This window comes from Alosa pseudoharengus, unplaced genomic scaffold (assembly GCF_046254945.1).
Source record: "Alosa pseudoharengus isolate Yale_2024_CS ecotype anadromous, Long Island Sound unplaced genomic scaffold, YU_APseudo_1.1 YU_APseudo_1.1_scf_8, whole genome shotgun sequence".
Taxonomy (NCBI): Eukaryota; Metazoa; Chordata; class Actinopteri; order Clupeiformes; family Clupeidae; genus Alosa; species Alosa pseudoharengus.
Window position 1 is genome coordinate 18,545,866 of NW_027468870.1, and position 69,769 is coordinate 18,615,634.

The 69,769-nt window shown below is 41.8% G+C and overlaps 4 protein-coding genes and 3 long non-coding RNA genes across 8 annotated transcripts; 4 read left to right on the forward strand and 3 right to left on the reverse strand.

Moving 5' to 3' along the window:
• Window positions 1-692: 692 nt before the first annotated feature.
• Window positions 693-1,351, reverse strand: LOC143112210 (uncharacterized). Its single transcript, XR_012984692.1, has 3 exons — window positions 1,169-1,351; window positions 991-1,048; window positions 693-864 (listed from the first exon to the last, which is right to left on the reverse strand). It is a non-coding gene; the product is annotated as an uncharacterized LOC143112210 (long non-coding RNA).
• Window positions 1,352-1,659: 308 nt separating this feature from the next.
• Window positions 1,660-3,198, reverse strand: LOC143111791 (uncharacterized). Its single transcript, XR_012984615.1, has 4 exons — window positions 3,007-3,198; window positions 2,085-2,176; window positions 1,842-1,971; window positions 1,660-1,727 (listed from the first exon to the last, which is right to left on the reverse strand). It is a non-coding gene; the product is annotated as an uncharacterized LOC143111791 (long non-coding RNA).
• Window positions 3,199-20,366: 17,168 nt separating this feature from the next.
• Window positions 20,367-27,294, forward strand: tm4sf21a (transmembrane 4 L six family member 21a). Its single transcript, XM_076274609.1, has 5 exons — window positions 20,367-20,802; window positions 21,931-21,996; window positions 22,659-22,792; window positions 23,541-23,727; window positions 26,984-27,294. Exons 1-5 carry the CDS (start codon window positions 20,626-20,628, stop codon window positions 26,990-26,992), a joined length of 573 nt encoding a protein of 190 aa, XP_076130724.1. The 5' UTR covers window positions 20,367-20,625; the 3' UTR covers window positions 26,993-27,294.
• Window positions 27,295-28,635: 1,341 nt separating this feature from the next.
• On the forward strand, window positions 28,636-33,554 carry LOC143112395 (uncharacterized). Of its 2 annotated transcripts, XM_076274671.1 has the most exons (12): window positions 28,636-28,738; window positions 29,413-29,518; window positions 29,645-29,696; window positions 29,886-29,929; window positions 30,238-30,280; window positions 30,396-30,427; window positions 30,602-30,631; window positions 30,994-31,018; window positions 31,229-31,272; window positions 32,451-32,504; window positions 33,070-33,123; window positions 33,236-33,554. In XM_076274671.1, exons 2-12 carry the CDS (start codon window positions 29,416-29,418, stop codon window positions 33,277-33,279), a joined length of 525 nt encoding a protein of 174 aa, XP_076130786.1. In that variant the 5' UTR covers window positions 28,636-28,738; window positions 29,413-29,415; the 3' UTR covers window positions 33,280-33,554. The 2 variants fall into 2 exon arrangements, with proteins under 2 accessions (XP_076130786.1, XP_076130787.1); XM_076274672.1 differs by lacking the exons at window positions 29,645-29,696; window positions 29,886-29,929.
• Window positions 33,555-34,814: 1,260 nt separating this feature from the next.
• Window positions 34,815-43,408, forward strand: LOC143112408 (E3 ubiquitin-protein ligase rififylin). The gene is made up of 8 exons (XM_076274680.1): window positions 34,815-34,954; window positions 36,704-36,882; window positions 37,894-38,196; window positions 38,254-38,388; window positions 38,434-38,481; window positions 38,779-38,989; window positions 39,811-39,840; window positions 40,486-43,408. Exons 2-8 carry the CDS (start codon window positions 36,712-36,714, stop codon window positions 40,668-40,670), a joined length of 1,083 nt encoding a protein of 360 aa, XP_076130795.1. The 5' UTR covers window positions 34,815-34,954; window positions 36,704-36,711; the 3' UTR covers window positions 40,671-43,408.
• Window positions 43,409-53,798: 10,390 nt separating this feature from the next.
• Window positions 53,799-55,145, reverse strand: LOC143112265 (uncharacterized). The gene is made up of 2 exons (XR_012984697.1): window positions 55,099-55,145; window positions 53,799-54,081 (listed from the first exon to the last, which is right to left on the reverse strand). It is a non-coding gene; the product is annotated as an uncharacterized LOC143112265 (long non-coding RNA).
• Window positions 55,146-55,265: 120 nt separating this feature from the next.
• On the forward strand, window positions 55,266-58,150 carry fzd9a (frizzled class receptor 9a). Its single transcript, XM_076274154.1, has one exon. The coding sequence runs from the start codon at window positions 55,935-55,937 to the stop codon at window positions 57,708-57,710; it is 1,776 nt and encodes a 591-aa protein (XP_076130269.1). The 5' UTR covers window positions 55,266-55,934; the 3' UTR covers window positions 57,711-58,150.
• The last annotated feature ends 11,619 nt before the right edge of the window (window positions 58,151-69,769 follow it).

Below are 69,769 nucleotides of genomic sequence, written 5' to 3' on the forward strand. Positions count from 1 at the left end.
CTCTCAGGAACGGATCCGCTACGAAGGCGGATCGCGGACCCGCCGTGGCTCCGCGCTGCATCCGCCCCGCATCCGCGATTAAAACCTTACCTCCGCGGCGGGTCCGTTTGGGACCCGCAAATTGATACATACATCCGCCGCGGACCCGCAACGGACTCATAAAGCTCATCTGGCCCGGGTCCGTTTCGGACCCGTTTATCTCATTTTCAAAATTCCTTCTGTTCTTGCTGTAGGATTAAATAGGATAAACTATAGGATAAAAGTAAAACTATCACTAGGCCTAGCCTAGGCTACTACAGCAAGATAGGCCTACGATTAGCATCGCCTCGTACTTTTAACTTAACAATACTGTCAATAAACCTAACAGAAAAGGTTTAAGTCAAGACATCAATTTACTGTACAAACGTGATCACTACTCAATGGAAATATAAAATGGACATTTATGGAAAGTTACAGGTTATAAGCTATTCTGTTTTTGTTAAGTAGCCTACGTTGCCTAGGCTACTCTACATGAATTTTGAGGTCAAAACCTAATTTAGTGCTTTATCAGCCTAGGTCAGTGCAGACATGAAATATTTTATCTAATAGGCTACAACTTCAATGAAATGCTGTGCTATGCACATCTAAAATATCAGAAAATGAATAACTGGTGACCAGACTTTGACTTTGACTTTGACTTTGATGACAAGAAGTTCAATAAAAAGATTGTTTAATGCTTATTTCTCCTATTACTCCATTTGTGTGGATGGAGGCGGAACACGTCTCCTCGTTGCCCGATCCACCGCCAGTTGAAACACCTAATTGCGTGCTTGGTGACCTCAGCGTCCGTGGCTGACCGTGTCACCATGTTTTTCCTCACAGCACCTGTAATCAAACAGACAGATATGTTTATGTTTATGGTATGTAGCATCCAAAGCCAAGTATGCTTACACAATACAATATATTAGATAGGTATTAAGGAGAATAAATTTAAAAAGAAACATGACTTACAAAGCTCCTCTGTTCGCTGCACGTGGGGGTGGAGGGAGTTGAGGAGGGACTGCCATTCCTGGCCCATAGTGAGGTGGGCGGTGTGCGAGAGGGGGAAAAAATGTATTAAATGGTAGTCATCATTGATAATACACATGGGGCCTTTCTATTCACTAATATTTCAGAGATCAGTCCCTACCTTGAGTAACTCTCCGTATGTTAAATGCAGGTGCAGGGAGTTGAGGTGGTGAAGAGTGTTGCGGTCCTGCCCCATGGTGAGGTGCTAAGGGAGAGAAATGGTTGTGATCTGTTAACCATGGTAGGCTGAGAGCTACAGGGCCAAACAATGGCAAACAAAAACAAATCTCTGGTCATACTGGACATGAATTTGTATGTTTCAACATTTTGGTATGCACTATCTATATCAACTCCATGAATGGATTGACATTGAAATCAATGTGTTTCAATACAATCTGATAATAATGAATGAACTTTTCAGGCAATATTGCATGAATGCAGATGTTTTAACTGACAAAATATTTGGCTGAGATTTATGTAATGTATGAAGTATGCAGAAAATCTGAGATGGTAATGCAGATGCAATCTGTTGATTTGAAATAGAGTGACTACTGCTGTGTTAATATAGATGGGGCCACTGTATTCAATTTTATTTCAGAGATCAGTCTTTACCGTCTAACAGTTTTCTCCAGGTTGAGGGGTAGTGACTCTGCTGCCTGGCACTCGGCAAGATGGTGGAGCTGGAGGAATAGATACAAGGAGAGGGGAATGTCTTTAGCACTAAGAATGTTAACCATATCTCTAATATTAATATTATGATTTAGTTATTTCAATGTTAAGAGATTATTACTTACTTTGCCAGTGCAATTGGCTTAGGTTTGAGGCTTCAACTGATATACCAGGCGAGTTGGAAGGTACCTCAGAGATGCAAAGTCACCATTTACTGGCTCTTCTTCACTCTCATCAGAGTCCCCGAAACGATGGCTGTTAAATAACCATATCATTATGGTTATTGCAATCCCAAAATTTCCAAATATACATATAGTACAAGCATCTCTGGTCTATTTTGGAATGCTACGGGAATGTGTTCACATTACATTTTAACAACCCAGAAAGTATCTTCATCAAGCGAACCCAACAGAGGCAATCGTAACGTTAGATGGTAGAATCCAGCCGATAAAAGTTGACGCTGCAGAACAAACAAAATAGAAGATGGGGACCAAGTTCCATACAGTTAAGTTACGTTAGCATAATAAATCACAAACAGACGCCAATACCCATTAGTTGTCTGAACCGACTTAAACAGTGATTAAAATGCCGAGGCTTTCATTACAAAGATGGCAGAAGGACACTAAAGTTACGTATGAGACCAAACTTGGCAAAATGCAAACGTTAATGCACAGCTAGCTAGAAGCTAGGGCTAAACCATTATCAGTGAGTCAACATGCTAAAGTTGTAGCAGCTAGCTAGGTAGCTTTCATAGCAGACGAGTGCTTCACTGACTTCGTTGACTGAAATACCAGTGCCAATGTATCAGCTTAATCAAGGATTGCATCGCAAACGTGATCTCAAACATATATATGTATAATAGACATTAGCAATAACTTATGCAATTGCGCCTAGCAGCATGCTAGCTAGCAGCTGTATGCCGCTAGCATAGTAGCACTATGGACTATGGACAACAGCAACACATTAAAACAGACAAGACCAGACTAACGTTAAATAACAATGTGTGTTTTTTAAATCACACTACCATAACATATTCTGCCAAAATTGCTAACCCATTTTAAATCAAATAGGCTACAGACCCATATGAGCATCATAGCTAACAATAACGTTAACTTAGCCTGTTGCTCAAAATTACAAACGTCTGCACTAACGTTAACGTTAACGTTAGTCCTAATATCAAACAACGTCATTATAATCAATAAACATGATAAGTAAGTTTTAAGTATAAAACCACAAAGGCCAATGTTTAGCTATTGTGAATGTCGCAATATATTAATAAATATCACTTACTCGAGAGGGTTCAGCGCAACCGTGTCCCAGCAAAGAAAATATCCACTAGTATGACTCTTCTCGGCTCTTGGTGTACAGTCATGTTCAACCGTTACAGTACAGGCGCGTCCGCGCCCGCGGATCCGACATGGGTCCACTCAGGACCCGCTGTTTGACAGTAGAATTTACGGAGCCGCCTGGAGGCGGAGCTGATCCTCTGTGCGGCACCAAAACGAATGCGACAGTCACGCGGGTTTGGCGACTTGAAGGCGGATCCGCCTAGGAGTCTACTGCTGTGTGGGTTCGAACAAACAAAAAGCGCCTCAGTCTCACGATATAGCCATAGGCAAAACTGTATCTGACCGGTGTAACGTTGGTACTAAATCATTCATCGCAAAGAATGATTTTTGTAGCACGTGCAACAAATATGTGTAGGTACAGCCCTGCCCTGAATACATCTCAACGTGCGCTCTAAAACATCTGGTTTAAATGGAGATGTAGATCATCACGGGTGCGTTAATACATCTACATTGCGGCGAGTTGACACAAATTATTCACTTTGACGAATTTATGTAGTTTCAGTTACTTTACTTTGAGCCATGCTCTTCCTTACTTGAATCACCTTTGAAAATAGAGGATTGAAGTAGCCTATATGGGTGTTTGGGAATGAACGTTGACTGCTTTTTGAGACTTTGAGAAATGTCCCAGGCCGGTGTTTAGGATGCATCATAGACAGGTTATCTTTCAGGCCTATATATTTTCCATTTAAAAACCATCACCTAGCGAACATATTGTGGCTAACTCACTTAGCTCCTGTTAGTAGCCTAGGTTATGGTCATAAGCAAATGAGATGACAGTCGAAAGATACAATTAGTGCTTTTCATTTATGGTTTTCTACAAATACATCAATAATCAAATTGGCCTCCATCACTCAACCATGCTAATGGTAACATTATTTTACCTACGTTCTGCTATTGATAGGATTAACGTAGCCTACCTGCAGTAAAAAACAAGCATGTCCGATAAACATTCTCAGATTTATTTCGGCTTCAAGAGGAAATGGGAATTACATGTCATGCAGAAATCATCCTACCCTTAGACGTTCTCTGCGGTAAACTACTGTAGGCCTACTGTCTTGTCCTTGTAGGAAGCATAGTGTCTTTCCAACCCACTTTAGATTAACTTCCAACAAAATTACGTCTCACTGCAACGATGCGCCATCTAGTGGACAAACGACTACGGGACGCCAATACTGGAAATGCAGCCAAATTATTATGATGAATATTTGGTTTTCCTTTAATCCTACTGAATTTGTAATTATGTATCGGCCGTTCTAATACTGATGGTATACGTGCCTGTGTGTGTGTGTGCGTGTGTATATGTGTGCACCACCATCTACAGGCCAATGAGTGTACAGTACAGTCACTAAATGTACACATAACTTCATTTTTTAGACCCCCCCATGGATGAAATTCTACGAAACTTGGCATACCCCCAGAGAATGTCAGGTTAATCATACACATAAAATTTGGTGCATTTCTGAACTTCTTAACTGAAGAGAGGGGCGATTAAAGCATTTTCATTTTTTTACCGGTGGGGTGCAAATCACAAATGAGTGATTATGGGCTAGGTTGATGTGGGCCCTTGAGACCAACATACCATAAAAATGTCTTAATCCTCGGTGCCACGGTTCAGGTAGTTATTTAGGAAAAACTGCATTTTTTGGGTTTCGGGGGGCCCAGCGCGGAGGGGGAGTGGCCCCCGGGGACCAAACGAAATTTTTCCGTAAAAGTCTAGTGGGGCTACATACCCACCAAATTTCATGTGCCCCGGTGTTTCGGTGCCCCGGGTATCGTTGACCAAAATTTCAGGAAGTAGATGACGGGAAAAAAAAAAACAACAAAAAAAAAAAACTTTGACAATCCCTATATGACCGCTTCGCTAGCTTCGCTAGCGGCGGTCATAATGAGTAGGATAGATATACTTTATTAAAGAGGAAATTCAAGGATAACGTTCATGTTAGATCTGCTGCATAATGGAGACTGAGAGAGGCCCCAAAGTATCATCCTTATGTAAGATGCTGTTGGTGCATTGATTGAAATTTCGGGACTGGAGATGTGCCTGGTGGGACAAATCAAAATCACCCAAAATACAGGATGTCCCGGACAATTCGGGACGGTTGGCAACCCTAGGTGTAGTCTGTGATTATGGCGATCATTTCTTGCTCCTGTTATGAGTCAGTGTACCTACCCCCCCCCCCCCCCCCCATTCCACCTCCCCCCAAACATTCTAAATCCTTTGCATGCATCATATTGCTATGTAGCATAGTAATATTATCAGAGCCGGACAGTAACGGCGTACATTTACTTGAGTACAGTACTTGAGTACAATTTTGAGGGATCTGTACTTTACTCGAGTATCATTCTTGGGGAGTACTCATGACTTTACTCAAGTACATTTGAGAGGCAAATATTGTACTCTTTACTCCACTACATTTCTATCCATAACCCTGAGTACCAGTTACTTCTTCTAAAAAAAAAAGGAAAAAAGAAAAATCTCGGTAAAAAATCAATTTGTTGTTTCCCTCTCAAACATGATTGGATTGTGCAGGCGCCACTGATTGGGACAGCCTATCAGCAATCACCTTCAGCTTTCCGCCAAAGTCAACTCCATGGTCAGATTTAGATAAGAGACGAAACCATGGAGGAAACAATGGATGAAAACGCAGCAGGTCCATCCCGACAATGTGCAAACCTGTGGCCCCACCTCGCCAGACTATTTAAATTTTCTGAACAAGTTAATGATAGTTTTCGTTTTGTACAATACAGTTTGTACTAACATTAACATTTTTCATAACTCAATGTAGGACGTTTCTGTACATAAATGTAAGCACTGTGGCAGTAGTAATGCAATATTTAGAAAATGTAGGCTACTCTTGTACTCTTGATACTCAAGTACTTTTAAAAACAAGTACTTCAGTACTTTTACTGAAGTAGACATCTGACTGTTGTACTTTTACTTGTACTTGAGTAAAATTGAGCAAAGGGTATCTGTACTTTTACTCAAGTAATAAAGCTGTGTACTCTGTCCGCCTCTGAATATTATACACTATTTGAGAGCTTGGACTCTTGGGAATCCATACATGACAACCTTTTTCAAGTATATATGTATACTGCTTTACATTGTCAAATTCATTTTTACTATGTCTCAAAAAAAATGCCTCCCTCCCCCTTGGTGCTTCATATACTGTAGTCCATCGTATACACACCCATTGAACCAACAAAAAAAATGCAAAAATAGAGACTTCTGTGTAATAATTCCATATTATTCCATAAAAACAATATTGTAACCCCTGTAACTCTGTGCCAGTACTTCACACAATTATTCTGATTGTTTCCTAAGAAACTATAGAGACTCAGCTTTCTAAAGAGGTAGACCAGTGTCAGCATTTGATGGTAGGCCAGTGTGTGTCTTGGGTAAGTGGGAACAGTGCAAGTTGATTAGCTGGAATTGTTTTAGCCGAGGGCAGAGCTATTTTGCTTATTTCTAATTTACAGAACCAGGACTGTGTATGGACACTAAAGTTATTGTCAAGAGCAGTCACTGATGGGGCAACTGGAGTGGTTCTCAATCTGGAAAGAAAAAAAGTGAAAAAAAGCATATTTTAATTCTACACTATCACTTTTTATGTGATGTATTTGCTTGCTGTGCATTGTTGTTTGTTAATGATGAAGAATTCCTGTTGTAATGGAGATAGCTTCTTAGAAAAAGTGAAGTTATTCAAATTCAAGATTCCAATATAAATCTAAACTAAAAGCAATAAAGTGGGGATAAAAAGTAAATGTATTATTCTGTCTGAGGGCAAAGTGCAGGGAGCATGCAGTTGGAGGGTGGGGTGGAGGGTCCCAAACACCACCCTGATATTCTGGGGTGCTGCGGCTCAAAAAAGGTTGAGTACCACTTGACTAGAGGACGATAATGCTAAATTTGACACAACATTTTGTTGGGCACTATAATGGACTGTACATCTAACTGCTGGCATGACCAGCTTTTTATGTCCTCAAGTGACAATAAGCATAAGATTGTCATGGCCCTACCTTGGCTTTGAGATAAATTACAATAGATCGTTTCAATGGATGAGTCAATTAGGAAACACCCTCTTCTACAACCCTATGGTCCAGCCATATAATGGATTGGGCTTTGGTTAAAAATGAACTAGCTAGGCCTACAACTGTCACTCTGATAACGCTGACACCATAATGCCATGAATGTTCACAGCCTTTCTAGTCTATGGGGAAAACTGTTGTAGATTTTTCTTTACAACAGACGTTGCTTTTTGCAACAAAATTTACAAAATCATATATTCTTACAACAAAAAAAGAGATCTCAGTGAAGATGGCTATTCTATGTGTGTGTTCATCTTTCCTATTGGTTTCTGAAAGTTCACATCTTACACACTTGAAAAAACCCTCTTATGGCTAAAATGAATTTAGGCAATTTGCGTTGTTTTGAGAATAGGCAGCAGAGGAACATCCACATATGCAGGGAAACAGAATCGCGGTTATGAATGTGTCGGTGTATCCACCCGGATTTTTTTTTTAATGATTTACCATTGACATAGGGAACTTCATGTCCTACAGTTGTTTGTATTGATCACATGTACAGTTCCTACTTCCTAATGAGTCACCTGGCAATAAAGCTGCCTTATCAAAGTCATAGTCACACACACATTCATACTATCAGCGGTGACATTTCATGGTAGGCCATACTTGTTTATTTCCTTTGGTAGTACAAGCTTAATATTTAACATTCTCATGCTTATACTCATGTTCACTTCTTAAATTATTAGTCGAACACCACACCCTTTCCATTACCTCAAGACAGAGGTATGCTGCTATGCATATTTATACAAGGTGCAGACATGGGTACTTGGGCAAATATTTAGCCTGTGCACTACAGATCAGTCAGGGTGGGGGTGGGTGGGTGCCTAATCAATGGTGGAAATTAATGTAGAAAAACAAATGTCTTATACATAATAACAGGACACTTCTTAGTTATCAATTTATCTTTTACTTGTCAATTTGTCATCTTATCAAAATTGGGCACCAATTGAGGTGTAATGCAATTGAATGTTGTTCTGATCATGTTTTCTCTAAATCACCCTAACTCCGGACATGAATGGAATCCACTTGGAGAGCAAAAAAAAAAATATTTTTACATATTTTTTTTTCACATTTTCCATGTGCTGTACCTTTCCATATATTTTAAAGAATGATTCCCTCTTCCTTAAAATGCTGTCACATGATCAAATTTGTTTACGGTTTCCTAGAAATAAAGGGGTGGCTCATCTTACCCCTACGCTCAACTTACCCCGTTCTCCCATAGGCCCTCCCACAATCCTTAAGACTTTGAGAGAAAATTATAAAAGAGACCAGCAATGGCCAAGTTGAGAAATCATCATCAGCTGGAATGTAAAGTGTAGGCCCTCCCACAATTCTTAAGACTTCCAGAGAAAGCCTATCTGCATCTGTTCCCAACAATAAGGACAATAAGAAATAATTCTTGTTATGGCTATTTGGGGTATTGGGTATTTTTTTAAGAGAGGTGTAGCTGGTTTTAAATAATTGTGTTGCTCTAACATTGGAAACATCATTATCCCGTCACCCAGTTACTCAGAGCAATAATCTCCCACACACCACTGTCCACTTCACTCTTAGCTTTACAGTGTAGGTCAGTGCCTGAAAAAGCCTTCACAGTGCCAAGAAGTGGAATATATAGTAATATTGAAAGGAAGGAATACGTCAGCACTTTCAAATGGACTTCTTAAAATGTTACTATTTAAATGCAACACAGACGTTTTGGGTCAGATGCCCTTTTTCAGAGTGCATTTCACCTCTAACAGACACAGGTGTATTTAATCACAAATAACATCTAATCATATATCTTGCTGTTTCAGTATCGAGATATAGAAATGATGGCATCTTCAGTTTCTACAGGTAATGCTGGATCACCTAGAATTGTCTTCTATAAAACTTCAAGGCCAGGATGGAGAGTTGTAGAGGTTGGCACTAGCCGGCATCATAAATCTAACCTGATGCATACCAAGCCTTTTTTTATCTACTGGAATGTGAGGAGGGAAATAGTTTATAGAGAATACACATGACATGCTTAAGCTGGAATGGGTTCTGAGGGCTTTGGGTAGATAAATGGAGGAGGTGCTGTGAGGCTCTATGAAACTATTGCTGCTTAAGTATGAGGTTTTTATTCATACTTATTGTTGTATATTCCTGTCACTACGGAGCATATCACAGAAAATACAGGCCAATTGGCCTACAGTAAGTTGTATTGCATAACCTCCTTTGGCATCAGTTTTAAAGGAGTAGCCTAGTCGGCGATCGTAGGCGATTCCAAGCCCATACATTTTTTTTGTCACATTCCGCAATCATCTCCTTACAATCCACTAGCTATTCTGTGAGTAAAAAACCTGGCAGCCTAGGCTCAGAAAACTGGAAACAAAGTGGCGGCAGCCTGTGCTCCAACAAAACAAAACAAAACCCTGTGTGTAGTTTCTCTGGGAATATTGAAGGGTGGGGTGAGCTTCCTCTCTGGTGTGTTTCGTTTGGTACTTGGTTGATGTACGTTGTTTTGGACAAAAGCGTCTGCAAATAAATTTGAATATAAACATAAACATAAACAAATGTAACTTCTTGCGCAATCACTGATTTCACCTTGAAAGGAACCGTATGTAAGATTGTGGCCAAAACTGGTACTGCCATCACTTTCAAATTACTGTAAAGTGGTGTATCCCGTCCCCCTCCCCCCTGACTGGCAGAGCTGGCAAACTGGATGCCAAAACACTACTGACTTCATGATTAGTAGATAGGTGGAGGGTGGCGCATCAGGCCAAAACACATCATGACATGATAAAACACAACATCAACATCAGTTGAGGGCTGCAACTTCACTTTTTAAATGACAATATCCTGGCCGGACTACTGTTGTCAGTGATATAAGTATTTGAAATCAACATGATTTCTTAATGTCTAGTGACATATCAGGGCCATTTTATGATTCATTGAAATACATTTCTTACATATGGTTCCTTTAAGGTTAGTTATTATTCCACAGTGGAATATGGGCATAGAGTTTTCATCAAAGTTTTTTCCCCCTTTTTCCGTTTTTGGGTAAACATTTTTTTTGGGGGGGGGGGGGGCAGCTCTGCAGACACAGGTTCATTGTTTATTGTATATTTCACCAGTTGCTATGAAAAAAAGAGTTGTCATGGGGAGTTGTAAAACAGACCATAAACATCTGTTTATGCCATTTTCATGTTTGTGATCTGTGAAGCAGTGTCCACCTCTCTTACCACATGTTGTGCTTTAATTAAATCATTCTTTAAATCTTTTTCTTTGGTGTCATAGTTTGGAAACTTTAAAGAACAGAAACTCTTTGAAGTAAGTTTTGACTGTTTTAGTAGGCTGATTAGTGTGTTACATCTTTGCCCAGCGTCCTTGTACAGCAAATAGTTACAATGTATAATGGGTGCAGAACAAAACAAAGCTCAGAAGTGCAGAAAAAAGCAGCTTCAAAAATCAGCTTTTCCCCAGCAGACGTCACTCAGATGAACAAGTCTTAACAATATCGTCCAGATGATAGTGTTCATTTACTTATTTATACTGGTAGCTTTAGTAGTTTAGTAATGGTTGGAACCTTGAGGATTTTGCTATATGCTTTATATTCTCTGTGTAAAATGTGTTTCAAGATGGATGACTCACGTATGTAACTGGTCTCCAGGTCAATAACCCTTTAGGTGAGAACAACATTTTAATTTTGTAGTGTCAAAACTTGCACCTCCCACTAAATACATCCTAGAAGGGTAATAGTTAGGGATATAAAAAAAATATTCATTATAATTGATTGCTAGGGGACTCATCTATATCTTAAAATGAAGTTTGAAAACCTGAGGTGACTGATATTAGCAGGCTAACAGCATTTGTGCAAAACAGTTTGACCTAATGTGGGCGGTGCAGGTTGGCACACTGATTTTGGGGTTGGTTGGCACATACATTCCCTATGGCTATTTTGTGACAAATCTATAAACTCTGTATTTTACACATAAAAACATCATCAATCTTTATTTTAGCATTGTTATTGTAATTACTGAACATAGTTTTACATTTTGAAGCATTTCAGACATTTTTAAACATTTGAAGTAAAAAAAAAATCGGTAGGGACCAAATTGGTCTTGACGGTGGGCCCTACTGAAGAAAAACACAGGAAAGACATCAGCAAAACCCTACAGGCAGTGATATAGATGAGCACTTCAAAAGCAAAAGGGGTACTGCAAAGGACTATAACATAGGTGTTCCAACCAAACCCGACTACATGTGCCAACCAACCCCGTGCATGGGGCAGGTTGGCACACGTGCACAACACCACTTTAATCATATATAACTCAAAACAAGGAATAATTTGTTGACATTGAATGTATACATTTTGTAGCTGAGATCCCAAGCTTTCAGTTAATCACAATTTGACAATTTCAACGCATTGTAAGACGGAGAAATATAGCCGAGAGTGAAAAGTGTTCCAACCAGCCCCGGTCTCCCCTACACATGTGCAATACTGGGCTGTGGGTTGTGTGGACAAAATGCATAGTTGAAAAAAATGGTTTACAAACCTTTTAGAATATAGAATTTAAAGCAGTATACATCCGAAATGTAACACATAAGAACACCTGGTGCAGGCCCTTGTTTTTTTTTTTTATGTATATAGCTTTTCCTATCCCATGTAAACAGCAAACTCCAACACCAGTGAAAGTAGATTTGATGCACACCAACAAACAAATAACCACAAAAAGCATAACCTCTTTGGTGGTGCTAAAAGTCAGGCTACATCCTGTAGTTTCTTTTTTGAATGGGGGCCAGAAGTGAATACTGAAGTGTGCATCTGCTAGCCTGACAGTTGTTCAAACTTTTGCCAACTTAAAAAAAGCTTAACCCGTGTCACGCTGTTCGCCAACAGCAACATCCATCTTCTTTGTTTTCAAGTAGCAGGGAGATCACGCCGAACTGTCGCAACTCTGCCATCATTATGTTAAGCCCGCCTAGTCGCCTATCGACTCTATACACGATGTGATTGGCCTGATCGAAGTTTAATTTTTCCAGCTCGCAAGCCAACAGAGAGTTGCTACTATGCATCTGCAGCACTGATAAGGCCAACACAGCTATGTAAACTCATCATTACATTACACACTCGCCAGCGTAAGAGCAAAATGACGGTGCAAAAATGAACACAGATGACTAGGTCACCGAGTCACTACCAATGGAATATTCCAGAGACGACCCCATGATGTTAAGGAAAATGTGTCTGAATAATAATGAAAATAAAAAACAGAACTGTTAGCCAATGCCAGCATAAGGACATGAAATATGACCTCAGCTGGCCAGTGACAGAAACAGACAACATTTGGCAGGAAATCATCTGGTCCCTATAGTATATCACTTGTCAATGTGACGAGCAGGTGCAGTTAGAGAGACAATGGTGAAGGAAATAAACAAAAGGCCAGAGAGACAGCTAAGCTGCATGTTCTAGTGACTGATCCAATATGCTTCCTTTGTCGCAAAATATTGAATTACTAAATTGGCTGTAATTCAGTCCTGACAAAAGTTTGTTTGTATTTCAGCTCGACAGACAATATTCCAGGCAGTCGTCACATTGCCTCAAGAGCACCCTGCCCATCCATGCTCCTCAGGCAATGTGATGATTGGCTGAATTGAATATTGTATTGCTTGGTTGGAGCCATTTGTTTCCCATTTACAGAGTTGTTTCTCATTTGGATAATAAATGGACAGCTAGAAAGTTCAAAGTTGATCATTTGACTGCGGGTTCCTAAGAAACATCATGTGTGGGCATATGCAGCAGGTCCAACTTCAGCCATCTCTCCCATCCCCTCCCCTCATATCATATATTTATACTTCAACATGCACGTATAGTAGTGGTCATTAGATCCTTGAGGTGAGATGTTGAATCCTGCTTCGGCACTAAACCTGCAGCATTTCCGGCGGTGTCATTAGGTCAGCTGCAGGGTTATCAGCTGGAGGCTGCCGTTCATAAATATTTCGCCCCCCGTACCAGTACGTCTCCCAGCAGGGGGGTAGTGGCACGTAGAGGATGTCTCCCACCACCCCCTGCACCTGCCATTACTGGGGTGTTGACCCTCAACTGCTGTCCTTCCTTCAGAACCACAGCCAGAATCTTGCTTTCTCTGCTTCTTCTCCCGGCTCCTTCCCACAGATTTGAGCCTGTCATTCCAGCACCATGGAGCAGTTGGGCTATTGCTTGCCCACAAAGCCCTGGCATCCGTGCCCCACAGGGTTAAGGGGCAGCCGTGGCCTGGGGCTTCGGTCTTGAAACTGAAGGGCTGCCGGTTTGATTTCTGACCAGTAGGAAAAATGTGGGCGGGGGAACCCCTCACTGCACTGTGTGTGTTCTGTGTGTTTCACAAATTCACGGATAGGATAAATGCAGAGACCAAATTCCTTGTATACACAAGTATACTTGGCCTTTAAACCTGATTTACCTGATTCCAATATTTTATATAAACCTGATTTACCTGATTTCAATTTCACAATGACCATGGAGGATAGCCTGGTTAACACCATACCACTTCTCAAATCTCAATTGCTAACAGGTTTGTCTGGGTTCTCCCAGGCTACATGGAGGATGTTCTGATGAAGAATCTGTTGTCACCATCATTATCAAAGGCAATTTAGCCAAGTTCAAATTGGACTATTGAAAAAAATTAACTTGAAGATGGTTTATCACATTATTGCATTCAAAGAATCAAATGTAGTTAAAAGTAATGAGTACTCATGCTCATATTTCAAAAATAGTGGGTCAAAAGTACAGTATTTGCCTTTCAAATGTGAAGTAGTGGAGTAAAAGTCACAACTTTCCGAAAAGATTAATAGTCAAGTAAAGTACAGATACTCAAAAAAATTATACTTAAGTACAGTAATCAAGTAAATGTACTTAGTTAGTTACTGTCCACCCCTGCTGTTTGGTGAACCTTCATGTTGTATTTATGTTTATGAATGTGTTCTCTCTTCTGGCTGTAAAACAATGGCTCCTTTCCCCAAATTGGACCTTGAACCTTCCTCCCAGGGGACCATACCATGGACCATACAATGATGTCTGGCAGTGCCAGTTCAGACCTCCATGGGGCCCTAAGAAAAATCCTGCTAAGGGGCCCTCCTACCTGAACTCTGAGCGCCAAAATGTAACCATTTTTTTGCAGTATCATCTGACATCTCAGTGCTCCCAATACAATCATCCCACCCCAGTTTGGATGTCTATGGACGTTACCAAATATAGTGTTTTTCCCTATAAAGGGTCTGGACTGTTTGCTTTTGATGCTTGCTGTACATATCTCCTTGCAAAAAAAATAACTGCAGTTTTTTCAAAGTAGCCTACAGTTCAGTTATACTACAGTAGGCCACCAGTGCAGTATAGTATGTTCATGTCCAAAATACTGCATTTCTGTAGTAAAGTACAGTACTATACAGTACAATGTAGTTTTTTGCGTCTAAAATATTGCATTTCCTGCATAAGAGCTGCAAATATTTTCTTCAAAACAGCGTTTTTCATACTCAGAAATCTGCAGTTTGACACGTAATAATGCAGTTATTTATTTTGTAAGGGTCTGGTTGTGCTATAGCCTACTGACTGACTGTTCTGCACCTGTGTGTCTGTAGTAGGCTACTTGGGAAAGACATAGGCTGTGAACTGGCTCCCCTGATTCTCTTATATTTATGACCGCCGCGCAGCGAAGCGGCGGTCATATAGGTTTAGTCAGAAATTTTTTTTTTTCTTTTTTTTTTTTTTCTTTTTCGCATGCCCAAATTTCCGTCAATGAGTCCCGGGACACTGAAAGACCGGGGTACACGAAACTTGGTGGGCATGTACCCCCACATGGATAACATGGAACCGTCATTTTTCGTTTTGATCTGTAGCCCCCCCGCTGGACTGGACCCCCCAAAAGGAGGGAAGGGCAGACACAGTTCTCTGTGAATATCTTGAGAACTATAGGGCCTAGGATGACCATTTTTTTCCGTATGTTTGCCTCCAGGGGTCATGTTAACCCATTTCATGTGCACACATGTGCACAAACAGATACACACACACACACACACATACATTCACAGTAATCATACGTATGACACATACTCACACAGTAGACATATGTACGCTTGCATGCACAGGCACATACGCAGGCACACACACAAGCACGCACACACACACACACACACACACACACACACACACACACACACATAACATAAACATAACACAAACAATCAAGAATTTCTCAGAATTATGAACAGGCAAGATGGAGGTGGGGTTGTATAAAATGAATTTTACATGTGAAATCTATGAACTAATAATGTTTTGGTACTTATTGTCTAGCAGATACCAGTGAGAATTGAGTATGGATAATGCAATTTAGTGAGACAGTTAGAATCATATAGGCCTTTCAGCGTGATTTCTTTTTGTGGAAAAAATGTGCTGGACTGGGCGGCGGTCATATTTTGTACCGCTCTGCGGTACATCTAGTTTCAATATTTTTTCAAATGTAGACTATTTTAAACAATCATTTTAATACTTCATATAGGCCTAATTTACGATGTGCATCTATTGTCCATGCAGCACAGCGAATCAAAGTTAATACAGGCTACTTTCCAATTTAGTTATTTTAAAAATGTATGGGAAGTGAAATCACCTATTAGTTTAGACGGGTCCTCGCAAGTTTCTGCTGAAAAACTGCTAGTTTCATCCCAAGCTGCACGTGAACACATTTAAAGATGCTGTTATTTTTTTTAAAAATGTAGCCAGTCGCCCGAATAAAAAAAACGTAATATGCGATTATATTTCACAACTTTGCAAAGTACTGTGACTAGGAAAGGCTGGCAAGCAAGCCGCAGACAGATTCACTTCCCTGTTAGGTAGGCCTACATGTAGGCTAGGCCAGCAACACGCACTGGAGAGATGCATGTTGACGTCAAACCATGGAACGAACACAAGTTTACCCGACTGCTGTTCCCGCTGTTCATTCTTGTGACGTTTCTTCCGTTTTTCATGCCCTGAATGGTAATTCGGTTTCATGTTCATCTTCTCAATGTATGAGGCACTGTCGCTATAACTGTATAGGCTACTTGTCACTATAGCTTGACTCAAGGGGAGACGGGGGAGGGGGCCTTCATTAACTTGTGGGGCCCTACGCAACTTGCGTAATGTGCGAGAACCGGAACAGAACAGGTGTTCCAGTTTAGATGGTGAGCAGGTTAACTTGTGATATTTGCATAAAATCCGTGAATATTCAACAAGACCCTGCCTACTTGTTAACAACGATTTGCTCTGCCTCCGCCCTTCCAGTGCTGGAGATTCACATTTTCACAAGCCTACAGTGCGTGACAGAATATGAAGCAAGATCTTGCCGAAAACATGCGGGAATCGCTATGTATAATGCATGTTTGCTTAAGCATCCACACAAAATGTTGTGCAAACAGGAAATGTGTCAAAGTAAATCAGCGAAGGTTTTGTTGGGTTTCGAACATGAGTCTCACTGAGGCAAAATGATCCAAGCAGTAGGCCTAAGCACTATCACCACTACGCCACAGAGAGCAACACTTGTCATTAGTCTATTAGACTAGTCTACTAGCTTACTTGCTATCCTGATGTCCATGTTAACTGGTGATAGCCTATAACATGAGCAAACACAGCGAATGCATGCCTTGAATAATTCAGATTCATTTTGCCTCAGTAATTTTGCATCACAAACAGTAACAAATGACCCCATCAGACGTTGCTCATTTTTTGTGCAGAAACACACATCGTGATTATAATGCGCAAAAATTATGAAGATCACTTGGGCCTCGAACTGCTCACTATAATAGCAAGCTAGCAGTAATAGTCCACCCTGCTAACCAATTGCACCACTGGTTATTTTGTATCTATGCAATGGTTTTCATATTAAATGAATGTAGGTCTATGTTGTCTTGTGACAGCTTATTTGTCAATCGATCAAGATATTCATTATAGCAAACATCTAGGCTAAGTGAATGTTTTGCAACAGCTGCTGAATGAGCAGTAAGTAGGCGAAACTATTTTCTAATTTAGGCTACGTGGGAATCTGAAACAGCAACATCTGTCATCAAACTCTCTAGCTACATCAAAGTTTTGTAATATACCGGTATGCTACCATGATAACCATTTTGTGTCATCAAATTAGGACCAACAAATTAAATAATATTTAACTCTGAGAAAATAAGTTTCATGTGTTCACTTCAAATCATTAGACAGCTCACTGCATAACTTCACCGAGACATGACACTAAGTTATGATAATTTTTGCACATGACTGACATATTTCATATTATTAACCCCCAAAACGGAATAAAGTGTTAGTGGGACATGCCAGTTTGTTGTACATCAGTTAGGTTTTGGTATGTGAGGCAAAGATGAACCTATTTTGTTGTTTTGAGGCTTGCATATGCCCATGTTAAATTGTGATGGCACCAGTTAACATGGGCGTATATTTCTCACTTATGTTAACCTGTGTTAACTTTTACTAACAGTTCAATATATACATAGAAATCTGGCATCAATTTCAGCGGCTCGTAGTGTAGTGGTATAGACAATGTAGAAGCTAATCCAATCAACTTTCTTGTCCATGCGTGGTTCGAATCCCAGCTAGATCGCTAGTTTTATTTTTTTCCATTAATTCAGTATGTGTCATATTTGTGGATAATGCTTAAACGGACATGTATTAGACATACACTGGTGATGTTTTCAGCGATATCCGTTATATTGTCTCACTTGCAAACACTTCGTGAAAATGTAGCCTAATATAAACCTGCACTATCGGAGGCAGAGCAGATTAAGAAGTAGGCAGGGTCTTGTTGAATATTCACTGATTTTATGCAAATATCACCAGTTAAACTGCTCACCATCTAAACTGGAACACCGGCCCTGATGTCTGGTCGGTGAGTGGTTGTTATGATCTCTCTTGGAAGACCAGCTTCTTCCTGAGGTCCATCAACATTTTCTCCGGATGACAGAATGACATTCTGCTCTTCTCAGATGCTTGGAGTGTACTGCCATGTGTAACGGATCCTGTCAGTGCAGGCTATACCATCTCTGGAGACCGGTTTGCTACCAAATTACAGTACATCTCTCCAGGACCTTAGCCAACTTAACCATGACCTGAAGCATCCACCTGAAGCGTCTCTAGGACAGTGCCACCTTGCATCCTGATAAGATGTGCTGGATGCTTGCCTTCCTGCTGCCGCGGCAGGCAGCCTAATTGCCTCCAAATCATTTACATTTATTCAAACCACCGGGTGAGATTCAGGAAGGAGCTGAGCCTGTTCTGCGGTGTCCTCCAGATGTCAGCCCAGCTGAGGCGCCTGTTCATGGTAGCATCCTATCATGTTGTCCAGGCTCCTTGGTTCCTCCAGGGGTATTGTTTTCATGTAGTAGCGCTCCTTCTCCAGCATTGTGATTTCATCCACGACAATGATCTAGTCATTGCTAGTTCTTTTTGGAAGTGATGGAACTCAGAGTTGATGGATGGAATGGATGATCGATGCGGCGGAACTCATTGGTAATAAAAGACAGCTTCACAAACAACACATCACCAGTGTGCTATCCGTTTGTTTACCTATGTAAATGTTTAAACTGGAAATCATTTAGAGAACAATGTAGTTTTAGATGCTTACAGTAGGTGCTTTAAGCTTCCTGGATATTCAGAACACTGCTCTAGAATGTGTAGCTTCCTACTGAGTAGTGTGTGATAGAGTTAACAGTGTTAAAGCCCATATACATCCTCAGCTGTATACATTGTTGGTGTCAGTGAACTATGCCAACATGGCTGGCCTAATCACAAAGCCATTTATCTATTGCAGCTCTCTTTGGCTGACTGCCAGTTTGTCTTCTGCTGAATTGATGACAACTCCCTCTGTATCGTCCTCAGGAGAACAGCACAGTCCAAAGATTACACACAGATTTACAGCACTTCCCATAGACAAGTCAGTGTAAAGGAATGTCTACTGTAAGTCAAGCCATGGAGGACAGAGTGTAGTTTACCATATGTTTACCATCACTGCCTTGTCACTAACCGCAATAGTAACCATGACATTAAGCCTGCTAGGAGCAAAGGAGAAACATATCGCCGGCAGGTCTTCATTAAACACATTGGTGATGTGTTTAGTGATGATATGTCACATCAGGGAGGTCAGATATTATGTATCAGTTTATAGTAAATATGAGTCAGGGCTTTCATATATTACTTAATTCTGCAGGTGCACCAGCATATTCCACCCACAGCATACCAACACTGTGAATCCAAAAACTCCCAAACCAATGTTTCCTCTTTTGTGGTATAGAGTTGTTCGAGTTATTTGGAAGAAGTGTCTGAGGACTCACCACTTGTGATGTCAGCTGTCTTAATTGTCAGTTTTTTCCATGACGAGTGACCACCTGTTGACCCTCACTTTGTAATCTCTTGTTTTCCTAAAGATGGTAGTATAGGTCAACTGTATTGCAATATGTATGTGTAGCTCTGTTCATTTTGTTGTCATGCTCACCTTAACTTCATTCACTTTATAACTGTCCATATGCTTAAGACTATAATAATATGAAGCAGCATTCTTAAAACAAATGTGTTGTCCCTATCTGGACTTAGAGATGTGTTAAAAACCAATGCAAGTTGTGTTGTTTTCAACGCAAGTTGTATTATTTTCAACACATATTGTGTAACAAATAAAAAAAAGGAAACGATACAAACTGTGTTGTCCGTATCTGGACACAGAGGTGTATTAAAAAACAATGTAAGTAAAGGTGAAGGTGACTGTTCGGGTTAGGGTTAATCTGCTGTTGATTGTCAGTTTTGATAACAATACTTTCATTTGCACAACAGAGAGAAAAAAGTAAGATGTGCTTGACGTTGTCTTTTTCTTGGCTCTACTGTTCTGAGCCAAGATATTTGCAAACTTTTTTCAGTGTGCCTTCAAAGAAGGTACTTATCATAACATTTATTAAATAAAACATAAAACAATTCCAAATAAACAAACTAAATAGGCCTAAAAAAAAAAACATGTTTTTTCAAGAGATGGGTGGAGAAAAAGCTGAGTCTTCCAAACTCTTCGCCCCAACCCTGCTGTTCTGCTCAAACACAAAACACCCTCTGTGTCTCTTTCTGCTTCTCCCTTCTCCCCCTCTCTCTCCCTTTCTTTCTCAGTCTCCCTCTCTCACCCTGATCATGTGAACACACACACCGAATCACTCAGTCTTGCTCACTCCTGCCCCTCCCTGCTCCACATATCTAATCTTGAGCACATGTGTGGAGTCAGAGGCAGACAGCAGTGGAAGAGAGAGGTCAAGCCAAGCTGAACACACACTATCCCATACTCCGTCTTTTTGCTATCAGACAGAACTGACCTGGGCAACAGCAAGAAGGAAACACGATCAAAATCCCCCTTGGACCACCAAAAGTTCTGGATTTGGGTCAAAGGCCATCTGGCGGTCGCGTGGAAGTGTTTGTACACCCTTGTTGGTCACTCCACAAAGAGCCGAAGCCGACATGTGTACGGGGAAGTGTGCCCGCTTCATCGGAGTGTCGCTGTACCCTTTGGCGCTCACCTCGATCATCTGCAACATTCTCCTTTTCTTCCCGGGCTGGGACGTCAAGTATGCCAAAGATGGATACCTCACAGAGGAGGTCAAGTACATGGGAGGCCTCATCGGTGGTGGTATCATGGTGAGTCCAAAGACCTCACCCACACACCTATAAATGCAAATCTCCTTTCTTCTCATGCAGACTGTTAGAATGCAGATTGTGCATTCAGCAGGGTGTATGATTAACATAGTACATTCACACAGATGTTCTGTACTTCTTGTTTGTTTAGTGTGGTCAGTATTCAAATGTCAGACTTAGCGGTAACATTTTTAGGTGTATCCACCGAGTTACACAGTTACACTTGTGGTTTATTTACTTTACTTCTTCAATAATTTATGTTATATTCAAAGACAGTCTACATTTAAAATATGTACAGCATAACAGTAACTGTATCTTTCAAAGGGAATTCTATGGAATTCCTCTCCTGTCTCACTTCAAGACCTCCTGTAGTTTAGACTCAGACTCTTCCAAGAAATGTTCATTAATTCTAAGGGGAGGGTCAGGAGAGGAGTTACAGAGCATTCCACACTGTCTCTAAACATGCAGCTTGCAACAGACCAAGTTTTTGTTCTCTAAAGAAGCTGTTAAAATCCCACTAGAAAATCTGTAAATGAAAACCTGCCCAAAAATGTGAATGAAAACAATAGCCTATGACCAGGGGCGCAGGAGATATTTTGAAAGTGAGGGGGGCCGAATTGTGAACAAAAACCCATTGTGAGATCAGATTTCCAGATATCGGAACGCCACTTTCGACCATCATATTTTAAACATGCCAGAATATTAAGATAATACCATTTGATAAAAAATGGTTGAAACTGTGAGATGAGCACAACGTCAGATCTGCCCTCAGACCAGCTTCTTGCTATGTGCAATTCTACTTTTATTTTATTTTTTTAGATTTATTTCACACTACTTGACTATTGTGTTTGAACAATTGTTTTGAGTGTGAAAGAATTGTAATTGATGAGAGTGCAACAACAAGCAAAAAACACACAGTTAACAAGGCACTCTTCTTTCAGAAAAAATTATAAAAATAATTTATTTTGATGGCTATTTCATTATTGAAAATCAAAATAGAAAATTATTTTTCCTTCAATACCAAAAAGCACCTTCGGTTACCTGACTTTGGACTCTTTCTTTGTGAAGACAGTTAATAAATTCTGTTAATTATTAACCAATTATTACTTATTGTGTCTTTCTGTCTCACAGGTTTTAATACCAGCAATACACATTCATCTGACAGGAAAGGGAGGTTGTTGTGCTAACCGTTGTGGGGTAAGTAGAAATGATCCGTCCTGTGGATGTGATCAGTGATCACAGTATAACCACTACACCAAACTAGACTACACCGCTGGATGTGATAAAGAATGTAATTACCTTTAAAATCGTGCACAATGCAAAGTGCACACGCTTAGAATAATTGCTGTCTCTTGGTATGCAGGTAGAAGCTTATTTCGTTAGACAAAATGGAAGATATCTGTCCTGGAGGGGACAGAGAATGTGTTTCACATGATTCAAATGGCCTATCTGATGGGAGAGAATTAGCAGGGAATTAGATAAAGAATGTGGACCGTCTAAACTCAGCAGAGCTCAACATGTTTTCCCCACAACAGATACATAATGCCTTCATCATTGTTATGATTTTTTTTTCATTAATCAAACAATCTGTAATGTGGAATCCGCTTCTAGGTTACGTTAAAACAATTTCATTGAATCAGATGAAGGGTGTGCTGTACAATACATTTCCAAAACAAAAAAGGAAGAAACTGTTTGCAGTAAACAGATTGTAGAGTTTCTCCCTTTTTTATTTTATAATCACTCTGTGACCAACACCTCGCTCTTTCTGACACACATAAAATAAACTATAGCCATGACTCAGAACATAATGTGGACCTGTTTACTGCCCCTTATTGTTTGACCTGTGGTTGCCTTCGCAGATGTTCCTGTCAATTGCATTTGCTGCTGTTGGGGTTGCTGGTGCCCTCTACAGTTTCGTTGTGGCCATGCTCGGTTTAGTCAATGGGCCATATTGTAGAGTAGGATTAATCTGGATGACTCCTTTTAAAGACAAGTAAGAACAATCTCCCTCAGTCTTAACATATGTTCAGTTATGATAATCTACACCCCCAGCCAGATTTGAATTACTTTAGAATTGCTCTTGAGCAAGATATTGTGTTGAACTTTCTTGATGTACATGATTACTTCAAATAGTCTGTCATAGTGGCGCAGTATAGTTTTTTGTCTAAATATATTTGTACTGGGGTACAAACAAATTATTTTAGGCATGTGAATATGTAAAGACGTTCGAGATATAAACTGTCTTAACATTTCAATGTAATTTCTGCATCTCATGTTGGGTATTTTCTGGGTTATAGAAATGTAATCAAATCTATAATCAACAAAATGACTGCATAATGAAACATGTTACCATTGAATCACTCAGTTTCATTGCACTCAAAGGAAGCCCTCTTTTCAGTAAACCACATATCTTACATTCTCTGACTAACCCTCCTTTCTACTGTATACTGCCAGCTGCACTTTAGGTTTAATGGGCACTTCATGTCCTGATTGGTTGTTGCCTAGTTCTTTTACCTTAAGAGATATTCTATGACAAATGTGATGTGAATGTAGGAAAACATGGGCAGCCCCATTCGTTTTTAACCTGGTGGATGCAACAGTGTGTACGTCGGTCTATGTTCCCCAGTGTTTCATTGTGTGCATGCTGTGCAGGTGTTGCTTTCTTTCAGATGGTTTCACTTAGAGGTTTTCCAAAGCACCCATTAAACTACATATCCCCATGTCTTCTCTATCGATTTCAGGGAAAACAGCTACCTTAATAATCAGGACTCTTGGTTCCTGTGCTCTGCACCTGACAACGTGATCAGGTTCAATATAGCTCTGTTTAGCACTCTGGTGGCAGTGAGCGGTATGCAGACGATACTGTGCTCCATCCAGATGATCAATGGCCTCTTCGGTTGCCTGTGTGGCACCTGCAAATCCAAAGGGGTAAGTGGATTTCATGTTTCAAACTGTCAAAATGTTGCATTGACTGCATTTACATATTGTAAAAAAGGCTATAAAACTAAAACAGCCACATCTCGCATACCATAGACTGATGGTGGATGTAAACACTAACCCTTGTGTGGTGTTCGGGTCAAATTGACTATAAACTATAAAAGAATAGTGTTTTTCAGCCAAACACTTTATGGCTTTAGCTTATTTTCAGTGAAAAACATGTTAATGAAAAAAAAAAAAAAAAAAAAACTTGGTAGACATTAGAGCCCGACCAATAAATCAGTGTGCCGATATTAGCTATTTGCTGATCTATCGGTATAGGCACTTATAACGGCTGATAATTATTTTTAAATTAAGAAAAGGAAAGCCAAATACTGATCCTTCATCTAAATTTCCAGTATTGTCATTTCATTGCTGCACTGCAAACATGCACCAATAGGAATAGCGCCTATTTTCCACGCCAGTGTTTCCAGACAAAAGAGACAGTGAAGAGATGTTTTAATAGTCAAACTGTCTGCAGCAGCGCCGCATCAGATACTTTCTGATATGCATGCTTACATGAAACGCGCCGCAGTAGTTATGGAACAGACATGCAACGCACAGGCCGCGGTGGAGTTCCGAATCAGCCATAAGTCACATGAGAGTATGGACATTATCTTACATGCAATTTTCCTTTCCAATCACACAAAATATCAGGCAGTTTCTTGCTGTTAACGGTGTGTAAAAAGCTATGTTAACGTTTTTACGTTAAACACCCCCCTCTCCCCAATAGTAATAGGCCTATAAGCAGAAATTGAGGATATAAAATATTTGTGGATATTATATATCGTCAAATATGAAAATATTTGTCTTTAAAATCCCATATCGGACGGGCTCTAGTACACATACTAACGTCCCCCACTACACATTTACATCCTCCTTCACAAGATGTTTGGCCTGAATATGCAATGAGACACACAGATGTACAGAAAAACACAAAAATACACACACACAAACACACACACACACATGCATACACACAAACAAAAACTGAAACACACACACAAACAACAATTGAAACAGACATACACACAACAAAAACACACGCAGGGGACATACACATATGCTGGCACACACATACTCTCTCTCACTCACTTACATACATGCTACAATTTTTTAATCCAAGCCCGAGAAGTTCCTGCTTTCCTGCAGTCTTTACCCTCTGTAGTGTGGGATCCTGCTGCACAATGTTATTCCTAAGCATTCTAAACACCCTTAAGTCTTCACCAATAAATAACTCTACCTGACAGTGTATAGGTAAAATCCCTGTGTATAGGCCCTTATACTGTCCTTCACCAGTATCATGAGCAAGAGCCTGAAGATTGAGGATTTATGTGGGGTTCCTTCAGTGACTGGCTATGGGGTTCGCTGCTGTAAAATAATGTGTTCTATATAAACTTGTTATGCCTATTGTTTTTACAGCATGATTCCCTAATACTATGACCACAGAATACTCTAAAATTACTGGGAACGTATTACTATAAGTTACTGGCCAATCGTTGCCAGTAGGTTATTCTACATTTCATAGGAACTTTTTTTGCAGTTTTCGTAAATAGTGATATTTTTTTGTGTTCTTCATGTAGTTTATTTACCTTTAACTATGAAATATAATGTATGCCCATCGCTTGAAATATCTATGAGTTTGAGGAATTTATAGCCCAAAACTCCTTCAGCTCATCATAAATCTCCATTAATTTACGGGCGAGTGTTGCCCCTACCAATATGGCGGCTGCGTTGACATATTCCTTCTAATAGAACTCAACAGACAATGTGGCATCTATGTATATATATCTATGAAACCACCATAGTAACTCCTTTATTTTCTGATAGTGGCCACCATGGATATCCTAGCAACAACCTAGCAATGACCTAAAGTACCCTAGCAATAGCCTAGCAACCATTTCACAGTTAAAACCTAGCAACCAACATGATTAACCTAGCAATCAGCATAGCAACTGCTATAACTACCCTAGCAACAGCCTAGCAACCACCTCAAGTACCCTAGCAACAGCCTAGCAACCACTTCCACAGTTACAACCTAGCAACCAATATAGCAACCAATGAGATTACCTAACAACCAGCATAGCAACCACCACAGCTAACCTAGCAACAGCCTAGCAACCTTCCCAAGTACCCTAGCAACAACCTATCAACCAATTCCACAATGACAACCTAGCAACCAACATGATTACCCTAGCAACCAGCATAGCAACCACAATAAGTACCCTAGCAACAGCCTAGCAACCATGTCAAATACCCTAGCAACAGCCTAGCAACCACTTCCACAGTTACAATCTAGCAACCAATATAGCAACCAATTAGATTAACCTAGCAACCAGCATAGCAACCACCTCAAGTACCCTAGCAACAACCTATCAACCACTTCCATGATGACAACCTAGCAACCAACATAGCAACCAACATGATTGCCCTAGCAACCAGCCTAGCAACCGCTTTATTTTGCATAGCAACCACCATATGTTCCCAAGAAACCACCTAGCAACCATCTGAAATATCCTAGAAACAACCTAGGAACCACCACTATAACTTAGCAACCACCATAGCAACAAACATGATTACCTTAGCAACCACCATAGCAACTACTTTATTTTGCATAGCCACCACCATAAGTACCCTAGCAACACCCTAGGAACCATATGATTTACTCTGGCAACCACAGCTACAATGTCAACCTAGCAACCACCAGCATAGCAATCAGCATAGCAACCACTTTATTTGGCATAGCAACCATCATATTTACCTTGGCAACACCATTGTAACTATCTCTGCATTATCTGTTTTTACTCTGTATGATATTTTACATCATATATTTTGCATTTTCATGCACTGGTAATTCCTTGGAATTGGATTTCTAGTTTTCCTAAATATGCATGATTCATGCCACCCAAGTCTTTATCGTAGTGGATTTGTATACAAATTATAGTTTTATCACAAAAAACAAATGGCATTTACATTGTTAAAAAATTTATCTAGTAAATCAATCAACAGTGTTCAAATCATATGTTATCTGAATTTGTTGGGATTGGGTTAAAGACAATATAAATTGAATCATTTGAAAAAAAAATATATTGATTCTAAATGGCAAAATAATGTCCCTGATTAATTTGACCCGAACAGTCTGAAAGTGTCCAAAATCTGAACATAATACGGGTTAATTTGATGTTACTCTTTTCCATTGTCCTTACAGCCTTATTGACTTGCGCCCTCTGGTGGCAGACAACATAAGTGTCAACGTCTCACATGCTTCAAACTGCAATGGGGCCACCTGGAAGACAATATGTGGTAATCTACTGTAAAGGCTTTTATATTACACAGTTATTAATTGGGGGAGAGGGCTATCTATGTGAATACTATGTGATTATTTGTGCCATGTACAGTTTCTATAGATTAAAACATGTTAAATCGGTAATATGCACTGCTGCCGATCATTGTGCTAGTATGCAACTATAGGTAAAATTATTTGTACAAGTTTAGAATCAATAAATATTATTTTCAACACTTTTTGACACTGTGGTTATTTCTTTATGAACACTTCACCCTGTTGTATCAATTTGCCATTAATACAGTATGTGTCTGTGTAACCTCTCATACATACATGCCAAGTACATCAATATATTTCATAATGAGAATATAAAATTCCTGTGAGATCTTTGTCACTGTTACAGCTTTTATGAGTCTAATCTTTCTAAGACTGGGCAACTAGCCAACACATACACTGATTGAAAACCTGAACTTCAATTTCAAAATGGCGCATTATGCAGTCCCTGTGAAAAATAGATAAGATACTGCATTCTATAGATAAAATTGAATTAAGGAAATAGACATGCCATGGCCAACAGCATAGCCTATGCCACTGACTATGCCCACTAGACAAAAGGATGTGCATCCTCATAGAGTCTCTTTTGGCAGTCAGCAGATATTTGTTAATCATGTGACCGAGAAATCACACGCTTTGACACCATACAACACATCATTGTGTGGTGCCAAAGTCTTTCAGGTCTTCATTTTCTGCTCTTTTCCTGAGTCCCAGGTCAGGGTTTCACATCACAGGGTTTCAAAACTGATTATTACGGCTATTACAAGGGCACAAGAGATGATCAGCACACCAAGTATTTAAGATGGATAATATTTGGATATTATATGGATAATATTTGTTAAGTCTGAGGATGAGCCATAGGGGCTCGAAACGTCACTGCAAAATACAAAAACAACTTTAATAGGAGCTCCTTGGTGTGTGGATCGTCGCTGATCTCTGGTATTTTATATCCTATATCTAGATCCTGCACCCATCCAAATGGGATGTGCATGGCCTCACACTGCTCTGCTGTTACAAGCAGGGTAAAATAAGAGGTCGGTCAACTATGAATTCTGTGAACACGGTAAGGTGGACATGGAACATGTTTGATGATGGTGGAGGTTATTGTCTGATGTTTATAACAATACCAGTGGTATTAAATGGTTCCTAGAGTGTTGTAATACACTGTGATTTCTGCATGTTAAAATGCATTTAGCCTCCACTACAGCCCTGACTACAAGGGTAACATTAGCTCCATGGATTCAGCTCAATGTCTTTTAATCAGACCAAACTCAATGTCTACAAGTAAGCAGAAAGTTCCTATGTCTGTGCTGATGCACAACAAAGACACTATTTAGGCTTCAAAGTTAAACATAGCTTTAAGTTATTATGCTCTGGGCTGTTGGCTATAGAAACATCCTCTATGTCACTTCCTACAACCTTGCAAGATGTAGAGCTTAGGTGGTCTACTTTCTGTTGTCCAGCACAGTGATGCACGGATGTGGTTTAGCAGTCAGTTTGAAACAGGAAAAAGTCATGCTTGCGTTTCTCTTCTATGTACTGTGAGTCAGTCACTCATTTAGTCAGTCAGTGGAAGAGACTTCTTGCTAAATGGAGTAAACTAAAAGTGCCCACTTTTAACTTAAGGTAATTTGAAATTTGAAATTTGAAATTTTTTTCACATTGTCATTGCTGTTGCAGTAAACGGAGAAACATGTAATAATGCTCTTCATTGTTTGAGGCTCTTTCTGCAAAGGCAGTACTTAAGGAAGTAATATTTGTGTAATTAAATACTTGTCTGTAGAGTCCTGGATAAAAAATATAAAAATGTTTTGAATCTGGATTTATCTAACTTTTTGGCCTTCTGTGTCTGAAATAATAGTCATATGAAATAATAGAGCGTTAAGACTACCAGAATGATAGAATGAATATTTTTTCTTCAAGATTATGTATAGCCAACTGGACTAAATTTCAGTATGCGTTCTGTATATCTCATGTGCTTTATAGCATGAGAAAATGGACGAAAACCCTGACTAACCATGTTATAATTTTATAATGTATAATTGTCATAAAATGTTAATGACACATAGAAGATGCATTTAGATATGCTGTATCTTTATAACAATACAATATGTGCCGAGGACTTGCCACTTGTCTCAATGAAATCATAAACAGATTTAGGTCTTGTTCTGTGTGGTTGCCTGACCACAACAATTCAGCATTTAACTACATTTAATAGGTCAATATGATCAGCATTGGTTCAGCTGTGGATGGTCTTAATCCAACTATGGATGCATGGTAATGATTTTGTGCCCTTCCAGAACATGCTTCCCACTCCAGGCCAGCAAGGGTTGGCCCTGGCTGTGGTGTCCCTCGCATCTCTGGGGGTGGTATATGTGATCTGTTTTTGGTGCCGAAGGAAAAGGAGTGAGTTTCTAAAATGCTACAGTTATTTAAATGCCTCTACTATCATTCCATTATCTTCCATGATCTTACAAGCTTCATTCGAGACATTTCGCTAAAGTCGGAGGTACATGTTTATGTATTTTACAGAGATAAAACAAGAAGAGAATCAACTATATGATCCGAGAGAACCACCAGTGATGTGAGTTCCGCAAAAAGATCTAGCAATGGTCTGTTATTGGCTGTCCATATCTCATACCATAAAGACCTCTTGGCTGTAATGTAAATCTGCCTTCAGACCAGAATATTGGATGAAGATACCTGTATTGTCTTGTGTATATATCTTTAATATTATGTAGTGTCTACAAATCTAAATCCTTCTCTTCCATAGTCAACGCGAGGGAAGCAGGTTTGCTGTAACTCGGTCCAAAACAGGTGAGATTGTGGCCAAATGCACATTAATGACCAGAAGCTTGGGGTCACTTAGGAATTTTCATGCTTTTGGAAGAAAACTCGAGCAATTATTGATGAAAGCAAAGTCTGAAGGATGCAATTATTGTTTCCGTTAAATCAATCAGTTCAGTTTCAAACCAATGTCTCCTATTCGTTATATTTCTGACTATTTTGGTGAAAAACAAGGACATGTACCTCAGACTTTTGGACAGTAAACAGCAGGTGGCTACTGAAATGGTCTTGATTGAGTGCTATCTATACAGGACTCTCATAATTCCTTCTTTTTTCAGTTACGAAACACAATCAGATTTCCAGGAGGCCTCCACCAGAGGAGTATGTTACCAGAATATCTCTCTATTAATCATGTTCAACTTCAGGTTACACTCATTTATATGGTTTTCGTTTTTAAAAGAATTTGATTGTTTATTTCAATTTATTTATCTATCAGGCCCATAGACGTTGCCGTCATTACACCAGAAGGTATGCTTCTGCCTTTGGCTTTGTTTGTATTGGCGGGAGAGTGGGAAATTATACTAAAATTTTCATTAAAGCATCAGCCTACGGAAAATATTTTGTTATTAGGGAATATATTGGGAATTAATAATTGATGACTGTATGTATTTGTAAATAAAATACTAAAATGTTTTCCAACAGGGCAAGCTAGCTACCAAAATATTGAAGAATGTGAGTTTTGCTTCTCATTTTTTCTTTTTATTTCAGTGTATTTTCTTTCAGTGTTCTGATCTAGAGTTTTGTTTTGCATTCCCTCGGAATAACTTTTGCATTCCCTCACAATATATTTTCAAAAGGATACGGAACGGAAGGAAACGGAAAAGTTTTTTAAGGGAATGTAAAAATATTGTTAGGAAACTTAAAAATGTTTTCACCTCAAAAAGAATTCTCACCATGTTCCTTTGGGTGCTCTGTATGACATCATTTAAACTTTTTCAATATGACAAATGATATATCTTACATTTCACACCCAAGTGTACAGCTAACAGTTACCTAATCACTACATTATTGTGTGTCCCCTCATCAACTTTTAGTTGGTACTTGTGAGCCCACCTATGTGTAAGTAAAACCTCTTACAACATACATTGCCATTTTATGAATAATGTTACCTGTGTTACCTTATTTCAACTCCCCTATATGGAATATATATCATATTACAGTAAACATATAGATAGACATACATCTTCCTATTTACCATTGTGAGGTTTCACTTCTATGCTCAAATTATTATAGAAGTTGTTATGACGAGCTAAAATATTTCTTCCACAGAGATCCCATTCCAACTAATTTATACGGAAATGACCCTGAGGAAGGTAAGTGTTAAGGATATACATCTTACAAGTCATTTTACACCAAAAGAAACAAAGACTGTTAATTCACCTATATGAGTTCCACACTTATTTTATGCACTTTCGTACAACCATGTGGAATCATGGATTCTTTCAGTTAAAGCAACACAATGTGGTTCTTCTACCTTTAAATAATGACTCCAAACACATTTTGATGCTACCGTATAGTCTAAAATTGCCGATGCATGCCCGGAATGTCTGGTATTGCACTAATGTTGTTTGTATAACGTAACGAATATAACGCTTGTGGTTTTTGACAAATTGGGTACTTCCTTTGTGCTAAATGGGTTCCAGTATGTCACAAAATTCACGGAAAAGGGGTATAGGCTACATTACGTGAAATTCACAAAGTTTGTATTTTACTGTTGAAAAACAAAGATTGGCTTGTCTTCTATTTTACATGCCTGTGACCCTCTAGATTAATATGGCATTACTCAAAATATAAAATATCTGTGCTAATGGGTCTTTTTGAATAATGAAGACTCTTAATCAAGTGATCAGAAAAGCCAGTGTAAAATGGATGTTGTAGACTGATGTGCATTTCTGTCAGTGATTATGATTCTTCGATGTTATTTACAATTCATTCTGGTATTGCACACGTGTAAGCTTGTGATTCTAACTGACCAATGGCACATGGATTCAGTAACTAGGTTCATGATGGGGAACGAGGGGGAACAGAGACTTGTTGTGTCCATATTCACAACACGACAGTGTGCTGTCAGAGTCGGCATCGACATCTGCTTTGTTTAGACATTTTAACATGCTCTTCAGACGTGACCTTCATAGGTCTTATTGACACTTCTCAAAGTCTCACCATACCAAATTAGAATGTACGTGGTACTTAAAACACCACACACTTATGTTCCATACCTCTTACATATGGGAATGCATGAACGTGGCAACCCACCAATACTCGACCTGTGTTATGATTATTGTGCCAATAAAAATATTGCAGGCCTGGAAATATGCACACATATACACCCACCCACTTAAACGCCCACTGCAGAAGAATGGAAAAACAAACTAGTCTTTCTAACTCTAACCAGTGGAAGTGGTGGGCTCAGAGCTCACAAACATGTTTTGGAAAAATTATTTATGGTGCAATAACTTTCCTGTTTAACAAAAGTGCATTTCTCTACCAGATCAGTGCTCATACGAAAATGTCTTTCCTACATCTTCGATCAAACATCAATCTGGTAGGTGACCTTACATTTCTTACAATTGCGTCATCATTTTCTATAGAAAATATTTAGCTCTTTTATTCATCTCTAAGGCTTCACGATGCAATATGAATAAAGATGCAATTATGTCCACACACACACACACACACACACACACACAAATACACAGGTTTTCTACTAAAAAAAGCTTTTTCTTCTATGACTCTTGAATAAACTTGATTCAAGTTTAATCCATTTTTAGATTGCACACATACTACATTTCTATTAACCACTAAAGCATAGTATAATGTTTTTGGGGTGGTTGAAAAGATTATGTGATCCAATGAATAGTGTAATAAAATGTTTGAGGCCAATTCAGGTCTTTTTTCCCCAAACATATATATTGAATCATTATTTTTATTTTATTTTATCCCTAGAATCTCTATGTTTTTACAATACAGACAGTGTAATTTTGTCTGATACAGTCACATGTCTTTGTTACTATTTTGTACAGTTCCTGTTACTTGTTTTGTAGCCTAACAAACGGTATTTAAAAATGTTCAAGATAGTGTATGTTAATTTAATGTGCACATTCATACAGATGGATCAGATTATGAAAATGCTGATTTCCTGGTGCACAATGAGATAACTGAGGGTTAGTTCCTACATCTGTTTTTAATGTTTCCTCAACATGGTTTCCATAATTAAAATAATGTATTACTTTTGAAACAAGATGATATGCTATTCTGACATAAACTGTTTTTCAGATGAACTAGATGAACCAGATTATGTCAACCAAGGAGAGACCTGACCTTGCACTTCACTAAATGTAAATTATTTCTACACTGTGAAACATTTGACCTTTCAAAGTGGAGGCAACACCAGTGGTGGTTCTAGTCAAGGCTTTTATGTCAAAGTACTGACACACATCTCACCAACAGAAGAGAACCATGTTACTTTCAACTCCTCTGACTATTTAATAAAATGTATATTATTATTGTTTCATTTTAAGTCAGTTGTTATTGTGTCATTTTAACATGTTTAACTGTAACCATATGTTTTAATTAAAGAAATGTTCGCACATTCTTTGTTGCCATTTCAATGGAAACAGCCGCATTTAAAAAAAAAAGTCATCAGTCATCATTGCATGAGCCTCCTGTCACAAACATAACTGAGACAATTGTCGCTGTATAGGGCTCTATAATCGTGTGTGTGGCTCTGCTCATTCCACATTTAACTGTTGATTAACCTGTGTAGCTGTTATGTTGCTGATTGGATCAAATAGATAGATAGATAGATAGATAGATAGATACTTTATTGATCCCCAAGGGGAAATTCAAGATACGGCCACAGTAACAAAGTGTAATGACCGAAGAGGTTGGCATTTGTTGGCAGAGAATCCATCATGAGTGTGTGTGTGTGTGTGTGTGTGTGTGTGTGTGCTTAATCACTGTTAAGCCTTCTGGAGTTGTTGTGGGCCTAATTCAATGAAACACTGATGAAGGACATCCTTGCTTGATATCCCCAGTAAAATGTTCTCGAAGGCTGTTCTGTCGGTGATGTTTTTATCCCACAAAGATTGATTTGTTAGAGATTTTGTTTTTGATGGTAAATCCCCTATCTATAATACTAGGAATTCCTTATCAAAAATGTTGATATCATGAAAGCTAAAATCATCAAATTTACACAATCCAGGTTTAATATTCGCTTAGATTTTGCATCATTGACTTGGACAAAATATGGCACTCACAACCAATTTTACCAATAGGGTGCACATTATGTCTGACGAGCCAGACCCACATTACATTTTCTGCCGCTAGGGTGCGTCTAGATTTCTAGGCCACAAATTATGGGTTTTTGAGTGTCAACTAGGCTACACATCACTGCAATGTTGCTGATGTAAATGCCTTTTCAGTGTAGACCTGAAGAAACACACGGACATTTGAACATTAAATGAATGCTTAAACTCATAAATTAATATTAAACTCCTCACCCCAAATCGAGAGAAGGATTCCTTCCTCATGAGGATAAAAGCCAAGGAATGTAATGTCGCTCCCTCTGTCACTGGATATATTGAACCAGATTAATGATCAATTGGCTACTCTTTCACTTATTTAGCCTCCTGGCAGTAAAAACGTAAACAGAAATCGGATGACTACAGATACTGAATGCGTAACCAACACTTTTAATAGGCCTCATATTCCACCAGTTTATCCCACTACTACCCAAATCCTCACATCTTCCCGCCAGACTAGACTCAAAGAGCCGCTTGCCTGTGCACTGCATCATTTCCTTTTCAAACCATTACGTCACATCTCCCCACCTTCAGCAAGGGATGCTGCTTGCGGTATGTGGTCGGACAATGAGCCCACTAAGGATAAATGAGCGTTAGGCTTCACTTGAAAGATCGTTTATTGCTATTTTACACTGAAAAGTCCTACAAAGGAGATGGCAATTTCAAGAAAGATTTGCTCCGGGTCATCTAGGTAAGGTCGTTTCGCATTTCGAAAAGAAATATTCTACACGGACAGTAGCATGCAGTATTAGGCTACAACCTTTTCTGCGAGTGACTATGGTGTCTTTGGTTCTGGTGGCCACAGACTTGTAGCAGAACTGCATCTACAAGCTTGTGCACAAGACAACCGCTTTAATAAAACATGTCAGCGTAAACGCTTGCATTTGTCACTTAATGTGTAGTCTACTTACTGATGGGCAATTGTATTGATGCCACTCAGTTGCCTAGACAGAATGCAGTTGCCTGCAATTAGCACAATGGGAATTCATATTGTTATATGGAATATCTGTATGGAGTGTGGAATATCTTATGTATGTAATAGCTTATTTGATTTTGGTGTGTGAGCGCGCGCGCGCGCGTGTGTGTGTGTGCGCGCGCGCACGTGTGTGTGTGTGGTGGGAGGGGTGCGGATGTGTGCGTGTGCATGTTTGCAGTGCCATCATAACCTTTCTTGGGGATCAACATGACAATAAATGGCATTCAGTCTCATCCACATTTTGGTGTCCTTTTGTACCCCACAACTTTAACAATGCCTGAATGCAGTAAAGTTTATTTCACATTTAGAAAATACTTTAATATTGGAATACGTTTGGAAATATATATATATATACAGTATCACTACATTCAACCCATATTTATGTTAAGAACTATAGCAGAGATTTGCCAGGACTCAGAAAAAGTGGCATGGCACAATGAATATCTATCCAACGAGGAAACCACCAAATTAAGATGTTCATATATTTATTTGATGCAACAGAAGGCTATAGTGTCTTTAAGACAACATGGAAAGGTAGCACTATCCATGGTAATCAGCCAAGTCAGTAACATGATCACACCTTAACAGAACTTGATCTCCTTTGTACTTTCATATATACATTCCTGTATGCGGATTTGTTGAGAGCAACATCCAATGAAGTTGCTAATGACAGCTGTTAACTGGTTTATTTAAAGAAGACTGTCATTAGACTGCTCATAATTTTGCAGCCAAAAGAAAAGTGACCAAGAGAGTGTTCTATTCATTCCAGTTTGCCAATTGTCCCATGTCTCTGTCTAGTAGGGGGTATAACAGTACACCAAAAACACGATTTGGTAGGTACCTCGGGTTTGAAGTCATGGTTCGGTTATTTTTTTGCAACAGTAAGTCTGTAAGTACTGCTAACCTATCATCCACTAACAATATTGCTGATACTCGGCACATTTTAGCAGGAATAGTATTTTCAAAAGGTGTCCGATGTTTTTTGACGTTAATTAACTAAACTGATGTCCGCCACTTAATATGTTTTTATAAAACTTGAATTTTAAACATGACCCGCATGCAAAAAAGCCTACTGTTGATTACTGTTTAAGACTGCATTCAATACGTACAGTACACATTTATATTGAACGTCCTGTACCTAAATGGTTCGGTATGAATACGCATACCTTTACACCCCTAACTGTCTAGTGATAAACATCATATGTACAAATATACAAAATAATAAAAGAAGCATGGTCTGGGATGATGGTAAATGTTTTGGTTGAAAATGTGAAATGAATCCCACCATGCAATATTTAATTATATTTACTACATACTCAGAAGTTAATTCAGACAGTGAAAATGTATCAGTTGCTTCATTTACAACATGTTCATGATCAGTCCAGACACTGGATTTGATGATGATGTGTGTGTGTGTGTGTTGTGTGTGTGTTGCGATGTTGTGTGCTGTTGTTTCCTATACAGGCAGGAGCATGAGGCCTTTCTGTTGTAGCTGGCTCTGTACTGGAATCACCGCCACAGTGGAAGAAAACGGCAGCTCATGGCGCCAGGCCTTTACAAACTCGGGCTTCAGCCCAACCCCAGAGTTTCCCGAACACTTGTGCAAGGCCTGTGGGGGCCATTTTGACACCATCGCAAGACAGGTAAGGTTGATGCTACCTTCTTGTATATCTACGTATTAGAATGTGATTTTTTATAAAATGGGGCTGTAGTTTGGAGAAGTATGGTGAAGTTCTACATTAAAATTTTCAACCAAACGCCCTTAGCTGTTTAGAGTCAAGTACTGATTCATTGTTGTCTAATAAGACATACTGTGTCACTTAAACACAGCGCTATATGCTTTGGTCTCACAATGGGGTAAATGTCACACTATGTCACAACAGATGTCTTTTCGGTTTGACCCAGTTCATCAGACTTATACTACAACGTGTGACAGGCAGGAAGCCGTGGTTTCTCTTGTGAACTCTGCAGGGGTACATGCCCTGTTGAGGGAAGGCTGGGGGTTTTCTTTGGGCAGGTTGCATTTTCTCTCTAAAAAAAAAAGGCTACTGTATGAGCCACCGAAAAGTGAAATGCACAGCAAAAATGAAACTAATACATTGTTTCATGTTTCATGTCCAGTAAATGTTCTTATTGGTCTATGACTTGAGGGGATGTGCACGAAGCGAAAAAGAACTGCTGACTGTTCTGCTTTGCATTGCATTGATCTCAGATACAATCTCATTCTTTTTCATGAAATGTATGGTACTCTAATGGAATTAAAGGAAAACATATTAGAAAGATAACGAGTAAAGGACCTAGACTAGTACTGGCAAAAAACGGCAAGTAAATTAGTGAAATGTGCGCACAAGAAACAAAGAGCGAAACCTGACTAGCCAGCAACAATAACATGAATGTGTTGATTTCAATTTGTTACGTGTAAACAGGGGCAAAGTGTGTTGGGGGAAAGGTAGGACACTTCCAAGGGCCCCGCACTGACCGGAGGCCCTCATTTAGCATAATGACCAACATTATTATTATCAGGACCGAGGGGCAATATTATATTCTCTCATAAGGCCCAACATTTCTCAGTGTCCCTGCATATAGGCAGTCTCTCAGTCACTGAAACTCTGTCTCTGCTCTGCCGTCCTGTCTCATCCCTTCCTGTCCTGCAGCACGTATGCGCCGACTGCAAGAAGAACTTCTGCGGCCGCTGCTCGGTGCAGCTGGAGCCTCGGCGGCGCATGATGTGCCTGACGTGCCGGCGCTTTCAGGGCACGCTGTTTGAGCGCGCGCAGCTCATGCGGCTGAAGGTGCGCGAGCTGCGCGACTACCTCCACCTGCACGAGGTGCCCACCCAGATGTGCCGCGAGAAGGAGGAGCTGGTGGAGCTGGTGCTGGGCCAGCAGACGCCGCCACCCAGCAGCAGCAGCAGCAGTGACATGGCCGCCGCCGCCGCGCAGCTGCTGCTGCCGCCCGCGCCGCGCCAGCACGCAGCAGAGGGGCCGCCAACGCTGCACGATCAGCTGGTGGAGCTGGAATCGGAGCAGCTCACAGAGGAGGAGGAGGATGAGGAAGATGAGGGGGAGGAAGAGGAGGAGGAAGAGGATGAAGAAGAAGAGGAGGAGGGGGAGGAAGAGGAAGAGGGTGGGGAGGAAGAGGACGAAGCAGTGGAAGTGGGGCAGGAGGAGGAGGAGGAAGAAGGGGACGAAGAGGAGGCTGAGGACGAGGGGGAGGAAGAAGAAGAGGAAGATGACGAAGAGGTATATTCAATGGATTTGTAATACGCAGACTCTCGAAGGGAATTCTGTTAGCCATTTCTTTTGAAATGTTTTATTTATACCATGTACCTGCTTTGCATTTTTTCGAGGCAATGTTAACAGCCGCACCTTTAAAGTTTCATCAGCTTGACAGAAGTAATTAACATAAATTAGCATGAATTATTATTAATTATTACAAACTTTTCATTATTGATAACATTAATTTATGAATCCTCATAGTCATTGGTATGAGGTTGGAAGTGTTCAGAGTGGTGTGCTTGACCCCAGGGTGTCCTTTAGTCCTCAGAGGGCGAGGAAGCGCTGGCTCCAGGGCATCGGACCTCCCTGTCCGACCTCAGCTGCGTAGAGGACATTGACGGCCTAAGCGTGAAGCAGCTGAAGGAGATTCTGTCCCATAACCTGGTCAACTACCAAGACTGCTGCGAGAAGTGGGAGCTCAGCGAACGGGTCACTCGTCTCTATAACGACCAGAAAGACCTGCAGAATCTGGGTGAGTTCATAACATTTTACTAAGCATCATAACATAAGCATATATGTCTCAAGCCGCTTTACACAGCCCATCTTAAACTTGATCTGTGATACCCTTAGAGAAAGCACCAAGACAAGTTAACTGTGGTCTTGGCGCAAAGCTGAACCGTTTTGGATGATAAAATACAGTATATTCACGCGTGCACCTGCTTGAATTCAATTAGTGATTTTTGCATACTGTGAAACTGCGGGTGAGTAACCTGTGAAAAAGAGGTAGCAGAGGTGACTCTCTTAGTGCTTGTTGAGTTCCTGAGGCACCACTCCTGGCTCTTGTTGAGCACTTCATCTTTTTAAAACCCCTCTTTAATACCACTTCACTGGTGTAGAACATTTTGTTGTCGGAAAATAGAATTAGCACAAATGAGAGTGTTCAGCATTTGACCTGCCATTTGTCTATACTGGGCTTGTGAACAGTAAACAAAATAATTGCATGGCATAAGCTTTCTCACTAGTGCTACTAATTGAATTCATTAACTTCTTTTGCTTTGATAGCTGTTTGATCTCTCAAATTATACAGTATTAAATCACAATGTGTTAATATGTTCAGTCTCCACAGTCTACATTTAAGTAATGTTGTCTAAATTTAAATGAATGTCTTGGAATTTAAATATAACCTGAGCATTCATAGGTTCTGTTTTGTCTATTTTAATTGTTAGTTGGATTAATTGGATGATTATCTCTGTCAATTCAGTGTTCTGTTGAACACTGGAGTCAGTTCAGTGTTGAATCATCTTGTTCTTTTTCATGTATTTTACTGAATTCCATCTGTATTTCTTTCTTCAGTTACAAATGCTAAACTGGAAGATGAAGCGGGTATGTAGTATTGGCATTTACATATTCAGTGATCAAAATGACCATCCTACCATATTATTCACAGATGCTTTTCATTGTGAACATCCTAAATTGTCATCTAAGAAGTAAGTCCTCTAAGAAATTACATCAAATATCTGAGTCATCTAAGAAATTACAAATCAAATCATCTCCAAAATGACAAATACTTGCTAAACGGATAGAGAAACAGTATGAATGATTGGAACTGCTACAGTATGTCACAGTGTAGGAAACTAAAGTCCTCTCTTTAGGTCTACCTTAATCTATAGCTGCTTTCAGTCCTCCGCAGTATATGCGGAGCTTTGTCAAACAGGGGTCCGACCCTTCAGGTGATTCAAATAGGTGATGCTAACATTATGCAGTCATATGTGTGAAAGACACCGACGCACATTAACAGAATCTCCGTGTGGTTGAACAGGTTGAACACGCACATGATCAGACACAAGCTCATTTACATAATGTCCGTTGGAAATACTAGGAGGGGAGTAGTGTAACAGAGTTCAGAGTTCGGTTTTGCTGTTCAGATATTCGACCCAATTGCTTGACAGCCGCAGAACATGCAGACTTACATGTAGGTCTGAAAGCAGCTATTATTACAATTCTAACTGTGACCACCTCCTGTCTCAGCAGAGCCAGCCAGTTCTAAAGGAGATGAGGAGAATCTGTGCCGGATCTGCATGGACTCGCCCATCGACTGCGTCTTGCTGGAGTGCGGCCACATGGTGACCTGCAGCAAGTGTGGCAAGCGCATGAGCGAGTGCCCCATCTGCAGGCAGTACGTGGTGCGCGCCGTGCACGTCTTCAGGTCGTAACGTGGCGTGCAGGGCGGGACGGGAGGAAGTTCAGCAGCCCCACTGGAGGCTACTGTAGGTCTTTAGCGTGCATCGTTTCTGTTTCTCATTTACACACACTTACCCAACACATACACAGAATTCAATAACAAGCAATCTCTTTACCTCTCTCTCTTTCTCTTCTCATCTGTCTCTCTCTTTCTCTTACTATTTCTCTCTGAGTCACTCTCTTTCTGTCTTTCTCCCTCTGTTTTGTTTTGACTTTCGTTCTTAAATGCTGCAACATTCACAGACTTTCTGGCATTCCAGAGACAGGACAGTACCTTTGTGAGGTTTCTGACACACTCATGCTCACTAACGTGTTGAAATCACATAAACATGTCTTATTTTAGAAACATGTAGTGAGATATCATGGTGCACTTAAGACGTTCCCTCAGTGGAATTTAGATACAGGGTCCTGGACGAGCTTCTCAGACTTTCTAGTTGAACCACTTTCTCAAAAAGGGTCTCCTAAGGTGGGGTTTGTTTAATGTGTCACTGAGGGCAGCAGAAGTGAAGTTTACCCAGAATCCTATGTGGTAGCCAGTCTGTTCAGATACCGGGACTGTGTAAAAATGGTCAAAGTGCATCTGCAATACAGATGGGGTATATGGAGAAAATGAAGCAGATGGCAATCATTCTGCAAGCAGGGTTTATCTGCAGGCTACTGTGCACTTCTGAAGCAGATCTAAGTAGCATTAGATATATCTCTCCCTGTCTGTATTTCAGTCTGTCAGAGGAGGACAATCTCTATGTAATGTGATGTGTGGCGAAGAGCAGACGGTTTAGCAAAGCAGTTATAGTTATGTCACTTACCCTCATAGAGTGCAATCATTTGTCTGAGATGGAACTTTATCTCAGAAGCAGAGCTGGACCACTTTGTACCAGTGTGCTGGACATTGGGTAATTTTGGAACATGCAGTTTTAGGCCCTTGTAATCCAAAACAGATTTTCCACTTCATGGTGCCTCTGCCATATTCTTTCATGACGAAAAGCAAGCACTTAATAGAAGAATTCAGAGATGTTAAGAACATATTAAGTACCTTATCTGCCCATCGAGGATTTAATTACAAATGGCACATTGTAGATGGTCTTTTGTGATAGTATGAACACAATAAATCACATTTTTTTTGTCTAGTGTGTTTTATAGATGATGAATGTATGATCCAATGTTTGCCCGAATGGAGATGCACTTACTGGAATGCATCGAGGCAAAAAACATGGCTCCTGTCCAAGTCTGCTTGAGGTGAATGTAACTTATAGGTCAAGGTCATATACTCTTACAGTTACAGTACATCGCAAAAGAGAAACAGGCTAGTTTGTTTGTTTGTTTTGTTTTGTATGCTGTTCAGCACACATGAATGCAGAAATCTTTATTATGACAAAAAAAAATTTATTTTGAGGAATGAAACTTACTATTGGATTTTGTCTTTGTGGTTCATTCCTCACATTCTTCATTCTTGTTTGGCATCATGATCGTTTGGATTAAAGTAAAGACACCCAGCGAGTGTCTGAGAAGACCTTGTTTACAGGAAGTGCTTCCCCCAAAAATGCACCAGTTTTATTTATGCTCGGAGGACAATGCTTACCAGAGAGCATCGAAGCTTTAAGCTTGAGCTTGGTCACTTTTTTTCAAAACTGGATCACTGCAAGTGTTTTGTTGGTTTGTTTGTTTATTTATTTGTTTTCAAATATTTCTTGTGGAAAACTTGTATGGATTTATCAAAGCAGTTGTCCGGGTTAGTGTTCAGTGTGGCAACCAAATCTAATCTCTTCCATTCAAGGTTACGAAGTAGTATTGCAAATGAAATCAGAAGTCGATCACACAATCTACATTCAAGGCAGAGACATTAAACTGCACAGAACGATTGAAAGCCTCATAAGTAAAATAGCTGCTGCAAATACCTGTAATGCGATTTGCCTAAAATTACTGGGATGTAATTTTTTTGTTTGTGTGCCAAATTATGTAGTTCCTCTGCCGTCTGTGCTATATGATCTAAAAAAAAAAGTGAAAGCCAAGTATAAATTTTAGTTAAAATTTTGTGGATTGTCTGGAGTAACCTCAAAATATAAATACTATTCTAACCTCAAAGTACTTAAAACTAATCCAATGTCTGTGGAGTGCAGTGACAAAAAAACAAGAGTAAAATCTAATCAATATTAGACAAGGCAGTATGTTGTAGGATGTGTGTCCATGCTGTTATTATAAGTATATGGGGCTAAGCAGAAATGAAGATGCATGCAAGCAAATGGGAGAGTTATCATTATTCTAGATCCCTATAAAACACTTGGAATGGCTCCTTTTGGTATATCTTGTGTTTATGTTGTCTCAATTTTTATGACAGTTAAATGGTATTTAATAATAATATAATATTAATAATATAATAATAATATACCATTGTTATTAACAATGTTCAATACCCCAAATACCATTTAAACCGGGATGTGTTAGCATTCATTGCATTCATTGATTGTCAGTTGATTTGCATGTTGCAGCACTGCTTTCTTGTGGCTATAGAATTGATGGATAGTATGAGATTGAGCCTGAGCCATGGGCTTTATGCTGAGTTGATTCTGAAGTCTACAATGCAAGCTTATAGGATTTATAATTCTGACAAATTCTATATTTTTGACAAACATGATCATTATATACCGTTGTTATCTTGTCGTTTTGAATAATTTGTTTGACAGTTTTGTATGAATAAAAGTGCTGAAATGAACCACAGATTTTACTGGCGTTTTGGTTTTCACTCTGATTTTTAAAATTGTAGCTATTATATGAATTTGTGATGATCTATTGGCCACCAGTTTGGATCTATATTACCAGATGCATCATTGTTGCATCAAGATACAACATGACCTCCCTCATCGCAGAGGAGCAATGATTACATTTATTTTTCTATTTAAATAATTTTTGTGAAAGACAAAATATCTGCTGATACTATTGCTGCAGTTTGAAAATTGACTGTTGTTTTTTTACTCTGCTAATTTACTAATTGATTTTCTGCCTACAGAAATCGTTGAAATTTCTTTTTGAGAATATGTTGTTAATCCTTTCACCAGTAGAGGACAGTGTGAACACATAGTTGTGCTTAACAGGGCAGACGAAATGTAAACTAATGATTTGTTTTTGTAGCATGATATTTTTGATGAATGTGACAGGAAAAGTTAGCTAAAATTGGCAAAATTGGTTTGGCAAAATCAGCAACCACTTTCCTCTCATTTGTCATGCACTTGGCTGGCTGTGTGTATGTTTGTTGGACTCATATTTGGCTGTACGGATATGGAAAATTAATTGGTTTATTTTTTTATCATTTTTCATAATTTCATAATACTGACTTCATCTGGCCATTGCTAATTGAAGTATGGCACCATTTACCAAAACATTTGAATCATGAATCTAGGCATAGATATCAACCGGCTGGTTATGGCGATACACTGTGGTAAAACCCTCTCCCTCAGAGGACTCCATATTGGCACAGAGCGACTGCCTCTTTATTGCTTATTTACTCCATGTTTTATTTCATCTTTATTTGCCCATTTGTTTAATATGTCTGTTCTTCATTTTCTCTTGTGCTGTGTGACAAAGCACTTAAGCTGAGTGGGACAGTAAATGTTTTGTACATATTGTAATGCCAACAATTTTCTGGGAATAATTATTTCCTCATAAGTCATAATCTCATACAAGCATACACAGCCCAAACCAAATCTGTTTTTATCTGGAAATAATAATAATAATAATAATAATAAAAAAACATTTGCTGTATTCTCATATGGCAAAATCAATTGCAGCAGTGAATGTCACGTCATGATGTCATGACACGTGTACATGTGGATCCCTGATTTGTCAGCGATCTCGCAATGTGACACAAACTCTATAAAAATATAAATATAGCCCCTGAGGTTGAGACGTCTACTCATCTTCACATCTGACTCAGGCTCAATATTCTGGATGTGACCCTGCTGATCAGCAGAGGTCAGAAGATACACACACCTCACCTTTAGTCCAGTACTGAACAAGCTAATGCTGCCCTTTGGTGTTACCTCAGTTTTAACCTGCTGCAGAATGGTAACCTGGGTTGGTGGGCAGTGTGATTTCAGTTACAGTGGACCTTGATGCAGAGGGCCGGAAAGGTAGACCCTTGAAAGGCTTCACCCGGCCTCAGACTACTTAAACTAACAAGTGAAAAGGAAGGAAACGGCCCACAGAGTATTTGTGTTAGTGGTCACAGATCGTGAGATGGCCCACTCAGTATTTCTGAATTCTTGGCCGTTTTTACAATGATTCATCAAAAAAAGGCTTTATTTCTTAGTTAATTTTTGTTCTTCCATTGACTTTTGGGGTTTTGCAGTCTCAAGTCTGATGTGTTTTCAGGAGTTATAAATGTCTGAAGGAATTCCCTCCCCACCTCAAAACCAGCAGCAGTAGGCATTTTTTTAAGGGAGATTTAAATTTCTATTCAATTTGATTTGCTGTTTTGTGCCTATGTGCACATCTGGCTTTTTAAATGGGTCATCAGTTTATGAAGAATAGAAAGAATCATGTAATGTCTGCCCAGGGAGCCCAGACTGGGATGGAGCAAAACATGTTTAGACTGCCATCGTGGAGACAGCGTGGCCTTGTTTGTATACACAGATCTGTGCCCGGGCGGGCAGTGCTGATAGTGCCTGGAGATGGAATGACAGGATAAGACTCGAAACAAAGAGCTCAGCTGTGTACCTGCACCGTGTTGAACAGAGGCAGAAAAGAGATAGACGGAGAGATCGAGCCGATTTCAGAGAGGATAAAATGAACTTCCTGTGAGCATACAGGAAAGCATGATCAGTCAGGCCACCCATTACTGGAGATGATGTTGATATCATCTGGCTTTTAAAAAATGACAGACTAGCAAACTGTTTCAGGTGAAAACCTCCTACTAGATCCACACTATTACTGTATCTCCTTCTCCTCTTTCTTTCCTGAGGGGAAGTTGAAGGAGGATATTGATTATGACCTTGACCTGTAGACCTCAGTGGAGGTGTTATTGTTTTTTTGAAAATTTCATTCAGTTCATAGAAGTAAATATTGTTTTGCCCTTCCTGTTTTAAGTGAAAAAGTTTTCAGTAAACCCCCAGGTCAGTTTTACAGAGGCCCGCTGTACTGTACTTGTACTGACAAGTGCTGGATGATGTCGTCTCGGGGTGTTAAGTGGAGAGATATGTTTAAATATATTCAAGCGATGATGGCAAATCAAATTGAGGACCAGTGGAATTGCTAAGATTAGCACCAGCTAGAGGATTTTATGAGCGTGACCACTTGTGTGTGTGTGAATATGGTTCAACCTGAGGACAGTGCTGACAGACCCGCGGCCTTTTAGATGTTTGATCTGTCGTTTGAGTAGCCGCCACGAACCACGGAGACCATTTGGCTGAACCCAAGTCCCTCTCTTTCTCTCTCTCTCTCTCTCTCTCTCTCTCTCTCTCTTGTCACCTTCTCTAAAGGTCTGACCAGAGTAAGAGTTAGTAGCAGCTTGAGAATGACTTTTGTTTATCACCTTTCTGTAGCTGACATTGTTAACAATGTGACAGTTGGCGATAGTTCAAACTTCGCCTCTCACTGGCTTCTGGTAAATCAGGGGGTTTTCTGTTTCACATTCAGTGATCTTGTCATTTCTGTTTTCCCCGCTCTGTGAGATATAACTTATCCTCCTCTCACTGCCTGGTGTAATAGATGAGAGGAAAAGAATGTAGGCAAACATGGAGAAAAAAGCCTCTATTGAATTGATGCTGCACATAATAAGCAGAAGAGACTATCTTTTTCAAAGAGGGGAAAGAATATGTTCCTCTATATTTGGGAGAGAGGGGAGCGCTCAGGGGGGTGTAGTAAAACTGCTAGTGTTTTGTTAAACATCTCTCCTTGCATATAAAGTAAAGCGCCATTTTTTCCCCCTCCGCCCCTCACCCCAGGCCACTGTATAATTACTAACAGATTTGACAGCTCAGCTTTTCCTAATGTTTTTCTTCAAATAATTCTAATACGCTTCTGAAGCGAGGAGACATTTTTCCACTCTCGGACAATCATATTTCAAGGACAGGTTTCTTTTGGACGGGTCCGGTATAGATGGGGTAGCCCTCATGGGCACAGTGCGGCTTTGTCAATGGTAAACAGTGCTGCCCACTCTCTGGTGAGGTGTTTGTACTGGCGCACAGAGGTGGGGAGGTAGTAAGATGCCCCATGGCAGGCTTCAGAGCTTCAGACGAGCTGGCGCCCCTGTTTATTGTGAATGAAATAGAGCAGAATGAAAGAAGCGAAGGTGTGCAGCGAAAGAGAGAGAGAGAGAGAGAGAGAGAGAGAGAGAGACGCATGAGGAGACAGATGTAGACAAAGAGTCTTGAAGGATAATTGAGAATCAGTGACTTGTTTGGATCAGTGTTCTCTTGTTATCTGTGTTTATTGACAGTGACAGTGATTTGAATAACAAAAGCAAAACAACCTAAAAATAAACAGTACATTCCATCAAAAAAATATATGACAAACCGGAGACTAATCTTGGTGGTTGCTGAGGGCTCATTAGAGCATTAAATTCGTGGGATCCATGAAGCAACTTTTGCAAAATAATGCACACAGTCCTCACCTCAACCTCTGAACCACACGCACTGCCAGAAAAACAATGTACCCTGCAAACCTTTAAAAGGCCATCTGGGAGTATTTGTTCTTTCCCCCACTCGAATGCAATTCTGTGCATGTTTCCCACTCTAGTTATCAGCCCTCTGCCTCAGGTCTGTTTCCATCACTTTACACATATATCACTCTCGTGGTCCTATTGTGGTGGCCCTTGAGCACCGGCTTTGTGGTAATTAATGTACTCTTACTGCATTTAAACGCCCCCTGTAGCTTTAGAGTGTTCTCCTCATGCTGGCTACGTGTGAATGTGTGCTTTGTCTAATGTAACCCTTATCGAGGGGTCATTTACTTACAGTGGAGTAATTATTATGGCTGTACCTGCCCAAGTGCTGTTGTGACCAAAATTACAGCTATTAGTGTCATACATAATGTGCAGAAATGCCTTTTATTGGTGCCTATGCTGAGAAATAACATTATGCTCTTGGGGAAGATTTCCACTGCGCGGTATTTTTTATGGTATACCCATAGCTGATTTAACACAAATTATTGAAGTGTGCTCAACAAAGGTTCATTTTTAATCCAAATACATCTTGGTCTGGATGGTCAGGTAAGGCAAAACATGGATGAGTAAAAACTACTTTGAAGTATAATTTAAGAGCGGATAAACAATTTGAATTTCATGTCAACTGTAACTTTTGAATAAATGTTGTATTGATAGAAGCCGGACCAAATGTCAATCATTTTTTCATATTAATAGTTTTGCTATTGAGGACTCAGTATGTTCACTATGTAATCTGCAATGACATAGCTGTGAAATGATTGTGAAAGTGACATACCTCATGATATCTCGTCACAAACATTACCATAACCCATAACTCTACAGAAGAGTGCAGCCTCTATAAAAAAAAAAAAACATTTTTCCTCATAATGGCTCACAGTGATGGTGACCAACACATGGACTGGGCTGGGATCTATCACCGGACTTCATGACTCCAGAGCACAAAGGGAAGGCTGGCTGGTAGCATGCTACCAAAGACAGGGCTAGCCATGGGAGTCAGGTGCTCTGCAGGCATCTAAATGCCAGATAGCATCGCTGCAGTCAGATGACAGAGCGCTATCTCATTCATCTCAGGCTTGCCCTGGCAAAACATGAGGATGATGTTGCCTCTCTGTCAGTGCAATCTTGTAGCCCCTGAGAGCAGCAGAAATCTCCTTATCTAATAGGATGTCACTTTAAAAAGCATGGTCTACTCTACATACTATAATTCATTAGTATTTCATCTGTATTCTGTGATTTTAATCTAGAAATTAGTGCTTTTTTAGTAAACCTCAACTAACCCAGGTAAACATTTATTTCCTGAACGCATTTCTTGGACAGCAGACAGCAGGTCACTTAGATGTTGTTATTTGTTAGCAATTAAACTGCTGTTAGGTTACAAATAAATATGCATATGAACATGAATGATGCCAAAACAAGTTTCACATTCACTCCATTTTGCGATAAGAATAATTTAAGGAAATGTTTGACTCTTTTTAGTTTCGTGTCATTAACAATGGAGCATATTTGCAAGTTTATTTGGAGGTCGCAATTGGATGTAAATATGCTACTGTGGAATTTTTCATGTATACTACCAGCAATAGCCCACCAGAGAGGCGTGTGAATCTTTGGGTCCAGAAAATAGTTAAATGTTAAATTACAGTTAAATGAACAAGATAATTGACAAATTACTCAAGGCTTGGTTTGGCAGAAAACTTTTTCCATTTATTTTCATTTCACCACATTCTTTCAGCCAACAGTAAGTTTTCCTTAAATAGGTCCTCTGCAATTTTCCTAATAGTGAAGGTGAAATCAAAAGGCATTAACTTACATCACTATACACTAATAATTAGGCTGCATACAACTGCTGTCTGACCGCATGAGGATTATCTGTGGTGGTCACCTCCATCTCAAACAACAGGCAGATAAACACACACACAAACACACATGCGTGCACACACACACACGATTATTATTTTTTTGGATCTGAAAGACAAGCATGGAAAAGATCCAAATACTTTGGGTCCCCCTACTTACACTCTATCAGACACACACACATACACACACACATGCACACGCCTCATCTGTGTCATCCACACAGGCGGTACAATGACTGGATGGAGGCCATTAAGGCTGTTTTCACCTTTCATTATGACTCTACAAAGGTAAGAACGCCATATACAAGAACAAGGACTGACATTGTGAAGCCTAAACCAACACTTTGCCAGAAATGACCATTTCTATTTTTCTTTGCTTTTTTTCCTTTCTGTAAGTGAAAGAGAAGAATCAGAGCACTATGTGAAGGAGCTCCTTATGTTTATGCAAGAGTACCACTGGTGCGAACAGGAGTGTGTGTGTGCGTGTGCGTGTGTGTGTGTGTGTGTGTGTGTGTGTGTGTGTGTGTGTGTGTGTGTATGTGTCTGAGAGAGTGTAAGTAGGGGGATGCCAACTGGAAGGCTGCAAAGGAAAGGAGTTTGGGCAGATGTGCCATTTTGGAGTTATGGAATTTTAGAGGTTAGTGGCGTAGAGCGAGGGGGCATACTCGGTGTGACTGACAGTTTCAGTTAGAGCCTTTGAATGTGGACTATTTCTACATGATACTAAATGCTAAATTGTGCTAAAATGTACATTGCAAACTTGAAGGGAAACTCCAGGAAAACCACTTCCGGAAGGAACTTTCCTGAGGTGTTCCATCTTTATTCTTTACAGTAAGCTATGAATTTTGTAAAATAGATCCGCCAAATTCATTTCCAGTCTTCCATGAACACACCTTGTTCTTTTTTACACTGTATGTACTCTATACGAAAGAACCACCTAAAGTTTTTTATGCTTTGTTCAAAAAAAAAAAAAAAAGCTCCTCTGCTTTAAAGCTCCACTCTTTGCCCCAGAAGAGCACTTTGGCTCTGTGGACCCAGCCCAGCCTGAACGTCAGCTCCACCACCAGCTCTCATAAATTCCCCCTCCTGACAGCCTGGCCAGAGGAAGGCCATCCTGCGTGACACATTTCTGGCAGTTTGTCATCGCCGCCTGTCCCTGTGCGGCAGTGCCACACCCCTACGAGCCGGTGCCAGGCAGATGCCACCTGATGCCTCTGTCCGTCCGCACAATATTAATAGGGCCGACCTGACGGGCCTGACTTATTGGAAACCTAAGCTGGGGAAACTGGGTGGGGGTGGCGTAGAGGCCTGGGATTTTATTTTCATGTGTAAATGATGGTAGAATCCACGTGTACTGTGCGGCCAATGCATTTCTGTTTACCACGTCTATCCATTTAATATTACATTTACATTACATTTATTAATTTGCCAGATGCTTTTATCCAAAGCGACTTACATATGTCAATTATATTACAAGGGCCACCCATGTGTGTGTATCCTCAGTAGATACATCCAAGTCAGTTTCAAATGTCACATACATTCAACATACTAATACATAGCAACATGCTGATATTTATTCATTTGTTATTCCAAAAGCTACTATGGGCTTACACACATGAATGTTCCATTGAGTGCTTGTCAGTTACACTTAACCTGCCAGGCAACAGCTGTGGAGCCTCAGAGATTATCCTCATCCGCAGTAAATTATTTAGAGATCATTTAATAAAAGTGTTTCGTGATGAAAAGTCCAATGTCAACATTCACTGTAACTGTTAACAGTGTGTGGAGTTTGGTAGCAACTTTATTTTTGGGGGGCTTGCGTGCCAACTGCTCTATTCTTACAATATTTGATTGGCATGATATGTATGGCAGGACTCGCGCTGTTTGCCCAAACCAAAACCTTCAGCACATCTGTCCCTCTTGAATTCATCAGCTGCTATATTGAGATTCAAGGACTGTGTGTACATTGTTCTAGCTAAGAGACCGGTAATCATTCTCTCACAGAATCTCGCAGTCTCCTCAGTCTCTTTAAATAAACAACTGCTGATGTATCACTGCCCACATGGCTCACACGAAGAACCAATTTGAATTGTAATCTCACTCTGGTGCATAAATATCCACTGTCTGCTCTGCTCGAGCATTTCGACAGCACTTGGACTGCACTGACCGCCCATGCCAAAGGCGGTGACAGATAGACAAAGCTGGCACCAGCGCAGGGCCATTTAGCACTAACTGGGCGCATTTGTCAGCTCTTCACAGTCTGGACGGGGTGAAGGATTTCATGATTGTACAGTACAGACAGGCCCCGCAGACTCTCTCGCTCTCTCTTTTTCCCTGTGGACGGTGTTTGCTTGTACTGGACCTTGCTCACGTTATTTATTTGAACCCCACTGAAATGATTTCATGCTCCCCTCTTATTAACCAAAGTACTTACAACACTGGCCTGGACCAAAAAAAAACAAAAAAGTTTTACTTGGAGGATACTTGTGTATGGTCGGTCGCCCTACATACGGCATTGGACACAGTGTGCTACATAAGCCATGGGCCTGACAGGACTTCTGGGAAGATGGATGAGGTCCCTCGCTGAGATGCCAGTCAAAAAGGGGGTGGTGTAACCATGCCGGGACTTGGTGAGACTGCCCGTTCCCCTGTGGAACACTTGCAGGCCTGGAATGTTCTTCTCCCGTGGTTCAAAGGGCACGGCGAAGGCGTGCCGTTCCTTTGGCGCTCTCCGACCATGGGAATATGTGGAAATACGAGGTCTCTTTAGATTGCCAGGCATCCGCACTATGCGCTCACTGCTGGATAGGACTGGACTCTCGCTCCACTCGGCTTGGCTTGGCTGCTACAGCTGTACGCTGCCACCGCTGCTGTCTGTCAATCTGCTCCCATTAGAAAAGGGATGTATGGTCAAGTGTGTGTGTGAGTGTGTGTGTGTGTCTGTTTGTGTGTGTGTGAGTCTGTTTGTGTGTGTGTGTTTCTTTGACACACATTCACTCACACACACTCAGACATATGAAGAGCTAGTGCTTATCCAAAGTTAGGCTTGCATCAACAAAACCTGGGAAGTCTAAATGAAATTCTTTGCACAAGTTCGCCTAGGGATTAGGGAAGTGGGATCACCCGTTTCAGTTTGTGTAAATCTGAAATGTTGTCCATTTTTATGTCCAGGGAGCTTGATTTGGGCAGGCACACAGAGGAAAGAGAGGTATGGCGTTTTTTTTTCCTGCGGGGAGTGGGGGGACCATTTCACAAAAGGCCCATGCAATAACTCTAGCCATTTATTTTTTTAAATTCCTGCAAAGCATTTGCTTTCCTTGGCATCACACATTCTGTTCATAGTTTGGACATGGCTGACTGATGCTGGCGGGTGCCAGAATCCTGCTCTGAGAACTGGAGTCAGTCGCGGGTGGAGACACAGGCCTCTTAGAGGCGGCTCTAGAAAAAGGAGCATTCATGAACAAGCTCCGTAGTGCTCTCGCACACACGGTCGGCCATAAGGGTCACTGGGCCGCCACACCGACCTGATTGAGAATACAGATGTGTTTCCGCAAGGACAACATTGGCCACTCCACTTACACGGCCCTCGCTTTTTGTCTAAAGTTGCCTACCACTGACATAGTGAACTTGTCTGGCTTGGACTTAACTGAGTTGGTCACACAATGTTGAGAGAGATATGGACCTTGAGGCCTCTGAGGGTGTTATAAACAGCTTAGGGGTTGCTGTGAAGTAATGCATTATGGTTTAGACAGCAGACCCAGTGACTGTCAATCTCGAGACGAGTGTTGCAAGAAGTATGAAGTGAAACTACTGGTAAGAAACAATGCGTTTAACAGTTCTTCTCGCAGCCAAATAAACAGGCACATTTGTTTTCACAGAGAAGAGCGCCAAGTTATGACTGTGTTATTTGGAACTTGTCGCGTGGACTGTTTTTTAAGGCAGCTGTTTCCAGCCTACCAACGTGTCTCCCACGACAGCAGAAAACTCCGCTTCACCTCCCCTGGAGCTCGTCAGTGCGGGGACATGTGCAGTTCTGTTTGGGCTGCCCGTGTAGTGACCGTTTGTGTCGCCAAAACGGAACCTCTGCTTTCCCCCTTCTCGTTTCTTCATGCTCTTCTCTGGCTATTCAGGTTAACGAGTCCACTGAGAAGATGCCTGGAAGTTCAATAACACACTCATGTTCGTGGAAAAAAAAAAAACCTGTCTCGGCCGTCCTGCTCATGCCTACAATTGTAACTTTGACTGATTGCTCTTGTAGATGTGGTTTCTTCCCTTTTTTTAAAGTCTCCCCCCCTATTCAGCAAGCACAAAGAATGGGCCCATTCATAGTGGGCTGAGGGAGACTTGTGGTCGAATAGGTGGAAAACGCTGCTTAAACATCTCCCTGCGCCAAAACAAAAACACCCGCCAAAAGAGATCCTATTTCATTTATATGAGCAGGAAATTGACCTGTTGGGGGAGAAGGAGGAGGGGTGGTTGGAGACGACAAAAAAACACAGGGAGCTGATCTCGGATTTGGAGATTTTGTGGGAATGTGACAAGTTAGGCATACCTCTGGAGTGCTTGGCTGGCCACTGTGTGTTTTGTTGAAGGGGGCCGGGGGGGGGGGGGGGGGGGTGCTCTTGGGTACTGTCTCCCTCCCAGACACCCGTACTCAGGGGACTGTGTTCTCCTGTCCCTGACTGCTTTGCATGAGAATGGACAGAGACTGGGAAGGACAGCGGTGATGGGAGAGGAGCAGGTGCGACTGTCCTCCTCCACCCACCACCACCACCCCTGCCATGCCCTGAACCGGACGGCCCCAGAATCAGGTCCCATCAGCCCATTAGGGAACGAGCCGTCGTAGCCTTCTGGAAGCCTCTGGAGGAGGGGCACCTGCATTGTGTGTGAGGGTGGGTAAGATGACACCGACATGGACAGGTTACCACATGTACTTTTTGTGACAGACAAGGCCAATCAGAGTGATGGTGGTCTGTTATAAAATTAAACCATGATGTTGTTGTATTAATTGCTGCACTACAAAGTAATTGATTTGGCTATATCTTATCTTAAATAGAATATTCTCCATTCTAAATATTTAAAACAGTGTATTGTCCAGGGTGTATACCATGGAAGAGCACATAACAATTGAAGACATGCATGACAAAAAATGACCATAAATGTGATGGAAATTAATGTATACTGGCTGATACTGTAAATGACTGACCATAAAAATGGTCAGATAGTGTCCTGGAGGTGCTACTTGTTGTCTGGCCACTAGATGGGAACAGTATCACTCCATTCTTCCAGTCATTGTAGTCATAAACATGACAAACCATTGTTTTAAACACTAGATTTTTTATGATCAATTAAGGAATTCATGGTGTAGCCTATATTATTAGGTATTTGGATAAACAAGAACATTTTAAATGCATTATATATCACTATTAATTTATTTGATTTCTAAAAACTCACTTCCTTTTACATTTTTACTGTCTTACTCCCCCCACCCCTGCACATAAACTAATCTTTGTAGGCTATGAAACGAAATAGGTAAGCCTACGTGATCTGACATGCATTCATGCATAGTCCAGACAGAATGGAAAACACTGTAAACTGATTAGGCCATATGCAAGCCATAACCTAGGCTATGATTTATTCTTTACAGATGATGACAAAATTATCTCAAACTTCATAGCATCTCACCAATATACCTTTCTGACCATATTCCAAACAATAGCTTTAGACTAATAGGTGAATCATCTGTCCCCTCTCTTAATCCTTGGTCCACTGAATAAAACACAAAGGACTATTTTCCCCAATCCTCCAAGAGTATTAAAAACCAGTTTCATTTTTTACATGAAGCAATGCAAGCCAAGCGCTACAGGCACGCAATAATGGAATTTGGCAAACCTTTAAATTCACACCTCCCCCGAAAAATAAAGATAGTCCTTCGAGCTCACTGTTCAAGCGACTGTACAAGAAATATATAAAAAATCGAATTGAATTACATTAAAGGCGGGGCAAAGCAAGTCCGTCACCACACTCCGCCTGTTTCAGAAGATACACAGAGAGGAGAGGAGAAAGTTAGGAGTCCTCGCGCTATGAACGGAACGAAAGGGGTACTCTACTGGCTTATCCGAGCACACTAGAGAACTTGTGGCAGCATGTTATGCACAAATTATGCCAGTATAGTCTGTTGTTAAACTTTAACGAGTTGCTGTCTAAATGTTCGCCGGAAACCAAGGATCGCAGGACTTCAACGGCCAATAAGGACTTGTTTTGTTTGACCACCGATTATAATATGCGTGCTACCGGTGCTGTATTGGTTTTCCCTTCGCCACTCCATACAACGTGGTCCCAGCGCGGCTTCAGCAAAAAAACTACAGAAACACCGTAGTCCAAAATTACCAATATCTCGAAACTGTTTGTCTTTTTTCGTTTCTTTTAATTTCATAAATAAGCATTGCACAGAGGATTAATACTATTTTCAAACTTCCGTAACTGGACTAAAAGTTTTGATTGATTTGTACCTGTCATGGATTGTCAAGGACATAAACACCTCCTATTCTAGACCTCAGACGGCCACATGGAACATTAATTCTGCAATACCACACAAGTAAAAATCTTGATTTTAAATTTCAGACAAATGTGATTGTTATCTTTTCCCTAAGATGCATAATTTGCTAAGGGATAGCATGTAATGCAGTATGTAACAATTCTATCATCCCATTTTGTCCTGAAACACTATGGGGGACTTACATGTGAAGACTGTGATTTTATTCTGGTGTCCACTTGTAATTGTTGGATCAACGCTGGAAATTGGAGCCTATGACATCGAACGAGGGCGACCAGCAAAATGCGAGCCCATCACCATCCCCATGTGCCAGGGCATTGGCTATAACATGACGAGGATGCCCAACTTCATGAAATACGAGAGTCAGGTCGAGGCGGGCATCAAGCTGCAAGAATTTGCCCCTCTGGTGAAGTACGGCTGTGACGTGCACCTCCGCTTCTTTCTCTGCTCGCTCTACGTGCCCATGTGTGCTGACCAGGTGTCCAACACCATCCCCGCCTGCCGGCCCATGTGCGAGCAGGCGCGCCAGCGGTGCTCACCCGTCATGGAGCAGTTCAGCTTCGGCTGGCCCGACTCGCTGGACTGCTCGCGGCTGCCAACCAAGAACGACCCCAACTCCCTGTGTATGGAGGCGCCCGAGAACGACACCAAGCCTGAGGGGAAGAAGGGGGAGGGCATGCTTCCGCTGCCCCCCAGGCCCAGGCCACCGGGCACCGGGGCAGGAGTTGGGGGTTCAGCTGGTGGGGCCTCCACTTCCGCTGGCCTGGGCTCGTGCGCCAACCAGGAGAAGTTCCAGTACGTGGAGAAGAGCCGCTCGTGCGCGCCGCGCTGCGCACCCACCGTCGACGTCTTCTGGTCGCGCCAGGACAAGGACTTCGCCTTCGTGTGGATGGCCGTCTGGTCCACACTCTGCTTCGTCTCGACCGCCTTCACCGTGCTCACCTTCCTCCTGGACCCGCAGCGCTTCCAGTACCCCGAGCGGCCCATCATCTTCCTCTCCATGTGCTACAACGTCTACTCGGTGGCCTTCATCATCCGCTCGGTGGCCGGCGCCGAGAACATCGCCTGCGATCGCGAGAACGGCGAGCTCTATGTCATCCAGGAGGGCCTGGAGAGCACCGGCTGCACGCTTGTTTTCCTCATCCTCTACTACTTCGGCATGGCCAGCTCCATCTGGTGGGTCATCCTCACGCTCACCTGGTTCCTGGCTGCTGGACGCAAGTGGGGCCACGAAGCCATCGAGGCACACAGCTCCTACTTCCACATGGCTGCCTGGGGCCTGCCGGCCATGAAGACCATCGTCATCCTCACCATGAGGAAGGTGGCGGGCGACGAGCTGACGGGGCTCTGCTACGTAGGCAGCATGGACGTGACGGCGCTGACCAGCTTCGTGCTGGTGCCGCTGGCCTGCTACCTGGTCGTGGGCACCTCCTTCATCCTCACGGGCTTCGTGGCGCTCTTCCACATCCGCAAGGTCATGAAGACGGGCGGCACCAACACGGAGAAGCTGGAGAAGCTCATGGTCAAGATCGGCGTCTTCTCCATCCTCTACACAGTGCCGGCCACTTGCGTCATCATCTGCCTCTTCTACGAGCGCCTCAACATGGACTACTGGCGCTACCGCGCGCTGGAGGGCAAGTGTGTGGCTTTCCCCGGACGCCGGAGCGAGGACTGCTCGCTGGACGCCTCCGTGCCCACCGTGGCCGTCTTCATGGTCAAGATCTTCATGTCGCTGGTGGTGGGCATCACCAGCGGCGTCTGGGTGTGGAGCCCCAAGACGCTCCAGACCTGGCAGGGCCTGTGCAACCGCAGGCTGGCTGTGCGCGGCTCCAGGAAGGCCTGCAACAGCGTCAGCTGCAGCAGCTCGCACTGCTACTACAAGCCGTCCACGGTGGCGTTGCACATGTCCAAAACAGACTCCTACCTAGAGAGCCCCACACACGTCTGACAGTGGAGGCTAAAGCTTCCACCATGTTCTTGTATGTCCAGTGCCAAAAAGAAGGGAGCGTGTTTATTTTTTTTTGTCCTCTAAAGACATCATTGCTCTGCATTGACTGCATTTGATGATTTCAAAGTAGGGAAGGCAGGCAAAATCACCCACAGGCAGACATAAAGGGAGTATACGTATGAACATCATCTGATAGACTGCTTGTTTGTGGTGAGCAACTGTATAGGATGTATACAAGGTATTCATGTTTGTTTGGTGTTTTCTCCCTCTCAGACTTCACCAGCTGGTTAACTTATTGTTTTGAGTATTTATGTGCAGATCCCAATAGGTGTTGCTGTATGTATTGTATCGTATTGTATATGAGCACTTACTGAAAGAATATAACAACTAAAGTGTTTTTAAAGAAGTCATATTTTTCCTAAATAAAATACAGTAATGTATTTTGTATGTATATGGTTTTCTTTCCTTAGTCATTCAAGTCAGCACTGTATAGAGCATTGAGGTGTTTGTATTAAGTGATTATATTTTTGTGTTCTGTTTAAAAATGCTTCTTTAAATTCTCACAATTCAAGAACAAATTAAAAGTAGCCAATGGACCCTACTCCTGCAAAGATAGGATTTTAGAATGAATACCTAAATGTATTTGTTTTGCTCATATTAGACCTCTTATTTGTTCTTCATGAACCAGGTGTATAAAACAAATGTAACAACAACCCTTGAGTAACTTCATAAGGATTGCAAGGGGGATTTCAGAAGCATGCATGTGTTCGGAGTGTACTGCACAGCACTGCAGTGGTTGGCATGAATGACTCAGATATGTAGCAGTCATGTGAACACCGGTAATCTCAAATTAACTGACCAGGCTTACCAAGGAGAACTTGTGTGAGATCAGTAAGATCAATGTTTTTGTGTTCCCCATTTTCAACACTAAATGCCCCAACTGTTCAAACATGCATTTCGCACGCCATCGTTCTCAGTAATGACAACATACCTACATGCATCCCCTTTCTTCTGTTTTTATGAATGCTAGTTTAGTCATGGGCACATGGATGAGTGCAGGACCTCACACTGGAGTGTTTGTAGTTATGCTAAATGTTAATTTTCTTTTGAGACATCGGCAGCCCCAGGAAGAAGAATAATAACCATCGTAGCACGATAGCATTCCAGTGTGAACAGGAAGAGGAGTTTGGATGGTACGCCATGAATCAGCTTTTAGGAATTGTTTCCTTTGTGTGTGTGTGTGTGTAATTGTGTGTGTTAATACCCCCTCCCCCCACCATACACACACACACACACACACACACACACACACAAACACACACAGAGAGACCCCCATCAAGAAAGGTTTGAATATTGGATTGGTTTCATTACCATCTGTCCAAATAAAATGAAATGAACTATGATGTATGAATTTCACCAAATGGTTGCTTAGCCCTGACCATGTATTAGCATGGAAACATTACATCACACCTTCATTTCAATGGGATTTGTTTGTGTTGCGCCGAACTCCAACTTAAAGTCATGAATGTTTACCTCTCTCTCTCTCTCTCTGTCCAACTCCCTCCCCTCTCTCTCCATCCTCGCTGTCCTCCTCCCCCAGACTGCTGCCAGGGCAGACATTGTCCATGGCTTGGCACTGCCTGTGCCTTGGATCCAAAACCACTGTTACATTTGGCCATAAAAAGCCATGTTTGTCTTGGAGCCCATAGCTGTGAGTCTGTGGTGCGTAAACCACATGTACCAGTCACTATAAAGCTCAATTAATGCATGCTAGCTTTCAAGTTTACACATCGGTGGCAGGCATAAACACTTGATTGAGACAAAAACAGGCGGGTGCCATGTGTGTGTGTAGTGTGCCCAGTCCCACTGCGGACAGTTTTACCAGGCGTAAATGATAATACGCTGAAACCTTCAACTCCTGTTGTGGGCCTGGACCACAGTTGTCTTACCCTCTGAAAACATGTATAGTTAGAACAGGAAAGGCTTTTGCTCTAAAGTAGTAGTATTTACTAAAGGCACAAGAAGGCATTTTGTCATGATTGCATTGCTGCATTATACTGATACTGTAATGGTGTATTTTCAGATGACCTACAGAGAAAAAGGACAGGTGACTGGAAGTAAACGGGGCATGGGGGTGATGCAACAAGCTTTCTTCCCCTGAGCTCCTCACCTCTCGCTTAGGCAGCTCTCTCCTCTTTCTCCATGTCTCTCTCTCACACTCTTGCTTCCTTTCTGTCTCTCACGCTCTCTCTTCTGTTTCTCTCTCTCCTGATTCTGTCTGTCTGTCCCTCTCTCTCTCTTCTGTTTCTGTATCTCTCTCTCACTCACTCTTGCTTCCTTTCTGTCTCTCTTTCTCTCACTTCTGTCTCTCTCTTCTGTTTCTGTCTCTCTCTCTCACTCTCTCTCCCCTGGTGGTGTCTCGGCGTCCCCTTCGTTCATGTCCTCACACAAAGACCGTATTAGCTCTCTCAAGAGTCAGTGAAGAGCGAGTTGGCTCTGTTGACATGAGTGATCGCAAATTATGTTGTGCAACAAAAAGGTATTTGTTTGGGCGGTTTGGTGGTTTAATACACAGTAGCGTCTCCCATTATTCTGCCTATCAAAGCAAAGGGTGACACAAAGGCTCAATTGTGTGTGTGTGTGTGTGTGTGTGTGTTTGTGCTTAAAAGTTTTTTTTTTTCATTAGGGGGCTCTATTTCCAGAGATGCATCCTCAGAAGAAATCCCCTTTTTTCCAAATTCACTTCCATTAGAAAAAGAGAATTTTAATGGGATTGTAAGTGAGCTTACGAGCTGACAAGAGAGACTATCTGTGTGCAATTGTCCCCTTGCTAAAGGGAGAAAGCCATGTTTGTGATTAGGGGGAGATCATTAAAGCAATGGGGGCTTTCCCCCGCTGGAAGAAAGGGCGAGAGCCGCCGAAAGAGAGCGGAGGAAGAAAAGAGGAGTCCTCATTACTCTCCACCCATGGGCAGTATCCCTTTCCTGGACATTTGATGTGGAAATGAGGTTGAAGAAGAGAGAGAGAGGAGAAAAAAATTAAAAGGTGCAGGCCCCAAAAGGCTTTTCACCAAAAGGCATCTGCCTGAAGTTGTGGTGCTATCAGCCTGGCCTTGCGCATCCCACCTGTTGGGCCCGACTCTGCCACTTTCATCACATCGCGCCCACACATTAACTCGAGGAGGGATTAATTAACTCCCTCATTATTTTTGTTAATTACTAATTAAATGTAAGATTGTCAGTATTATTAATTGACATATTTAATAAGGCCGCTTTTAAAAGAAGATCAGATGTTGTTATATTTAGCTTTCCATTTCTGAGGGAAATATTACATATATTTTATACTCACCAAATAACAACATGCACTTTGGCATATATCAAATGTCTTGTCGTTCAGTGTATATAATTTAATTGACTGAAAGCTATACACACACAGTTAAAAACCTATCAATTCTAGGAAGTTACTAATAGGGAAATAAGAACCACAGAGCTTAGGGATAGCTATCAGTCTCTGTCTGTCAAGTCAAGATTAATGTCTATGGTAAACCCAGACTGTCAAGCGGGTGCAACTCAGTTGACTCTGGTCAGGCGCAGACAATCCTTGAAAGGCAAGAAATGATTTGTGGTTTGTGAAAGCAAAGACAAAGCCAACAGAGACATTTTTCAAACTGCAGGAATGTTTTATTGAGGTGTGGGACAGCAGGTTATTTGGTTACATTTGGATAGAATAGCACACCCATTAATTTCTAATATACACTCACATTACCTTCAGAAAGGCCATTGCAAATCACACTAAAATAGAATATGAGCCCCACAGACGGTTGTATAATAAGATTTTGTCTGTTGGTGTCTTTGGCTACCCAGGGTCAGAATTCTTTGGGGTTACGCAATCAGTGGGGGACTAGAGGACTAGACTAGGAATTCCAGGATCATCAACACATAATATCTTTATTGGAGACATTGAACCCTGTCCTAAACAGAGAGGGGAAGCAGGTCTCTCCTTGCCCTTGTGTTGGGTGCACAGTGTGGATTCACACTTGTCCCAAGGTTTGGCCGTTTGGCTGACAGTGGTTTCAGAGCCGTATGATTTAGGCAGTCTTCAAACCCCCAGACAGACTACCTGACAAAGGGCCATTGCTCCACTTTGGCTAGCGATCGGCAGCACAGAGGGACCTTTGTGTGGGGGACCGCAACCCAGAGAAGCCCAGGGACACGCCTTCACCTCCAGTCTACGCCTGGCACTGGCAGGTCTGTGCGCTGGTCTTTGCGCAATTTTTCAACTAGTTGTTTATTTGTCAGGAGTGTCAAGAGCGTCGTGCCTAGCCCGGGGATCCTTGGCACCGGAGTTAAATGGGTCTATAGAAGGCTCAAATCACCACTGACTCCCAGGGCTTATGTACAAGTTTCAAGTCTGAAAGCTTCAATTTTTCAAGCAGCTAAACTGCACCATATTTTTCATGATCTAATAACTGTCTGACTCATCAGTGTAATGAGTAGTGATTATTTGAAACTTTTTTTTTTTTTTAATTGTCAGACGTTACCTTGTTCCCATCATGTCAACGTGACTGAGTTCTCCTCCAACTGAGAGACTGGAACATTACATTCTCATTTGTAGCCATTATAGATGCTGGCATGTTAATGACAAGGCATTTTTAAATGTTTACAGAAAAATCGTCACGCTAATAAAGAGGACATCCTGTGGCGCCTGTGTCAGTACCAGGCTGATTAGTCAGATGAGAGTCCACATTAACTAAAGAGAGAAAGACGGCCGAAAGAAATGGTAGCGAGAGGGAGAGAGAGAGAGAGAGAGAGAGAGAGAAAGAAAGAAACACAGCTGTGCCATATGCTGTTCGTTAGCCCCCCTCATGCTAAATGACTTGTTACCGTGGCACCCGGCTTGGCTTCTCCTGGAGCGCTGTACCTGGCTGGCGTCATCTACGCTGGCACAAATGAGGTACATATGAAGGTTTTAACATGCTAGCAGTGTCTTAAATAGCTTCATCCCCCAACAAAAAGGGACTTGGCGAGACTGGTTTCTTGGCTCCTGCCGATTTCAGGAAGAAGCTCATAAAGCTAATTAAGGTGTCTCAAAACGCAGAGGCTGGTCATTTTAACGAAACCTGGGAGGACTGTGAAGCCTGGTTTTCTTGGCATTGTTGCGGGATGACTGCTGTTACCTTTTCCGTGGTCATCTTGAAGGAAAGGAATCAAGTGGAGGTGTTGGACATTTGAAAAAGTTGGTGCCCAATATTAAACCTTTTATTTGTGTGTGGCAATTTTTCTTATTAAAGCTGGAACTCTTGAACTTAAATATAGCCTTTTTCCTGTTTAAAGCTTAAAGCTTCCAATCAACAATCCTCAAAAGCAGAGCCATTTCCCCAAACAATCTAAATGGATAAAAATTACGTTTTATGAATTAGACCTTTCCTTTCCCAATACCGAAATACTTTTTTTTAACCAGCAGACATCCCCAAAACATCATCAAAATAAAAAAGATTTCACAAGTGATCACTGCTGGTCATTAGAGGAGTGTTATTTCCATCAGAGTGAAGCAGTGGTGACCAGAGCTGGAGGAGCATCTTGAAGATTGAAACATGCACATACATTGGTGGAGATACACTCATGCCTATCGTTATGAAGTGTAGGAGTGGAGGTGAGGAGTGGAATGGCTGTTTCAGTGTGTGTGTGTGTGTGTGTGTGTTATGTTCAGGTTCATTTCCTCATTAGGCGTGCTCCTTCAGTGTTTGTGGAGACCTGCTAATCCTGCTTGTGAAAGTAAGGGGGGGGGGGCACTTTCCTGAAGCGCCAATGTTGAATATTTATCTTTTGCAGAGGTCCATATGGCTCTTGGCCTCTGGTTTCAGGGAGGGATCGGGCCGTGGTGGAGGCCCTGAATTGTTTTTCTTATCGGGCTTTAATGAAATCTGAAATCGATGCGTTACGGGCGAGAGGGGGAGTGCTGGTTTGTGTTTCCCTGCACCAGAGGATGGATACATGAAGCAACACTCAGTGCTTGAAGGGCCACACAGGAGCCCTTGATGGTTTGTAAGAGAGAGAGAGAGAGAGAGAGTAATGTATTTGAATTGTTGTAATGTATTTATGACTTTCCCGTCTGGGCCACTGATAGGTCTAGAAAATGAGTCAATTGTTTTATTGCCTCTCCCTCACTCGAGCCCAGAAGTCACTTGGGTTTGCAAAGAATAGCTCATTACTCAAAGTTAATGTACAGTTTGCTATATGTTCAGCTCAGCGACCTTCGACCGACTTCCACTCTCAGTACAGCTGCTTTCTGTAACAATTGGACTTGAAATTATAATTGGCTATCATAAAAAACAGATTTTTTTGAGATCCAAGAGAAACTACACAGAGGCTCAACCAGTTTGACCTGGTGTGTTTACATCTGCATCAAATGTGTCTAGTTGCTAGCATGTACGTTTGCAAATCTCACAATGTCAACCTTGTATGTTAAATTAGCTCCATGTGTGTATTTTTCCGAGACCTACTGAAAACGCAGGGTATATTTTAAGCCCACGGTGACCGTGTGTGTTTGTTGTCTCTGGTCAGGCTCCCTCCCTCACAACATGCAGCGGTATCGTACCGGCCCAACATGGAAAGAGAACAGGGGAAGGAAAATTCCTTTTAATAGAACGTGTCGGAAGCATGAACCAGCAGCACCTAAGAGTTCCCGCAGCTGCCGGCGGCTGCCAATGGCACTGCAGGGTCCCCTCTCCCCCCCCCCCCCACCCACCCTGGCCAGGCCAGTGAAGCCTGTGCTGCTCCGACCGCACAGCAACCCCCCACCTCCACCCCTGGCCAGGAGATAGTCTTATCCGCCCATCTGCTCCACATTACTGGGCCTGATGCGCTGCCACTCAACTCAAAGGGCCCTTTATGGATGGATCCCCCGCTAGTGGCCAGGAGACAGACTGCTCCCTTCGCCCCCACCCTTTTTTAAGTGTCCAGTGACTGTTACAGGACAGACAGTGCACAGCCCTGGCAGTGTTTTGGTTCTTCATCATCATCCGTCCACTGCATGGTCAGTGAATGTGTGTCTGTAACTGGATCACTATTGTTGTTTGTCTGCAAGTTGACTGGGATGGACGCGGGCTTTGTGCGCACTCTGTCTGGCACAGGTACGTATGTCATGTCGCTACTCAAAGCCAATGATCCTCTCTGTGTCCCGCGTTCTTTGCTCTAGTCTACCACCACTCTACGAGCCGCTGTAAGCTGAGACCCTTCGCAGCAGATAAAGTACAGTTACTGTGTTGAATGGGTTCCTGGCTAAACCTGACACATTCTGCAGGTCAACATGGGGACACGCTGGACAAGAAGTGGGGGTTTTCTGTTTTCTGTTTTCAGTTTTTTTTTTTTTGTAGAGGAAGAGTGTTTTGAAGGTTGGTCTCTTACAGGTGTCGGATCCAAGATGTCCAGGCCAGGAGGATGTGGTTTCGGTGCCCCTCCAGCGCCGCACCCTTGAGTCAGGAACAGGAACAGTGCTGAGATGTTGGGAAAAGTGCAGCGAGGAGCAGCGGGGTGGGGGGGGGTTGGGGGATGGTTGTAGGGCTGGCCCCCAGGCCCTGGGACCTGACGAGGGCAGCAGGATTTGTGTTTTGTTAGCTAAATTAAGCACACATGGCCATAATCTCACCCTTTTGCCTCAGCACTTGTGTGGGTGTTTGTGTGTGTGTGTGTGTGTGTGTGAGTGTGCAAGCAAGAGAAGGCTCATATGGGTTTGTGTGTGTGTGTGTGTGTGTGTGTGTGTGTGTGTGTGTGTGTGTGTGTGTGTATGTGTGTGTGTGTGTGTGTGTGTGTGTGTGTGTGTTACTGTAATCCACTGGGTCTCTGCTTGTTGTGCGTGTGTGCCATGACTTTCATGAAGGATTTTATACTCCTGGCTGATCCAGACTCCCCCTGACCTATCCCCACTGATCTCATACGAAAGGAAATCTGCTGAAACAAAATATCAGCCAGAGCGACGATAAGCCACGATAAGCTAAGGCGAAGCAAATAAACGGACTTTGCTGCCATAGCACTTCTATGATACACACATGAGGGGAGATTTTTAAAGCCTTGCTCACACTCACACATTAAATGGGCCAAGATTGACTCAAGTGAGTTTTTTCCCCTTTCGTTCTTGCTTGCGCAGTCATACCAGACGGTGGGGTGACCAGAACTCAAATGTCCTCGACCCAAGTGGTGAAAGATGGCCATTAAATGACCAGACTGCCTTTTTCACTGACCAGTGCCTGTAAGTTGTGATTTTACTTTTTATTTTACTTCACATGCCTTGGGACCTGCATAAGTAGTTTTTGGATTTTATTGTGCCATTGGGACGTCAGTTATTTTTTGCTTTAGCTGTCAGTCAATGTGGAAAATCATATCAAACTGGAATGCTAGATTTATTCAGGATGGTAAAAAGCATTCCAGTGATCGATTTTGCACCAGAAGACACTAAAAATGATGGCATACTATTTGATAACTCACTACAGAACACTAAAACTCATTCTGAAACTAATGCTGTGTTCCAGAAAAACTCAGAAGTCCAATCTTCTAACATTTTTGATCGCCTACCAGACGAAAAGTACAATGGGACGCCAGTCAAAGTCAGAGTTTCTACCTCCAAACTCTACTTCCATCGTCTTTCTACCCCGACTTTAAAGTCATAACTAAAATTTTACTTCAGACTTCTGAATGGTCTGGCCTGCAGCGCATACTACCAGTTGAAAGCTGTAGAATATGCAGTTTAACATCTAAACCAGTGAGTTGAGCTAATAGGAACACTTCATTGTGTAGCAATTGTAGTAAAGTGACTGTACACTCACTAAAAGAAACATTTCCAGCAATTTTAACAGTATACTATATGTCATTTATATCACTCAGTGGTCCATGTGACTTGACTGACAAGGTAGTTACATGAACTCTCTCCCCTCCTCTCTTTCTCTTTCTCTCTCTCGCTCTCCCTTTCTGTGTGTGTGTGTGCGTGTGTGTGTGTGTGTGTGTGCACATGCATGCGTGAGTGTCTGTCTGTCTTTGTGCAGAAAAGGAAGTCTCCAAGCGCACAATGGTAGTCGTGGGAGTGGAAACACGGGTATGGACCAAAATAAAAAATGCGGCAGCATTCCTAAAAAGGTTATGGGGCCCCGTGCAAACAGGAGCTACATCATTTAAGAAGTATCTGCTGGAAATGACATTATTATTCTCCAAGCTCGCTTTGTGTGGGAACTGTTTTCTAGAGGGAAACAGTGGCGTTGTTATAAAGCACAACGCTGGAAAACTGGCCACTCACTTCAGTCAACTGTGCACTGAATGCCATTCTGCTCTCTCTCTCTTTCTCTCTCTCTCTCTCTCTCTCTCTATCTCTCTCTCCACCCCCACCCTTTTTTATTCCCTTGATCCTTGTGTTTAGCATCCAGTGGAAACTCTACCTGTATTGGATTTCCAGTGGTGGCTACCATCTGAAGGCTAAATGAGTAGAATACCAGTGGACGGAATCGCGGCCTCACAGGCTCTCTGTGTGTATTGAAGCTGCAGGGAGGGAGTGTGTGTGTGTGTGTGTGTGTGTGTGAGTCTGTGTGTGTGTGTGTGTGTGTGTGACAAGCTTTTTAGAGGAGAGCCGGGAGCACTTCAGTGAGACAGCTGTAGGAAGGACGGATGGCCATGTCTCTCCATAGGTCACCCTGATGAGAGAGAGGCAGTGTCCAGTGAGAGAGATGCAGTGTCCAGTCACGGTGATGGGCCGTACTGGGAGGCCATTTTTTTTTTTTTTTAATGTTTAATTGGCTCTAAGGTTTCACCAACTGCTATGCAGATACAACTGAAGATGTATTGGTATTGCTCTCTGCGTATTGCTTAACCATCATTCATTCATTAATTCATTCACCCATCCATCCATCCATACATACATACATACATACATACATACATACATTACTTCATTCATTCATCTATCCATCCATCTATTCATTAATTTAGGTAATAAGTCAAGGGTGTACGTCTAGGAGTCAGTCACTTGCCACTGTGTTGATTATTTTACGCTCCTGAGGATTCGAGGCCTAGAACGGCGCTTCTTGGCTACTTCAGGGCTGAATTTGTGTTTAACAGTGGAAATGGAAAGTAAGACAAGAATTCCAAGAGCAAATACCAAAAGATGAGGACATTTATACAAACCCCAGACACTCACACTTTTTTTTTTAATGTATGAGCACGTTTTACCTCCGGAGGAATCTGCACACAATTTAGAACTAATTCTGACAATCATCCTGGGACTTAAATCCCAAGAAACCGTGGGCTTACAGCAGCGCAACACTACCAGCCTTGTGTGGGCTGTGAATTTCTGAGTTTATGACCAGGGAAGGGGGTGGAGGGGTGGGGGCAGAGGTCTTGTGCCAGGACCCCCCCTAACCCCCCTCCCCCCCCCAGTGAAACCCGGCGCTCATCCCCGGCTGGTCAAGTGCCCTCACATGGTAGCCACACTCCAGTGCCCTCCACATACCCACCCAGCCATGAGAGGAGATTACAAGCGCACACAGCAGGCTGTGAAAGAGGTCGGCGCCAGCGAAGCTCCTGCGCTTTTCATATGGTGGTGGCATGTGCCAGTGGGGAAGCGGGACGGGAGACAGGCAGCCCAGGGTGCTGGATTAAGGGGCGTTTTTGGGGGCAGGGGTGCAGCAGGGAAGAGGGGGTTTGTTTGTGTCACACCTCGTAACCTTGTCTCTTTGAGCCACCATGTCCCCTTTCCACCTCCTCCAACGCGGGTCAGCTGTCATAGTTAAGGCGCCATCGAAACCAAAAGTAACAGGAGAGCTAGAGGGGCTTGTCATCTGCATCATTATGTTTAAATGTGGTCTGACCACCTTGGAGGGAGTGACAGCTGTCACTCAAGGCATTTTAGGGGTATTGTCTCACTGTAATATAGGAGCTGCCAGCATTCAACAGACTCTTTGAGAAGAAGTCTGGTAAGTGTCTGTCATGCTTGGCTGCTAAGCACTGTGTAAAAGTACCGGTATAAGTATCTGTCATCTTTGTAGATGATTCCAGCATATCAACTCTTCCAGCTCAAGGGATGTGCTGCACACACACACACACACACTCTCTCTCTCTCTCTCTCTCTCTCCCCCTCTCTCTCTCTCTCACCCAGCTGATCCAGCTCATGCTTTTGTTAAGTACACAGCTACTGTTCGGGAAGACAGAGATCCAATCCATGTGGAAACATGGTAGAAGAATGGACAGAGCTATTTCTGACAAGGAAGGAACATCACGTCACAAGCAGATGTTGCATCGCATCGTATTATGACTTTATGTTTAGATGAATATTCTGTGGAGGAAGATCAGATGTTTCCCCAAAAGGATGCGCTGCTCATAGCCGGCTGTACCGATTTGTACATTTACTGAGTTACTGTAACCAAAGGTAAACAGACTCCCGTGCTGATGATGTTTGGCCACTCGGGACGCCGCTAACAGACGCACATTCTCACAGCAGGAAAAGGTCTACGACAGCACTTATCCTCAGGAGATGGATAAATCTGGACGGCAGGAAGCCGTCCATCCAGCTGCCGAGGTCCCTGGCCTGTGAGACACGGGGAGAAGAGATCTGGCGATCGGGGCCACAGACGACATTGATACGGGGACAAAACCTCCCTACTAAACCCCCACGCCCCAATCACCCCCCCATCCCAGCCCAAAACCACACTTCCTCTCTCCCTCCCTCCCCCTTCCAGACACGCTGCTGAGTAAGAGCCCCAGCGCCAGATTCCAACCTCCTCTTGAGGCTTCGCAGGAATTTTTGAGGCCAGCTGGTGGATAGAGTTTGGGGACCTGTTATGAGGGAATGAGGGAGAGGGGGGTACGGCAAGGGGAGGGATGTGTGTGTGTGTGTGTGTGTGTGTGTGTGTGTGTGTGTGTGTGTGTGTCTGTGTGTGTGTGTGTGTCTGTGTGTGTGTGTGTGTGAGTGAGTGTGTGTGTTGGGAGGGGTGGGGTGTGGGGCAGAGTGCTGTCATGATGCTGGTAAAGCTTGTCCATCCAAAGGGCAATGGGATTCGCATGTAATCAGATGTCCATATC

Bases quoted from the DNA above. Each gene is read 5' to 3' on its own strand.
- LOC143112395 (XM_076274671.1), top strand. From the start codon at position 29,416: ATGCTTCCCACTCCAGGCCAGCAAGGGTTGGCCCTGGCTGTGGTGTCC. The intron at 31,019-31,228 runs GTAAGTAAAACC...TTTCTTCCACAG, and splicing joins ACTTGTGAGCCCACCTATGT to AGATCCCATTCCAACTAATT. The intron at 33,124-33,235 runs GTTAGTTCCTAC...ACTGTTTTTCAG, and splicing joins GCACAATGAGATAACTGAGG to ATGAACTAGATGAACCAGAT.
- fzd9a (XM_076274154.1), top strand. From the start codon at position 55,935: ATGGGGGACTTACATGTGAAGACTGTGATTTTATTCTGGTGTCCACTT.
- tm4sf21a (XM_076274609.1), top strand. From the start codon at position 20,626: ATGTGTACGGGGAAGTGTGCCCGCTTCATCGGAGTGTCGCTGTACCCT. The intron at 21,997-22,658 runs GTAAGTAGAAAT...TTGCCTTCGCAG, and splicing joins GTTGTGCTAACCGTTGTGGG to ATGTTCCTGTCAATTGCATT. The intron at 22,793-23,540 runs GTAAGAACAATC...TATCGATTTCAG, and splicing joins ATGACTCCTTTTAAAGACAA to GGAAAACAGCTACCTTAATA.
- LOC143112408 (XM_076274680.1), top strand. From the start codon at position 36,712: ATGAGGCCTTTCTGTTGTAGCTGGCTCTGTACTGGAATCACCGCCACA. The intron at 36,883-37,893 runs GTAAGGTTGATG...CCTGTCCTGCAG, and splicing joins TTGACACCATCGCAAGACAG to CACGTATGCGCCGACTGCAA. The intron at 38,990-39,810 runs GTGAGTTCATAA...TTCTTTCTTCAG, and splicing joins GAAAGACCTGCAGAATCTGG to TTACAAATGCTAAACTGGAA.